Raw genomic sequence first — 72,089 nt, 5'->3', positions numbered from 1 at the left:
TCTCCCGAGCTCCCTTCCTTAGTCTTGCATACACTTTCAGATATGTATAAAAGCAATCAGCTTGAGCCATAGTGTGTGGACAGAGTTGCCACACATCAACATCTGGAGGATGACCTCTTTTCTCATAACTAATCTTCTTTGGTTCTAGAGGAAGGATTTCATCTAAATCTGAAAAAGATAAAATAAGTCAAGTATTAATTAAATTAATTGTGTAATGGGATAAAGATATAATATGTTGAGATTTTATTTCGATTATGTCTTGACTATAGTAGATAAATGAAAAAAAACAGGAACCTGCTCAGACAATCAGCGATATCAAGAGGATGAATGAGTCAACGACTGTTTTCTGAAGACAAAATTCAAAAAAGCTTCTTAAAATATATTTGCTAGGTACAGAATTGTCAACATCGTTGTCAAAAAGAGGGGTTCAAAAGTAAAAACATCTTTTCGTTTGGAATTGACCTTGAACTTGCGGCTAAGATCCATCAATAGCAAGCGATGTCATTGTCCTTGCAAAATACACCCCTCCCCATCCCACACGCTCAAAGGGGTTGACCATTTCCGTTAATTCAATCAGAAGCAAACCAAATGATGATGAAAGGATTGGTTTGTGATAAATTCAATAGATGTAATGAGTATGGTTTAAGGGAATCAACATGATTCCGACCACATGAAAACAACACGCCTGAATGCATTTTTTATGACTAGACGAAGAGATAAGCTACATCAGATGACAGCTTTTCCTTCTGATATGGATGGGAAATGAACATGCTCTTGGCACAAGCAGTAACGAGTTGTAAAATATAAAAATTATCTCTGCAATCTATGAGGTCCATTAGTTTATGGAATATAATACCACTATTCAATATGGCTTTCGTAAAAGCTCATTGCAGAGAGCTAATGTAAAGACGAAATTTTCAAAAAGGCGATGCGAATAATTTTTTTTATCAAAGCTAGACCGACAAATTTGTTCCCACCTGTTCCTCAGACGTGATATACGGATGAGAATTTTCGCGGTTTGTGACATACGGCTGAGATGTCTTCACGGTTTGTGATATATGAGTGTATATAGTGCCCCGGTTCCTAACCTGGGATGTTTTCATCCCCTGGGGTGTGGGACTAGGGTGTCAGGGGTGCGGCCAACTGGTGTAAGAGAATTTATTTATTTTGAGTTGAGAGAGACCTCACATCATCACATGCTGGAAATGTGCATGAAACAAATCTTTGTGGTGTGCTAGATCCAGGTGATTGCTCCAGGGATGTGATAGCTGAAATAGGTTGAGAACCACTGGAACCACCTTAACGAAATCACATCTGTATATCACGTCTGAGGAACTTGTAGGGCCAGATTTGTTGGTCAAAGCAATAATATGCAATAACAATAACATGATACAAAAGGAATCTGTAAATTTACAATATATTTCAGTCTGTTCAGTCATATATTCTTATACCTTATAAGTTTTACAATAACATATCAAAAACATCCTAATCAAATACTATTAAATAAATTAAGAGTTGAAACATGACCGTAGGGCTTTTGTATTGATGATTAATTTGTATGAACTTGATGACAGGAAATGGCCATATAATTCTATCCATTTGTATGTTTCTTTGATTATATTTATAGATAGACCGAAACATCTGCCTCTATTCCCGATTCTGATAGCCATTTTAAAGCTGGTTGGTTGTTTTGTGGAGATTTGCTGCAGTTTCGAAGGTGCGAGCTTTTAAAACCTCTTTATTTACCAAACCCAGATATATTCGGAAAGATGGATACTTTTGTAGTTGAGTAATACAATCATCACCCCCCTACACCATTTATGTGACGTCTGCGGTTCCATTTTGTACACAAAACTGATCTCTCGTTTGTCATTCAAACTGTGTGCACAGCCAAAATGATCACAGAGTCACTTGGCATTAGCAAAACATAGTGATGCCCAACACTAATTTACAATCATCGTAAAGGTAAATTAACATTACGTTAGGAAAATCTCCTTAAAACAAGACCCGACTCTACTCTAGCCGATAACTGACAAGTATCTATATCAGAGGCCGGAACAGATGCAGATGTTTTGGATTAATTTATAGAGTGATTGTGTTTTTATTCGACTTTCTTATTTCCTTATTCGCATGGGAGAGAGAGCACTTTTTGTATCGAAAACAAATCAAGAAAATGAATCAGCTTTTAAGATACTTTTTTGTTCAAAATGTTAATCTAGCATGAGGATGTTATAATCAAATTTAAAATTAATATATTTTCCAATTGACCAAACCATCTAATTAAGTCCTGTTTGGTTGTCATTGGTAACATCACTACAGGATGACGACTGTATCGCTTGTCGTAGGCGTTGTTGGTGCCAGTTTCAAGGATGTAGACTTATTGACTATGGGAGATCATCTTTACATTGTAATATTTTTCAAAATGATAAAAGGTAAATCAATGGGTGGCATGCTGTAAAGTGTTTTAACTTCAAGAGACGATTAAAATATCTTCAAGTTTCGGAATAACGGAATAACCGGTCATTATCATTTTATCATCGGTCAGATAACATGGTTCTGTCTATATAAAAAACAAACACAAATTTCGTCAAAACTAAATGGGGACCAATATACGCGTGGCAGTTTATCACCAGGAAGAGGCGCCCGTAACAATATGGTATTGGTCAGGTTGTCAACAGGAAGGCCCACCTATCCCACCAACCCTATAAAATTACCAAGTCAGTTTATAATCACCCACTAGAACACTATAAAACCAGCGAGAATCACCCATTACAACATAATTTATTTCATTTCATAATCATCAAGCGTCAACAATTACAACACTATCAAATTTATAATCATTCAGAATGACCCATTACAGCAATGTCAAATCTATGATCAGCAAGAGTCACCCATTACAGCAATGTAAAATTTATGATCAGCAAGAATCATCCATTACAGCAATGTTAAATTTATGATCAGCAAGAGTCACCCATTACAGCAATGTTAAATTTATGATCAGCAAGAGTCACCCATTACAGCAATGTTAAATTTATGATCAGCAAGAATCACCCATTACCGCAATGTTAAATTTATGATCAGCAAGAATCACCCATTACAGCAATCTGAAATTTATGATCGGCAAGAGTCACCCATTACAGAATTATACTATTTTCATAATTAGCAAGGATCACCCCTTACAGCATTATATATTTATGATCAGCAAGAATTACTCATTACAACTCTCTTAAATACATAATCACCAAGAATCAACCCATTACAGCACTATCACATTTTTGATCTTCAAACAGCATACATTCCAGATGCCACTCACTTGTCATACAGACATGATGCAGATCTGTACAACCGGGCACGATCGCATTCATTATCGCACAATCTAAATTAATAAGACCACGTTCACCCTGAAGTCCGAGTGATATTTGTAAATTATAATGAATAATTGATAATATGGTAAATATTAATTATATATGTATTATTGTTTTCTATCATGTCCTTGTCGTGTAAACTTTACCTTAATTGGTAAATTTCGAAATAAATAGTTCGCGATATACAGGTCTCGCGATCGATTTCAGTCAAGATTTTTTAAAGGTTTTAAAAGGAAAACAAATACAATATTTAAAAGTGCCTTTGTTATGTTAATAACCGAGAGATAAATACCCAATTAATAATAGTAAACATTGATTTTTTTTATCACATTTATGATTTATTTAATCATTATTGCTTGATACCGTCCATTGTTTGACTCGGACAATTACTAGTTTCCAATACTTGCTAATAATATTCATGTCGAGTTTGGAACAATAAATATTTCAACAATATCATTATCGCCTACAATGATCGGAAGGAAGAATCCTAATTATTGGTTTATGAAAGCATTCAACACAAACTAATGAATAAGCATTATGAAATTGGTCAAGCATGAGATTTGATGAGTTAGTAATGTTCAATTCTTTACTTTTTTTCATCATAGCAGTTAAATGTTAAATCAGAGCGCTTATTTAGATGCTGAAAGTCAATTGCTTCGAAACAACTCAATTTCGTAGTTTTATTCACAGAACAATTCAGTATTGTGTGGGATCCAGAGTCCATATCGCTAGAATTGGATAAGGAAATTATCGATTTCGTCTTCAAGTATATCATCCTGTTTTAATGATGATGTTTTCCTCGTCTGAGGCTAAACTTAGAAACAGAATATAATCTATCCTAACTAAGAAATGTGATGCCACCATCAAAGCCGAATAGCAGGAATATACATTTACTGAAGTAGGTTGAAAAAAAGTTATTTTCTGCATGTTAGAATTTTTCCTTCGGCCATTTTCATGTAAAAAAAGAAGATATATATACTGCGAAGTTACATGTACAAATATATTACTAGAAAGAGAAAGCGGTAAGATATACATTTGATGGGCCCGTCACATACGAAAGACAGATGCGACGGAAGATGCCTTGGTGTCAGAGACTCTATCAAAAACAAGTCGTTCAACTTTCGGATACCCTAAATTTCAGAGGTCTATTTGAAAGAATTATGCGATTTTCGTACAGTTTTAGTAATTCTGAAGACTATTTACATATTCAAGGTCGAAATCAACTCCCGGAAATGTCGCATCTGTCCCCTTAAATAGTTGTTGCAATATCTACTTTCTCAGTCGAATTATTAGCTACAACTATTAGCCACAAATGGAATTGAGTTTTACTCAAATGAATAATAAGAATTAAATTTCCTTTGACAAAAACAACTGAATAAGAGAACAAGATAATATCTTTTTGCTTCGAGAGAAAACTGAATGTCTACCTCCAGGTATCCATTCTGGCATTTCATTAAATTACAAATGTATTTCAAAATATCGACAAATTGTAATCTACACTGCCTTTTAGCGATCTCAAAATATACCAGCTTTTATCTTTTAATTATATGTAAAGATGTAATACAACTGCCGACTTCGTGTTTAGTACATAATAATATCTTCAAGTAGAAATTATATCTAAAATTAATTCTCTCACCAATGCCATTTGTCATCGTTATTTTTTAGAACAACAAAATAACACATGTTAGTGCTCCATCATTGTAGTCTAATTGGAAGAAACTTTGACAAAAATGCGTGATTACTCTCGAGAACTATTATTTACCTTTTGAAAATTAACAGTGAAATGTTCAAAGGCACGCAAAAGAACTAATTTTTTTGTAAATTATATCTTAACATACTGATTAAAACCAAAATTCTCATCTTTTTCGATTTCATTTTTACAAAAAAAAATATTATTTACAACAATTGTCCTATTTTATAACTAGCAATTATTGTGATTTATTGCCTTTGAAACGAATTAGCATTTAAATCCCCGAAGAATATCTATTTTGTAATTCACTAAACATTTTATGTACTGCAATTCCAATTAATCTTTACTATTGTATAATTTATATGTCAATTCGTTAACAACTTTATGCCAAAACCCGCTTTTTTGGTCTAATGTAGATATTAATAAATGATAAAGACTCTGGAAACGATTTCGAAATAGTGTCAATTTCACAGTCGCTCAATCTAGTTAATGGACATTTGCATCATGTAAGTCAACGCAAAAACGTTAACCACCAAATGCAACCATTGGTGTAGATAAAGCACATTGTACAACTGAAATATCTTTCGTTCACTTACATTGATATTGCATTGTATATTTTTGATGCAACTTTTTCTGCACATAAAGGTAATTGGTAATACTGAATGTTCAATTATATATTGTTTTAAAAATCACTTTCAACTAACATTGAAGGGTAACATTGTTTGTAAGTCACAAGGCTTCAAAAACATAGCTCATGACATGTTTATAAAGGACTGTTGGACTGTTGGCTTTGAAATGAAATGAAATGAATTTTATGTCCTACTTTTCTGCATCATGTGAGCTATTGAAGACGGACAACGCCATGCAGAGTGCGATGGGGGAAATTTTTGCCAGTACAGCGGCATTAGTCTGTTCTTTTTCGGTTTCAACTGGCGAGGGATCTTTAACGTGCACAGTCTGTAGCACACGGGGGATATGTCATCAGTCTATCAGTTTCATGCACAACAGTTAAGATATCTACACGTCCACAAAAAAAACGGCACACTTTTCATTACCCTTCGGTCACAGTTGCAGACAGTGCAAAAATGAAAATGAAAAATGTTACCACCCCCAAAGGTGGTTTGTCCTAAGTGCAAAAATGTTGTAAATTCGGCTAGAGCATTTGAAAACTCATGTTTAAATTGGCACTTTCTTGTTACTAAACGTTATCAACACTGTCTACGAGAAGTGGCATTGGTTCATTAATTAAGTACCAATATAATTTTTCCGCCAACACGTACATTTTCTTAAAAGCTGCGTTCCTGGTATATTTTCACACAACGAGATGGAATTGTTAATATTCTGCAAGGAATAGCGATCAAATGTCACAATCTAGAAGAAAACGACGCGTAGACGTGTGTTACTTTGCATGGTCGAAAGGTAGCGCATTTTAGAGAGTGGCGTTTCTACGGTGGGGGTTGCTAGGGAAAGATGCTTGCCCGGCTTTGGCCTCAAATTTTTATCATTTTACAAAGGGAAAGAATAGCCTGTGCCCACCCCCAATTGAAAATTTTGTGGCCCCTGCTCGCCCCCCTCATCCGATGTTTCCTAGAAACGCCACTGATTTTAGATCCAATACTTTTAATGAGTATAATGATTAGAGTAATAATAGTAACCGTAAATACAAATAATAACACCAGAAGACCCCTCCGGTCTATAACAATACATTATTATTTCTTACTATCAGCTAATAATTCATTGACAGTTCAACAATGATCAATCGCTAAAAATAGAGAATGCTCTTTTCATTCGGTTTACCGAAATTAAAAACAGTTTCAAGTGATAAAATAGTGAGTAATATGAGATCCTTTTACATGTCTGCAATGTAAACGATATAATGTATTCAATGCCATTGGAATGATTTTACCTTATTGGCAAACGCAATTGAAGAAAACCATCGAGTGATTGGATATATTTATTATACCATTATTTATTACTTTATGCTTTGACAGTCTATTTATCGAAAGTAAAATGCATTCAGCTTTCGAGAATCAGCTCGTTTTCGGCGAGAAAGTTTTCGCAGAAATTATGTTTGGTTTTCAGTGATGTTAACGATGCTTTTAAAACAGGCAACAAGTTAATGGAGACTTATTAAGGACTTGTACACCTTGTTGCTTCAACTAGTTAACGTTAAAACCGGCACTTTTGTTATTATTGTTCTATAAAACTAATAATGAATTTAAGGTGCATTTAAAAGAAGTAAGTGTCCTGAAATGGACATGACACCACGAAAATAGATTCCATCGAACTTTGTCATTATTTGGCATTTGTTTCACGTAACATCTCAATGATTTAACATTTGATAGAAAAGGAAATTTCTTGTTGACATTCAAACTGAGCAATACAAACGTCATTAAAGACGTACAATATTTCAAGCAAAGTGGACGTAATTGGTTCCTCATTATGGCAATTATTCAGAAACGTCTAAGCTATTACAAAAATTTAGACAAAGTAGAAAGTGCTAAGAATTCCAAATGAAGAGGTCAGAGAATATATGAGAACGTACACTTTAGTTGTATCTGAGTAAATCTCATTTGACATATTCAGAGACACTTTAAAGAAAAAGACAATTTTGAACAGCATTCAAATCAAATTTTGGTGTGCAGTGAAATATAGGAGAAACATTCTAAACTTTATTTATGTGTATTGGAGACACTGATTCTATTTTTAGTCAGACGTCTGTGGTTCTTGCAAATTCACTATCACAAAAAATGCAAAAGATAAGAGCTTTACCGGTAGTGATGTCATAGTGCTCATCAATCCTAACACTGTCGCCGATCCCATCAAAGGGATTGTAAAGAGGTTTTCTAAAATGTTTATTTTATGTGTATCAGAAACACTGATAGCATCAATTTGCACCATTCCAATTTTCAATCAGACGCTGGTGGTTCCTGCAATTTCCGCCATCAAACACTCAGTTTTAGTGAAATTGCAGGAACAACAGACATCTGATTGAAAATTGTAATGATGCAATTGATTCTATCAGTGTCCTCGATACACACACAAAATTTAGAATTTTTTTATTATTATATTTTTCGAACTTTATAGTATATTTTAGGAGAATCATACCAAATGTCCACGAGAGTGTTTAAGAGATTCTGCGAATATATCGGTTAGATAATATAGCTAAAGTGTTATTTGGTCTGTATCAACAAGCTGTTTAGGTGAAAATGTCGTAATTGTTATTAGTGTGAATAATACCAACATAGTGTCCTTAGCGGCCGGTCATTACAAGCACCTATTGAGCGTGGTTATTGTATAATATAGTATATACATTACCGTAACTTGCTTTCTTTCTTTATAGTAATGACAGAAAAGGGGTTAGTTAAGCATCGACATGAACCAATTTCCGAGAGCACTGACCAATCCAACTCACGGCAGTCGATTGTACAAGTGTCGAGTCGGTGGGACGAGACAACGATCCAAAGATATGCAATATACTGATGGTTTTTCTGCAAGGGAGTTAGAAATCTTGGGAAATTTCTCACATTGTCATTTTTTGTTGTCACGTTTTGTAAAATACACTATTGTGGGCGTAATACTAAATTATGATCGTCATCTCATATCGGTCAGCGTATGAAAGTCTGGTGACCTTGAATGAGTCATTTCATTTTCAATACCAAGAGGTTTGGCAAAGGACTAGATGGTAGACACGGTCCTTGTGAACCCATCTTGTTATCCTTGTAAAAATGGTTGTTTCTTTTTCTTCTTTCAAAGCGTACAAATGTAAGATGATTATTAGCCCAGTTAAGAGTTACTATCTAATTATGTAGAATGTAGTGCCGTTTTCTTTTCCTTCATATTATTTCCTTCAAACATGGTTGTTAGTGCTCTTTGTTTCCTATCACACATGCGACCTTTATGGCATTGATCTTTCCATCTCGTGGGTGTTTCGTACACAAAATAATTCCAATTCTAGAATAAACGAGTGATTCAGATTCTTTGCCATCTGTGCCTTGGGAATCTAGGTTTTACAGCAATGCTAACAAAACACGACCATGGTCAAGATTTATATAGAAAATGTTGAATAGAGTTCTCTTTTTCCTTGGATGAAAAGCTCTTGGCAATGCATGAGGCAGTCAGAATGTTGTCTAATGGCAACTGCGATTTCTGCAAGATGGTAGTTGAGTATCTAATGGCAACTGCGATTTCTGCAAGATGGTAGTTGAGTATCTAATGGTAACTGTGATTTCTGCAAGATGGTATTGGAGTATCTAATGGCAACTGCGATTTTAGTCAGAAATTAAAACATGAGCGTCTTATAGCCACTGCGATTTTAGGCAGATAGTAGAGGATGAACATGAACGTCTAATGGCAACTGCGATTTTTTCCATATAGTAGAACATGAGTATCTAATGCCAACTGCGATTTTAGCCAGATAGCAGAACATGAGCGTCTCATAGCAACTGCGATTTTAGGCAGATAGTAGAACATGAACGTCTAATGCCAATTGCTATTTTTTCCATATAGTAGAACATGAGTATCTAATGGCAACTGCGATTTTAGCCAGAAATTAGAACATGAGCGTCTTATAGCCACTGCGATTTTAGGCAGATAGTAGAGCATGAACATGAACGTCTAATGGTAACTGCGATTTTTTCCATATAGTAGAACATGAGTATCTAATGCCAACTGCGATTTTAGCCAGATAGCAGAACATGAGCGTCTCATAGCAACTTTTAGACAGATAGTAGAACATGAACGTCTAATGCCAATTGCTATTTTTTCCATATAGTAGAACATGAGTATCTAATGGCAACTACGATTTTAGCCAGATATTAGAACATGAGCGTCTTATAGCAAATGCGATTTTAGGCAGATAGTAGAGCATGAACATGAACGTCTAATGGTAACTGCGATTTTTTCCATATAGTAGAACATGAGTATTTAATGGCAGCTGCAATGTTTGCCAGATGGTTGAACATGAGTATGGGCAGTTGAAAATCTATAGTTGCTTTTAGATTCTACTAATTATACACCAAGACAACCTATGCTGCCTTTAATTTCAATAATGTCTGTTCTTTCTGGGGACGGGTGAAAAAAAATTATATATCGAGTAATTCTTTTCTGAACCCTCCTTCTAATGAAAAATAAGATAGTAAAAAAAAGAGTTCTAGTCACAGAGAAAATAAGAAGTGTTCGACTCTTATAAACTATCAGATTAATTTCAAGCAACATAACATTCTGTTGATGGTTACTTTTTTTCACTTCCGACTTCATTTTATTTCTTCGTCCCGATCCAGCTTTCTAAGTCTCGTTTCGTAACATTTTATATATGAAATATCAACTGCGTAATCTTTCTATGATCTCAATAACCTCCGTACTAATAAAGGGAAACTTGCTGACACAAAAATAAGGGGACCAATATCAGCAATATCTTGATTGAAACATATGAACAACGCAAAAGAATTGCTGAAAAAAATCACACTAGAGAATCCAGAATTCCTGAACCACAAAGCTCCTGAAAATTAACAAAATAAATATACATACCGTAATTTTCAGGGAAATCCGCCGTGGCTATCAATGGGTAACTCTTGGTGGATTGAGTTAATATCACGAACATCGCTAAACTCCAAACTTTCATCATATTCTCTCACTTATAATATTTAATTAGACAATTCGCCTGCAGTCAGTTAATATACGCCAAGTATCGTATTTTCCACGTTTTGTATATCATAATGTAATGGGCAGTCTCCTACGGAATTTTCGAAAGTCATTAATTTTCCATTTTAAAACTCAATACTCATTAGATATAATTCATCCAGTTTGATTTCAAGTTATATAAGGTAACTAGTAAATATATATTAGAAATTCTTCATAAATATAGGCATATTGGTAGTAGTAATGACGTCATCAACATTTCAGAATTCCACCTCCTTAATTCAGATAGAGTCAACTTTCTAGCCAATCTCCTCTATCAACACCTTTTACTATCTAACAATTTTTTCATAGCGGATATAATCTACTTATGATTGACTTCTCACAATAACTTATTGATTGGCTCGATTAGAAATGGGGGTGGGCCTTACTTAATTTCATTTAGTGATATGAAAATGTCTATGAATACACGCTTAAATGGAAGTGTTCAATCTATGACCACCTGTCATTTTTAAGTTTATGTTTTGTTTTTTAGTACTTTTATTGTCGTTTTGTCATTTCCATCATTTCACAAAATGAATCAATTAATGAATCCGCGATTTTACTCTGAATTTCAAAGCTTTGGTAGATTTATGTTTGATGCCTTAAAGCTTAGAGGTTCAGTGTTGATATGACTTATAATACATTTCATAGAGATTGTAAAGAGGTTGAATACATTTTTTAAACGTATCGGGCACACTGATAGCACTAATTTGCACCATTCCAATTTAGAATCAGGCGTGTGTAGTTCCTGCACTTCCACTAAAACTATGTGGCATATGACGTCACTAATCGCTAAATATTATGCCCTTCGTGTTTACTGATCAAACACTTACATTTACCAAAAAGATATTTGTTCGTCTATCAGAGACTTAGTACATAATTTGTCTGTAGAAATTCACATTGATTTCGTCCAAGAGAAACACTCAAGATAAATGTCCTGTTAAGCTGCGTTTAGACTATCAAAAATTATCTGGGCCGAATCCGGTTTACTTCAAGTGGGCAATTTTTATTGCAGTGTAAACGCGGTGATACACGTCATAGAAATTCCTTTTAGCATTTATCTCGTCTTCAGTGTCAAGCTATTACGAATTTCGTCTTATTCCTAATTGGCTGCAATAGCCACCGTTCTATTCCGTGGCTATTGAAGTCACATTATTGTCGAATTTTATTAAATTCTTTACTGCGCCGTGAGGATATTTTGACTTATGAACTATTACAGTATCGCTTAAAAAGCAGCAACTTCTAGCTTTTGAAACCATACTTATCATCACAAACGGCCTACTTTGAAAGTAAAGCGAGCACTATGCAACAGATTCAGGTTTAAGGAAACTGTCGTATATTATCAATTGACCAATTACATCGCTTCAAATAGACCATACACCATTGCTCCTCTGGATACATCACTTGACCCTCCGAACAATCTAAAGTTAAAAGGTTGGATACGGTCGTCTCTGAAACGGACATCAGATCGTTCATTGATTTAATGACATACTTCATTCAAATCCCCTTTCGACCCATTTTCATTAACACAGTCGCAAATAAATTACCAATTTAAAACTGTATTTCCTTTTATTTTACTGTGAAATGGGTATGATATTAGTACCAATTGCAAATTGTCTTTAGTGCCAACCTCAACTACACGCAGCCACGGTTTATTGAATACGTAAATGTATTATCTCGAGGGGCAAATTCTGGGATCCGACCCTCGACCTTTTAGTTTTTTACAAGGCGTCTATCTCTAAGGGATATATCATGTACTGTTGTATTAGAATCCAACTTAACACAAAGTGATTTAATCATACAAAGAACCCATTTAATGACTAATTACTCTTCAGTTGAAATAATGCCAGGTATTGTACTATGTATAGAAATATGAATCAGTTGATTATGAAGCGAAATCTGGGTGGGTCTATTGTATAGAACTATCTGAGAATCTTGTGAATACTGAATGTAGATATTATTGACAGGTTCAGTGTACCTAGACAATACATACATCCCCTGAGAGCTCTCTCTCATCTGGGCTTGTCCAGATTTCAATGGTAGAAATTGATATATGAGTTTATATTTATAATGGGATGGACAGTATCTAGTTTATTACAGACGTGATTGCCCAATTAAAAACAAGGCGGCGTATTATAGGCACTATCTAATTAGCTCCTGATTTTATACGGGATCACACGATGTTAATTTCCCTCGAGTCTTTTCCGTCCACTGTGGATATTAAACTCCAATACAAAATTTAAAAAGAGACTATTTTATTACATATTTTTCAGAAAATTCGTTAATATTTGAATTTTTAATAAATTAAAAACATTCTAACTATATTATTGTCCTGTTATTTGACGTTTCGGCACAAAGACTTTCATTTTTGAATAACACCAATTCATTAATTTGATTTCATGTTTCATAATGAAAATAACAGGACAATAATATAGTTTTAATTGGTTTCCCCTTTTTGGGAATTAGTGATATAATTTAAAAACATTCTGACGTCGATGAAACAAACTGTTCAGATTCTTGCTAATTGAATGTCTCACGGTCAGTCGAGAGTTTGAATGTATCTTACTCAAAATACGACGTCTTTTAGCCACATTCGTGCAAAACTTCTAACACTATCGTGTGACTTCTGTAACCATCATGCTCACTTCGGCTGTTTGATTCGGTTCAGAGTCATATTAGAACTCGAAATTCCATATTCGTATGGTCATTTGGTGTCAATTTCCAGACATTATGAAGCCTACAATCAGAAAACAACTTCTGTTCTTGTTGACTTGGCTAAAGGTCCGTAGTCCGATACCAGCATACCAGTTAGCGATACAGGTCAGAAGGCTTATGGTTTATGCAACGGTGCTCGCAGAACTTCTTTAAAAATATTTCAAAGTCTATGTCCGATCATAAGTGAGACGTGAAATTCCCTTTCATTCCATTTACAGTTGGCCTATACATGAATATGCCTACTTTCAAAGGAACATGATGGAACTGACAAGGAAAAAGATTTTGAGTTCGAGTTTGGTATTTTTAATTGAAACTTTAAAATAAGTAGGAGACATATTTCTACTATTTGGCGTTGTTTTTATACCAAAATTATACCATTAATTTTACAACAACTAAAAAAAACACAGCGAGTTAATGTTCACGCAAATCTTTTAATTTGTCTCATTAAATTTGAAGCAGAAGAGCCATTTTGGCTCTGTATCTTTATCCAACTACTTTTAATGTTCTAAAATTAACGACAGAAGAGCCTACTTTAAGTTAAAACTTTTAAATACCTTAAGGGACACATTCCTCTAGATTTTGGTGTATAATTTTCTTAAATTTAAGTAAAAAGAATTGCCCAACTTAAATAAAAATCAGAATGCACGTTTCATACTAGTGTGTGGTCCAAAGTAATTTTTTTTTATGCATACATATTTGTTATTTCTCTGAATTTTATTTAATGATTGACCACATGCCAATGGCGAAGCATGCACTAATTTATGTTACGAATTAAGACCAGAATTTCATGACCATTATCACCCTTATGATCTACGTGCGAGAATAAACGATGCCCACATATTGACTTTTCATCATTAATACAATTAAACATTCTAGAATTAACACATTCTATGGTCTGCCCATTCTAAGTCATTGTTAACCTGACAAGTGTGAAGTATACTCTATACTTCATCTACAATACTTGACAGTACTTGGACACCTTTTAGCTCGAGACGTTTTTTGATTGAGTTAAGAATTAAAACAACTCAATTAATTTACTTAGATTAAAAGCTTTGAAATCTAAAACTTTTTCAGGAAATAAATTTAAGTAGCTGCAGGCTAAAATAATGTTTGCTCCGTTAAAAAAAATTGTTAATTGAAACGTGGCTGGTTATATTCAGATAGAGAAATGACGCATTTCAATTTTCATGGGCAAAATTATTCTTGACCACTCCCATACTCTTGTTTAAATCCGTAGCTACCCTGAAAAAATTATGACATCCAACAAATTCCATTACTAATTACCAGACACCATTGTCCATTCGGAGATATTACTAGGACCTCTGAACAATTAAGTCTTGCTACGGACTTACATGTATTGGATCTCGCATAATATACCTTACACAATTTCGTAATCACAAGCCTTCGCATATAAATTTATGTATAATTCATTTTCTATAAATAACATTAATTTGTTACTGGTTGTTTACAATTTGTTAAATAGATCACGCTTTGTTCACAACGTTTGTACGATTAGTTCATAATATGATACGGTTTGTTCACTTGGTACGATTAGTTCACGATCGGTTAAATCATCGTTTGTGTATAGGCATGGACTATCTTATTTGCTCGATTAAATGAAAAAAAAAAGGGTGATTTGCCTGCATTGTGATAAAATTCAGTCTATAGGGTCTTGCTGTATTTAGCATCTCAAGCTAGGCTTCCTTAGCTTGAATTTCGTAGGTTCATTTTCTGGCCGGTCAAATACTATGCGCTCAATGGGGTTTAGGATAAGATCGTATGAAGAATGGTCGCCTAAATTGAAATGATTTGTTCTCGATTTGTTACAGTTAGTTCTCGATTTGTTATGCCTAGTTTCTGATTAGGCAATCATTATCCTTGTCATCTTGGTATAAATTCTTCAATTAATAAACCAGACACATTTCTAAACTTCCAACATTTCTTTTGTATCCAACTCTTATGTGAGCTTCCCACGACCACAATAATTGGCTATTCGTAGCTGGTCGTGGAATATCTCTTAAATTCCAGGTTGCGATACGAGTCAATACGTTTGTTGTGCTCGTATGGGCTATGATCTGTTCACGAGTTTTCAATTCTCGGTGTTACGGTATGATCGTTGGTTTAGATGGATCTGAGACGATCATCGCAATCAGTTTCCTCGAATAGAGACGTTCCGATGCGTTCATCAATAACCGATAAATTCCATCACATAAAGATACGATTTTGTATGCGATGTCTTTTACGATCATGATCGAGATGCGATTTGAGCTACGACTGGACCCGATGGGTGTATACACAGAACAACTTATTACGGTGTTCATTTTTTCTTGAACTTTTATCCTATGTTCCACCTATCATGATTAACAGCACGATTGCCGTCCAGTCTTAATCGTGTAATAATCGTGATAATCCTTATCAGATCATGAAATCGGTCGAAGCAATATTGTTAATCGTGGAAATCAACAATTTTCTTCGATCAACACGATCATTATCAATTGGGATCATTGTATTAGATAGTATTTCATCGTAACAAATTGCGTATTGCATATAATGGATTTCCAACTCGTAGTTATCGGGGTCGATCTAAGACAATACTCGATGGGGGACCAATGCGAAACAGTCCTTTCGGATCATGATCGTTTTGCGTACTACTTTGCATCTGAATTGAAGATCAAAACATGACTGAAACAGTACGATCTGATACGTTAATCCCGATTTACACAGATCGTGTTCATTGTAGAATTTTATCACACAATTGCCACGCCGAACTCAAGATCTGACAAGTTAATCACGACAGTCTACGATTTAAACCGCAAAACAAATCGTGATAGTGGAAACCTAGCATTACCACAAAGATCTAAGTATCAAAAAATATCTTTTTATTCATTGTTTAGGGTTCGTTGCCAATTTTGTACGTAAGCTCTTCGATTGCGGAAAGCTAGGTCGATATTTACTCCAAATTTGAATCACCACTGTTCAAGGGACAGATGCTATTTTTGACCAATCATACTTTAGTCTCAGAAACGGGATTTTTGTGCTAAGCCAAACAGTAATAGGAAACCTCTTTTTAATAACACTTTAAATCGTTTTCGGTTTTGGCTGAAGTACATATTGGGCATCTTAAACCGCGTCCTTTAATATCGATCGATATTATATATATTTCATCTTTTCTGTGCCCCTTGCCGCCATTTGCACTTGTTTGCGCTTTTTAGTTGGATCAAAATTTGAACCGTCAAATCCATGCGTGTCCAGAAATATTCATGTGTGAAAGTTAAAAGACGAGTCGTCTTTTTTGAGACACTGCCATAAAAGACATCTATAAAAATAGGTAAAGAAATTCCTAGTTTGAGACTATTTTCAAAAATTGAAGACTCAAATCAACCTCCAGTGTGGCAGCTGTCCCTTTAAGGTCTACTTAATTTGAAAACACAAATCAAATCATTAATGTAGTAACTTGAACACATTAAGTCAATGTTCTATATAGTGTACATAATATGTTCAGATACAACATGAAAATGTAAAATAACATAATATTTTGTGTTCTTATATTAACAGTGGGAAGAGTGGTTTATTTAATGAAGTCAAGTTACCTTTTATCTTTATCAAATTGATTATCCCACATATATTTCTATAAATAGAAAAAGCACTTTATACCTAACGGATCTCAAGGTGCTTCAAATTTCTTTACAATAGTATTTTGACTTCGGACACTTTCTCGTGCATGTGTGGTGGGTGGGATAATTTAGCAAAGCAGTAAACCAGCGTATATATATATATATATATATTAAAAAGATAGATTTGCGAAGCAAGTTGACATACGCCCACCATCAGCATTGATTGCATGTACAAATCATTGTTTTCCATTCACATTTGGTTCATGTTTAGTCTATAGAGAATTTTAAGCAAACTTTATTGTATCGCATCATGACTAGTTTTTAACGCATGTCTTGATTCTTGCAAATAAACAGTAGATTGTGGTTAAAAATATATGTATCTGAAAGATAAAGAATTGTGAATATTGAACACACTGCAAACAATAAAATCAATTCTTTACCCAAATATATGACTAAATTCGATATGTTTACAAACAAACAAAATCCAACAGAATACATCAAGAAATGTAGTCTGTAGTGTTCTCAGCCCAAATGTGAATGGACAGACTGAAGACAATATTAGTCCATACTACATGTGGGCATATAAAAATCAAAACAATCCATGAAGAATTATTGCCTGTAGAGTGAGCACTTGTTGGACAATATAACTAATAGAGTGAAACGTCAAGTCAGACACGATATTTCAGGGAAAAATTATCAGATCATCACGAAAATCAAAAGGGATCATCTTCATAATGACATTGACCCACAATATAAAAATCAAAAGGATCCATAACGAATTGTTGCCTGTAGCTCACTGTACAATATAGCTAATATAGTGAAACGTCAAGTCAGACACGATATTTCAGGGAAAAATTATCAGATCATCACGAAAATCAAAAGGGATCATCTTCATAATGACATTGACCCACAATATAAAAATCAAAAGGATCCATAAAGAATTGTTGCCTGTAGAGTGAGCACGAGTTGCAAAATACAGTTGATATAGTGAAAACGTTAAGGCGGACACGATATTTCGGTGAAAAATGATCAGATCAACACGAAAATCAATAGTGATCATCTTCATAATGACATTGACTTAAAAAATCAAAATAAAAGAATCTGTTAAGAATGGTAGCCCGCAGAGTGAGAACGAGCCAAATGTGAACGGACTGCCAGGATGGTTACAATATATGCCCAAAATATATATCTAAAAAGGTAATTTCGAATATGAAAGTTGATTGAAAACAAAAGTAGCTGAAGACATTAGCGATACCGCTGTATCTAGTTGTCGTAAATCACACATTCATAAAATTTCCCAATTGGCGTTAACAAAAAAGGCCCGAATTCCATCTGGGTCTGCAATTTTAGATTTTATAGCATTGATTTCAAGAAATCGGTTGAAAAATAACAGCTGTAACCGTTTCAATATTTGGTGGCAGGTGCAATAACAGCTTTTCTTTTCTTCAGAAAGCACTAAAAATCTAACTTAATCTTCAGTTTTCTGTAAATTCTTAAACATATGGTTCATGTGAACAAATATAAACATTGTCAGACGAAGACTTGGACAAGTCCACACAGAGAGATGTAATCATACAAAAATATCGTGTAATCATCAAAATTTAATGAATGAATATTTTACAAATGAATTACATTATTATATACATATTTAAGAATGATATAGCCGATTGACTTCAAACCTTGCTGTCTTGTTACATTACAGGCATAAACAACTTCAATCATGACAGCTAAGAGCACATCCCATCTTATGAAAAAGACAGCTATTCAAAGGACATCTTTTTTCAAAGAGGATTTTCTGCTTAAAACTGTATCAAGACTAAAATCTCCAATCAATTTGCTGACAAAAATCGAAATCAGTTCAGCCAAGGGAAGTTACTCTGGAATAGTTAGTTAAAACTGCCTAAAATAGAACTCATCTGGCATCAGTTTGTCTCTTTTCCTGTAATATTAACTGCCAGTGTTTTATTTTTTGTAATGGAGAAGTAACTTTAAAATAATATGAGCTCTTTCTCACATTGAACACGGTCTATAAGATTTTGTTTCTACTGTATAGTTATATTTGGTTTTTCCAAATACTGCAAATACAGAAGTTCATGGAACTCCCACCCATAGGCTGAGGTGATATTGAACTCTTCTTTCAAACTATACCATAAATATTTCCAAATACAGCCTGTAAATTGTCCACACAGTCACTTTAACAGATACACTTAACCTCAAAGGTCAACCCCTAACCTCTAAGATCATTATTTTTTCCTATTTGATGGTCTATCAAAATTTTGTTTCATACCACCCCCTTTACTGGAATGAAATTTCATATTTTGTACCGTATCAGCCATCCATGGTGAGTCAAATTGAGAAGTATCTTGATCTAGTAAATGGGTATATTTTGTTCTTCCTGAACGACCAAAGTTCTTGACCTGAAATGAATAAATATAAAACACATTTTATCAATTGAAAAGGAATCTCAAGAATTCTGTTGTATAGTTATTACACCTGTGTATCTACAACGATCAAACCAAAAACCAAGCAATTGCAAAAAAAGGGTTTCTGGATAGACCAATTACAAACAGTTGTACCTAATGGCCTAAATATACAGCATGACAATCAAATTATACCTTTTGTTGCCACCTACAATTCTACAGCTATAAATGCCTCTGTGATTGTCAAACGCTTGTATAAAAACTTCAGGGCGAATTCTCAAACATCTGTACTAAACGTTTGGTGACTGCTTACAAAAGGAATAAAAATCTGAGTAATGTTCTTGTCCATGATAGATTAGATCTCCTTTCAATAACTCCCTGTAACAATCGCTTTGCATTTCTGAATAATTTGTTTATCTTGTAAATCTCTCCAGAAGTCAGTAATTTCCTGTCAAATTGATGTATTCGAATGCTGAAATCCACATTCCCTACATGTGAACAAGACCAGTTCTTCTATAAGAGATTATCTCTTACAAAACCAGGTAAGTCCACTGATGAATATATATTCTTATTGGCCAAGTTTTGAGAATTGAAATTTCATGTTCAATACAAGAACGTAATTTGCGGCTGGAATTAATGAATTAGGACCCAGTTAGACGAGAAGTCCCTGTTTGCCGGATATCTACAGATTTACTGAAAAATATGTACTGAAGCACGCCAGCCCAAGAAGCTGTTGGCCAGGAAGCCAACATGACAGACCAACAAAAACCTCTTAAAACTGAGGTCAAAGTCCATGTTCAAAAGGGCAAATATTTCAACTTGGGTAAACAAGCCAGCTTAGCTTACATATAACCAGGATTTACAATGATAACAGGGGTGATTTTTGTTATTTTTTCTTTAATGAATAAAATTTTTATTTCTGTCCTAAACTTAATTAGAAACACCTGCTCTGAGAAAACTGTAAAGAGTAAAACTGTAAAGTGTAAAACTGTAAAGTGTAAAACTGTAAAGTGTAAAACTGTAAAGTGTAGACATATGTTAAATGTATCTAATTTCAAAGTGCTTGTAATAAGGTTTTCTAAAATGTTCCTGTATATCTAAGACACTGATACCATCAATTTACACCATTCAAATTAAAAATCAGGCAACTGTGGTTGTAAAATTCCACTAAAACTAAGTATTAAATGACGTCACTCTCACAAAAGCATCTAATACTATATTAGACCCTTTGCGATGCTGAAACAATTAGGTTTCATGGAATTACAAGAACCACATATGTTTAAAGAAAATTGGAATGATGCAAATCAAATCATTTTCAAATCAATACTATCAGTGCACTGGATACACAAAAAATTTAGAAAACCTTTTTACAATCCCTTTAAATCCATCTGTATTCTATTCCTAAAAAAAACAATTTCATGTTATAATAAAAAGATACATTATCAAGGCTGAAGGGTAATATATTGTGTTAAGGTAATAGATACAAATACACAAACCTGCATGACTTTTGGAAGGATTGTTTTATCAAAATGATCTTCTAATGTTGGTGCTGAATAATCTCTTTTTAAGACATCCTTGTCCTCATCCTAAAAAGAAATAGTATCAACATCAAATTATACTCCATACATACAACGCAAACACAAACTTCAACCCATCATTATCAGATTTAAAGGATTGACTAAACCATTTACAAAGTGGCATTAGGTGTTCAAATAAACATTCTAGTGCAGAAAAGTAGGACGTAAAACTCCATTCATTTCATTTCAAATAAACATTCCACCAACAAATATATGTAGCTACCATAAGGTTAAAAAATCCATCAAATATTGAGACGATAACTAATATTGGCACGATATAACACTGAATATGGCATGAGATGATACATGTATCCTAACGCAAGGTTGTGTATCGAAACTTAACAATACCTCTCAGTCTATAAAAGGGAAATTTTTATAAGTCTGCGAATCAATGTATCATGATACGACAAGCCACAATACATGTATAGCGATGTTGTGTATTGAGACTCAACAATACCTCTCATTCCATAAAATGGGGGATTTTTTTTTAAGTCAATGAATGGAATCACAACTTGTTCTCACTGACATATATGATAACTATTCATAAACAGTGGACATTAACAATTCATGACAACTACATTATCAAATATCACAGTTATTATTAAGTTAAATATTCAAATAAATATTACCATTTTGAGATAAAGTGTTAATTTTTACCCCATATCACAATATATATGGTATCTTGATAAGGGTTTAATTTAGATTCACAAATTTATCACACAGAATTTCACTGTTGGCTAATCAATTTATTAAATATTTTTGTAGCAATTTTAAATTTTCCAGTTGTAGACTTAAGATTGATCTTATCAATGACGTTGAAGGTTATAGTGATTACTGAAAGCTATCAGATATTTCGAAATTTGTCAGGGTATATTTATGGAAAATATACAATTTGATTTAAATCGCATATAATCTTCAATTTTGGCTGATCAAAACAAAAAACCATGCTTACCATATAGAAAGCACCTCTGTGATAATATTTCTGTAAAAACTTGTATTTGCCTTTTGCGCCCTTATTAACTACCATCTTGGGATTAGCTCTTCTTTCTGCTAACCTTTCTTCTTCAGTCATATTTCTTATTCTTTCTACTTCCAGTTTCTCTTTCTCATACCTAAAATATACATTAAACTTTACAGAATACTCTTTAAAGAACACATAACAATTTACAGAATACAGAACACTTTACAGAACACATAACAATTCACAGAACACATAACACTTTACATCATACATGTACATGAAATTTATAGAATACATGACAATTTACAGAATACATGACGCTTTACAACATACATAACACTTTACAGAATTCATAACACTTTACAACATTCATGTACATGACACTTTACAGAATACATGACACTTTACAACATACATGAATTTTACAGAATACATGAAACAATGCAGAATACACATATAGAAGACCTATACAGAATACATAAAATTTCAAAGAGAAATACAAAATACATAACTTTCACAGGATACAAATACAGAATACATAAATACATTTATAGTTGGTAAATCATACAAGGATTAGATAATCTATATGAGTTCAATATTTCATGTCAGATCATGAATGATAAGTTGAGTCCAACAAAAAAAAAAAAAAAACTTAAACTGCCATTTTGAAAATACTGCAGTAAAAGACACTCCCATTGTAATAAGGGTGGATGGAAATATAGCTCAGTCCAAAAAAACAAGAATTTTTTTTATGACACTTACGCTTCTCTTTCGTCACGGTTACGCTTTAATCTTTTAAATTCTCGTACTTTCCAGGCTTCATATTCTTCTTCATCATTTTCACCCTCTGAATTCATGGCATCGCAGGCATCTTGTGTAGCTTTGAGTGCTTCAAATTCTTTCTTAGCCTCATTTTCTACCATCTTCAAAAAATAAGTAGATTTGGAAACATTTAGAAAATTCTAGATACTAGCAAGATACGTCCATTTCCTGATGAACTTTCAGTATATCAAGGACAGCGCCAATCTGTGTCAAACCTACCAAAAATCTAACTTGTTGATTTCGACCAACAAACAAAATTTCATAAAATTCCAACATAAACTTTCAACTCACAAGCCACATTTAACATAATTTCACTTTTGAAATTTGTTGTATCAAGTACTAACTTGTCCAAGATCTTGTTAAATAAACCTACATAGCAAATATGATAAAAATTGTGGCCATTATGGCATTTATAAGTGACATTTAACATATTTCAGTTTATCAAGAGTTGAAACTATGTTATCATGTGTATAATCGTAGCCGATGTTTATAGTTAACTTAATATTACCTTTAATGTCTGTCTGCGTCTGTCTTCTGCTAATTTCTTATTTTCAACTTCTAATTCTCGTTGTTTTATTTCTTCCCTTTCTTTTTCTTGAATTGTGATTCTGTCACGCCTGTAGGAATAAAATTCATTTTAAAGTCACTGAGCTCCAGTCATCTTTTTGACACCTCTCAACCTTTTCAATAGAAAAGACATGTAATAGATAGTGAAATATCTAGTTTAAGATATTTTTTGAAGGAATTATGTGATTTTGGTACATTGATATTACTGCTGAAAACTATTTACATATATTCAAGAACCAAATCAACCCCCCAAAATGGTGCATCTGTCCCTTTTATACAAGAAAGTGAAAAAATATGATTAGACTTACTTTCTGACAAACACTGGTTTGAGTCTTGGTCCAACCTCCTCTTCTGAATCTGTGTATTCTTCATATTCAGATGATTCTTCTTCACTTTCCCCATCTGATTTCTCTTCTTCTACATCCATTACTTCCTGTATAATAAATAGGAGAGATTGACAGTGAATTCATTTATATTACCCAATGTATGCAAAAACTCATACTATTAGTCATTTCACAGAGGAGCTGCAGTGGCTCAGTGAGTTATTTAATGTACCTCATCTTCACGTTTCTGTTTAGCTCTTTGTCTCAATAAATTTCTTCTTCTTTCAAATTCTTCATCATCAATTTCTTCTTCTTCTTCACTAGACTCTTCCTCATCTTTACGATATCTTCTCTCTCGTTCATCTTCTGACATCTGATCAACAACTTCAGGTTCAACCACTTCACGTCGATGACGTGCAACTCTAAATAACAGAACCGGTTAAATAGCAATTAGGGGGTGAAAGATGACACAGGGTAGACTCTTGGAAGTACTCTCAGCGACACGAGAATTTTTCTTCACCTTATCGCCTAGCAGACGACAATCCAACTCGTTACAGAGCTATTCAACTGCCACTTGATTTGCTAGATAAACTAGGATCCAAAGTTTCCATTGATTGTCATGGAGGAATGTGTAGAATGCAAACCCTGTGTTTTTCAGATTGTAGAGCAGCTATCCTGGCAAAACTGAGTGACACAATAACCATTCATAAGAAAAGTTGTAATAAAACTGTAACTATACCTGTCATCATCATCACTTTCATATTGTTCTCTCTCTTGTAATCTCCGTAATCTTCTATCAGATATATCACCTTCAGTAGTCTCGATTTCTTTACTGGGTGCTGTGGTACGTTCAAATGCAAACTGTTCTTCTTCTTCTTCACTGCTACTATCTGGAGCATATTCTGGTCTTTTTCCAGTAACATATCGATTGACTTTCACTTTTTCTGTTGTTAACTCTCCTGTAATATGAACAACAGGAATGAAATGGACTACAAGTAATTAAAACTAAAATATTGAATCAAATTCTATTTAATCAAATGCTTGCTTAATAATTTCAACATTTACATTGAGCTCAGAATTGAATTTTATCTCACATTTCACAAATTTCCAAAATATGATTTTCAATTGTATGCTAGGTTTATTACATGAACACATCGATCACCCTCCCAATTTCCTGTGAAATTATCCCACATTTTGGACTTAAAAATCAGATTTTCAAATAATATGTTCAATGGTTGTAATTTTCATCAACCCATAAACAATCTCTCAGTAGCCTACTATTTTGAAGTTGATACAGTCAAGTAACCTAATTTCATGGAAGCCTATTTTTTGTGGATTTCCGGAAATGATTAATTATTTACATGTGCGACCTCGCGTGACCTCTGCATTTGCTTGTTTTGATAATGAATTCAGTAGTTTCAAGCATGGTAAAATTATTAATGTATACTTTGACAAATACAAAATGGCAGATTTCAGTTATTACCAAACATCACCATTTTTTATCGGCAGAATTTCCTTATAATCCCAAGCAGTAATCGGAATTCCAAGTGTCGTCTGCTAGAATGTAGTCCAACGAATGAAGTCACGTGATCAACTAGCAGATTCCGTGTCAGCAGGAAATTTCCATGGAACACAAAGTGGACCATATTCTTATGTTGTTTCAATGACCTTTATCAATAAATCACGCTATGTATCTTATTTTGTCAGTAACTATTTTTTTTTTTAAATCGTGGTTCTTTGAAGGAATTGTCACTAGTTATAATGAATTGATATTAAAGATAAAATACTAAGAGAAATTAATTATACCACCCGGTATTTATACAACGTGTTTTTCTAGACTTATTTATAAATCAAACATTATACACGAAAATAGGTGACACATTCTGCCGCCAATGGTTGCTCATGAAATATGGGTCAAAGTGAAGGATTCATAAAGAAAAGCGAAATAAACCAATTTTAATTATTTTGTAGAATATCTGAGGAAATATCTAAGACATAAAAAAAAAATTTGTTCTTTTAAATTTGACGAAATTCGGTGTTGAATCCTTATATCCACGAAAATAGGTTACACCACTGTATATTTTAAATTCACACATACCGGTATTAATAATTGGCAAAAGTCAATTCTTTAGACATTGTACACATTGTAGGTATCAAATGCTGCAATTAAGTTTTTTCTGTAGGTGATTTATGTCATAAATGTGAACAGTTACCTTTTTTATTTTTAAGAGTAATAGCACCAGCAGTTGACTGAATTGGTATCTTGGTGGTTGCCATGTTGACTGATGTATGGTCTTGTGATTCACTAAATTAATATCTGAAAATGGTTGAAAGAAAACACAATATTTAATGTTGAAAAATATAGAAATTTACACTAGATATATCAATTAAATCAAGTAGGAACCTAACACATCATGTGGTTGACGCTGTAGTGTTTGGTTCGCATTTCACACACACCAAAAAATTGTTGTAAGGTTTTATATTTACTAATACTATCTTCTAATTTGCAACAGATCGTCAGCTTGTTGATTAATTTCTAAAACTATATGTATTTATTATAGAAACTTTGCATATAAACCTAAGTTTTACCTCTAATATTACAAGAAATTTCTATTTTTACATTGTTTGAAAATTTTCCAAGATGTTGGATTGAGTTATCTGCACTTGGTTCCGAACATAATAGGTTGAGCGTGAAAAGAAACGAAATATTTCTTGTTATTACTTAATATAATTCATTACTGTTCAATTTCAATAGGGATATTCTTTGAATTTGACATATTTAGATAACCTGTCTATGTAGATGTACGAATAGCTGAAAACCTTAGATTGTCGATCAAAGATTATTATAGTAGGCCTATAGATCATATAAACTATTTTATTTATAATTCTTAGTCGCTTTTTTAATAGGCAATTTATATAGGTAAGCTTGGGCTATATGATATTTTTATCGATGCATTGGGTAGGCCTAATTACGGAAACTTTACCGTTTTTCTTGTTTTCGAAATAATGAGAAACATGTATGTATTCGAAGCTACGACAAATGGAACCTCCACATATTAGGCCTACAGAACCGAAACCGTTGGGTGATAGAGGGGGATATTTTTCTTTTCAATGATCGGCAAATTTTTTTTTGAATAACCCCGTTCCCTAAATTATAAAAATAAGTTCACCAAATACAAGTTCGCAAGCCAATTCAAAATCTTTCTTGCGATTTAATTACTTTAGAAAAGGTGTACTTAGGATAAAACAAAGTTTTGAATAAAAGTTGATATAATATGTCACTTGTCAGCTTCATTGAAATATACCTTTAATATCGACATTTCTTTTAGTTTGAGTGAACCTTGGCCCTGGCCACTGAAGCAATGACGAAGAGTCAATTGAGAAATTTATGCTATTTTCGGAGATATTTTAGTTTAATAAAAGGATAGTGATTATTTAAAATTTCAAAATACTTTCCAAAATTTACCAATGATTCTGTCTATATAATATAAAATAACGTCTAAAAAACCTTCTGCAGAAGAATGGTTTAAAAGGGGAAATTAGATTGAGATTTCTCGTTCCCATTCCGCCATAAATATGTTCGCATAACTTCGCGTGAAACGATTGCAGTACCAGAAGTTTAATGGTACACTTTTCCATCTGTCAAAGTCTGGCATGGTTCAACAAGTTCAAAATCACCGATAAGCGCTAAATATATTTTTAAAACCCGACAAGACCCGGCACGTTTCTACATCAGCCAACATAAATCCAAAAAAATCAAAAAAAAAAAAAAAAACCCCGAAAAATAAAAAAAACAAAACAAAAATAAAACAAACTTGTTTGACAATGAAATCCTGTCGGCATCACGATAATCTTGTCGTGGAAGCGTGCAAGATTTAATCAAGATTCGAATCGAAAACAAAAATCGGCTACCAAGACTAATTCGTGTGCACTTTTTTCGCATTATTTTTGCGTCATTTCTCACAAATTAAAAGTTTGTTATCTCTGATATATACAACGTAAACACTTTTTACCCAAGTATAATGCACAAATTTTGATCCAGAAAGCATATTGTTTTACCGTCTGAGTGGAGATATTCTGAAATCGGTTTAGATGTTTATTGATCAGATACCATAGGACAGACATTGCCTGAGCCAATATGCAGGGATCTGACAGTTGGTGGTCATTTTTGATACCAGCACAGACATTGTATAAGCCGATATGCCGAGATCTGACAGATGATGGTCATTTTTTATACTAAGGCAGACACTGTCTGAGCCGATATGCCGAGATCCGGCAACTGATGGCCCGATTGGGTGATAATAAACAGTTTCACCAAGTTTCGTCAAAATCTGTCAAGGATTGGACCTTCTAGAATGTTTACGAGCTAAAAATTGAATACGTTCTCAAGCACAGGGGCAGTAACTCCTACTAGATATTTTTTTTGATTCTTCCGACTTTTGACAGGGTTCATACTTGGGTGATTACGAACACTCACACCAAGTTTTTTCAAGAATTGTGTCTTACGAGTAATTGTTGACGGACGGACGGACAGACATGGGTGACGGCAATATACACCTCCCCCCCCCCCCCCCCATTTCATGTGGGTGTATAAAATATAGAGTTTCCACATCAGCTGATAACTGTCAAAATATCTATTAGAGGATTGGATGTTAAGTATAAGTGGGTTTCTACATCAGTTGTCAAAATATCTATCATAGGCTGGTAGGTATCAGAGACTTTCTACACCAGCTGATAACTGTCAATATATCTATCCGAGACTGGTAAAATGCAACAATTTTCTACATCAGCCGATAACTGTCAAAATATCTATCATAGGCTGGTAAGTATCAGAGAGTTTCTACATCCATCTATAACTTTCAAAATATCCATTAGAGGCTGGTAAGTATCAGAGAGTTTCTACACCAGCTGATAACTGTCAAAATGTCTATTAGAGGCTGGGTTGTTAAGTATCAGCAGGTTTCTACTGTCAAAATATCTGTCAAAGACTGGTAACCTTCAAATTATTTATAAGAGGCTGACAAGGCTAACCAAATTCGAGTTACCCATCCTATTGATTCTGTAACATCGTTTTTATCAATTGTGTAATTTGGGAAGGGTTGGTATTGTTCCCAAATTTTCTGTCGTCTGTACACCCACCTAAGGTCAATGTTCTCATGTTCATTTTTGGGGATTACTTCTGACTAATTTGCAGTGAAGTCCATCCTACGGCTCCATAAATAGATGTAATGCAAACGTATAGTATCTCTACTTGTTTTGGGATAGTTGGTTATTGTATTTACTTTGTTTGTTTGTAAGTGCATTAAGGAATTTTGAGAACTTGCCAGAATACACCAAAAGAGCGACAAATTAGCCGAGAACAACCCAGTCCATGGCAAACAAAGACGTTGTTACATTAAAGGCTATGCAGTAAGTGAATCATAAAGAAAATTGTTTGGTTTGGCCTATCGATCGAGACTATTCCATTTTATATTTGATTGGAGTCCTCTGTCTTGGATTATTTAACTACCCCAAATTCAAGCGTATGTTTGTTCATTTTGAAACAAAAGTTTCAAGGAGTACATATAACCACTATAAGTTAATGTTAAATTTATTCAACGTGCAGTACATTTTAATTTAAGTGATACCCTTATTCCAGCGATTAAGAAGATACTTATTGGAAATATGGAGAGATCTTTGGTACCAAGATTAGATGATGATCATTTCTTTGATGATTTCTTTAAAGAAATGAACCGATCAGCAATGAGACAGCATCACGACTTGAGAAACGCCATGATTCGTTTATCACCAAGAGATCCTATTGGCGATATAGATAGAGAAATAGACGAACATATTAGACAACTAAGACACCCACTTGTCACCCGACCTGATGGTACCGAAGCTTTGGATTTAAAGATTGATCTTAGCCACTACAAACCAGAGGAGATCCATATCAGAACTGTCGGTCACGAACTCAGTGTTCATGCCAAGCACGAAGACAAAACCGACCATTCATCTGTGTATCAAGAATATTCCCGCAAATTTTCACTTCCAGCTCACGTGGATCCAGAGCACGTGCAGTCCAGCCTGTCAAGAGATGGAATATTGAGGATTACGGGAGCAGTTGATAAGTCTTTAGAACCACCATCAAAAAAGGTTGCCATAGAACACAAGAAGAAGTAAAGGACGCAGTAAATAAAGATGTAAATGGAATTGTTGTTTTCTTAATAAATAGGAACTATCTTGATTTATTGATAATCTGTAGAGGATAAAACTATTCACAGAGTGACTTGGGTGTCAGCTACGTGTCACGTAATGCGTAATCGATACTTGGATCAACTGTTCTAACATAAAATAATTAAAGAATATTATCTTGAAATTAATTATACCAGACGTAAAGAGGTAAATTGGTTTTTTTTTAGCCTATTCCAATTTCAGCAAAATGTAACAAATTGTAAACTTCAAATATTTAAAATGAATGCATTTTTTAATCTTCAAAGATAAAAATTTATGAAAATTTAACCGATTTAGTAAACCGTTTCATTATTTAACTGTTAAGACTGAAAATTCGACATAGCATTTGCCTACAATTAATAAAAATGAATTGATGATAACGGAGGTTAGATTTCATCCCAATTTTTCAAACCTATATTAAAGCGTCATTAATTGTAGGCGAACACAACGTCAAATTTTCAGTCCGTAGTTAGGCCTACAAGGATCAAATTTATTCATACCAAACAGTTCCCATATCGAGGATATTTTTTTTTGTATCGGTCTGTCGTATCAGAGGTATGATATCGCTTGTTTATGTACTCTTAGTGTTTTAAGATAGGCAGCAATTAGATGATATACGTTACTTGTATAGCATTCCTATTCAATAAATGATTTTGATGTATTCACTGTAATAACAACGCCTATTTACCCACTGCCTTATTTAGATTATGTAGTTTGTTTACTTTTATTAGTCATATAAGAATAAAGGTGTGACATTATATAGTTATTTCTGTCTCATCCGTAGGCCTTCTTGTAATTTTCAATGCACATCGTGAGCACGTTAAATAAAGATTATATCAAATTGGTAAACTCAGTTCCAGTGTGGTATCATGAGCAGCCCCTGCCTCGTTACCGAGTGGGGAAAGAGGAAAAAAAATAACTGAAATGGATTTTTACGCCTCACTTTTCTGTATCTGTTTGGGTTACTGAGGACGGACAACGCCATGCAGTGTGCTAAGGGAGAGATTTTGCCAGGACTGTGGAATCAGCCATTTTTTCGATCTTAAACGTGCACGCCAGTAGCACACGGGGCCTCGGCTTTTGGAAAGAAAAAAATATAAACACCATCTTAGGTTCACGAGGAGCCCATACCATTATCTAAGTCAGATTTCTAGGCATTGACCATTCAGAGATTATCTCCACCCAATTTAGCCAATTGAAATTGCATGAGTGACGAGAAAATTTAAGGTAGGAACGACAATTATTAGCTTTCAACGTTTGAGGATGTCGATGATCGATCTGTATTTTTAACTGTGTGTTAGTCCTAAACATCTGTGAACGTTGTCTGCTGGAGTAGGGTCGTAATCTGTGAGTTCTCTTAAACATATTTATTTACTTCGAATTCACCAAAACCTGACGCTAGGGCATCATCTTTACCTTTATTTTACCTTTACCGTTGATGCGTACGTAGTATTTGGTGTCCGATGAAAGATTAGTTTCGTTACAAATAAACTTTGATCGAACCACAGTCGTGACATAAATGGTGTACGGTGTAAGTATATAAATGAATATGTCTTAAACACGTTAAGAGAGTTGGAAAAAAGATGTTTTGGGGTCCTTCTCCATCCGAACACTGTCAAAGTAGCTATAGAGGCAGGTGTTTCGGACTCACTGTAGCACACTTCCAATTCCGTGTGACTCTTAAAAGGCGACACCTCCACGTGTAATAATATACCGTACCCTTCTACAACACCTAGTATGATATCTATTTGCACCAATCCTTGCTTTCAAGCTTTCAAAGATAAAAACATGGATGAGAGTTGTTTCCCTTTAAACTTAAAATTGTCACGGAAATTTATTTTACAATCATGTTCGTTTGTTTCCAACCTCAAATCATCAAATGACATTTATTCTTCAAACATATGGCGGTCTGTCCCTTTAAAAAAAAATCAAATCGAATCGTGAGAAGAAACAATGAATCCATAGGGGAAGGGTCGAGTTAGTAGCGGCTCTGTTTTCACAGAGATCAACCGTCGAGGTTGAGATTCAACATGTAGCAGCATGGAGCGCGGAAGAGCAAGCCTCCATGTCTGTGAGATTACCCCAAGAAATTGTTTGAATTCTTACATAATATTTTAAAGCAAAAGCGAACAAAAATCCCATTTATCTAGGGCTTCAATTGCCCCCGCCCTCCGATCTGTAACCCCACTGGCGCCGTTACTGTTTCGAGTAGAGGCCATAACAGTGTCAGACTGTCAGCACCATATATTTATTAAAGGACTTAATGATAAGAAATTTACATTTCGTGAGATGCAAAGGTTTGTAAATTGAACACAATTTGTCGCAGTGATCTAATCAACGTTAAAAAAATTGCTAAGCTTGTCGTAGATGCCGATAGCGTGTTTTGTAGGGTAACAGATTTAAAATAGATAACAATTATAATAATAAAATTATTTAATTTTCAATATAATATAATCAATATAATTCAACAAATGTTCATCTAAAAAGTAATAAAAAATAACAATTTTAAGAATTACAAAATATATACAATAGTTGGAGTATATGTAGAATAGCAAAACATATCAATAAAAATCCCCTTTTCAAGAGTGATGAAAAATAACCATTGATCATAATGATAAATCATTAACGAAACTATACGTACGGTCCTTACAAAAAAATAACATACACGAACGTAGTTTACAACCATTTTGAATCTCTTACTCGACTAAATAAGTCGAATTTTAAAAGTTTAAAGCTATGATATTTCAACTAAGCCTGTAAATGACATTTTAAGGGTTAGTACTGGTTTAAAGTGTGATTTAAAGGCTTTGTTGAAACATTGTAGCATTTAAAAAAAATATTAAGTCGAAGAAGTGATTCAAAGTGGTCGTGAACTACGTTCGTGTGTGTTTGTTCAGTGTAAGAACCATCCATAATTTCGTATAAATGAAAACATGTGGTAAAAAGGTCACTGTCTATACGCACAATTCAAGTAGAGCAGATTATTAAAGGAATACTAGACATTTACTTCAAATTCTCAAACTGGACCAGTAAGAGTATATATTTTCATCAGTGGATTTACATGGTTTCATAAAATTAAAGGGATACTACGTCTTAAAATGAACATAAAATTTTTAAATTTTAAACTTGACCAATTAGAGCATATATTCATCAGTAGAAATAACATAACATTACCTTTATTTAATCTAATAAATCCAAAAATTTAATAATTACCCATAAAAATGCAATTAACTATTGAAAAACGCTTAATATTAAGATTAATTTTCCAATTTTCCAGATTTTACAGAGATTCTGTTGTAACTTGTTGACACCAGGTAAGTTCACTGATGAATATATACTCATATTGACCATTCTTGAGAACTTAAATTTTATGTTCATTCTAAGACGTTGTATCACAACAGAATATCTGCATAATATGATGGATCCATAAAACTAAAAAAATAATTAATAAAGCTTAGTTTGAGAATTAAAAGGTAGGCCTAATGGTCATTCTAAGTAGAATAAATAATTAATGAAACACTTGATATTAACTACTTTAGCTATCTAAACTAAAATAGCTATCTACATGTACATAATATTCTGTTCTCCCTTTCAGACAGTTACGCTCTACCAGGTACGATCCTAAACAAAATAAGAACAGTCTACTTAATTTTGAGGTAGCTTAGGCATTAAACAAAAACGGTGTACCTTTAATGATTGCAACATTTCCGTAATAGACTGCTCTATTATATGGGAAGAGGTGTGATCCGATTTTGAAATCATTTGGAATAAGAAAATGCTCGTATTATCTTCTGAAATTTAACAAGCTTAATTAACAAGGAAAACAAATCATCAGGATTATCATTGAATGTAATGACTTAATTAAAATAGTCGTGACTCAATTTATACTGTGAAATTCAAATGAGATTGTGCTTTAATGAAGATTTAATCCTACTCAATATAGCAATCTTATATTATGAATAAAAAATTTGATGAGCAAAAATTTAGTATAATACTATAAAATATACACTTTTAAAGCATATAGAAATTGCTGCCCTGAATCGAACGACATTATCTCATATTCAAATGAACTTGACTCATATCATATACATGTATATGTGATAATCAACCTTCAGGCATCTCCGATCCTCTCAGAGTATTGTCAAGATTCATGGAATGAACACGAACTTCAGTCTTATTCAAAGAACATCGCACATCAGTGTGATCTTCAAAGAGATAATATCGTTAATAAAATGATATGGTTTGATGCCTTTAGAACATTGACCATTTAGTATCTTCTATAACGGATTGGTACACTTTTCCAGTTAAATTTGTACACCAGCCTTTCTGTTGATATCCTCGACATCAACCCATTTTTGTAATAATGCCTGAAATATAAAAGGTATGGTGTAACAGATGACGCAGATGAGGTCGCGACGAAGCCATAGGACTGTCACAATCAGATCAATGCTTTCAATGATCGGTGTATGAGGATTTTAAGACCATTTCACAATATTATGAGCATGCGTTGTGGATCAGGTAGGGAACTTGTGGTTTTAAAACAAACTTGCGCATATTGCGCTTCTACAGAGCTGTCACATTTCAAATTCAACCTCGAAAGTTGTTCCTAATTGAGTCTGTCTGCCCTCTATTTGTACGCCCAGTTTCGACAAGCTGACGTTGCTATTGTATTGCTTGCAATATATATTTTATACATATTATTATATTGCTACAAAATATAATTGCAATCACATTAACCTACCTTATTGCTCTGCTTAATTTCTCAAAGTTCATGTCATTCTTTCCCTTTTTGGCTCCCCACCTCCTACTGAATGCAACAGTATCATCGAATTTAAATGTTCCCTCCCTTTCATCTTGCCACGAGATCAGTTTTTGGTTTTTATCTTTCAATGTTTCAAGAATAAATTTCCATAGTAAGTTCTTTTTAGCACCTAAATAAAGATAATTCCAAACACATTATAAAATAGTCTTGTCTACAAAAGCATAAACAATTTAGAGCTTTACAGATATTCTTAATTCTTCTGTGCGATTCACAGAAGTCTGGTTTTGTCACACAAATGGAATCCATCTGATTATAATGCAAATATTGATGTTTCGTGAGAGTTTCTCAAATCATAGATGGCTTTAATTGTATCTCAAATTCTCACATGTAAATGCTTAAGCTGTAGAAGAATCGTTTTTTCATTTATTGCTTTCTGTAAAATTAAAATAATTTTTGCATACCTCTGTTAGATTTACAGTAAGGCTTGGAATCAATATCATCATCTTCGTAAAATACTTCGTTAGAAATGCATAATTTACTTTCATAGATGCAGTCAAATCTTGGAATATTACTTTCATCATTATAGCCGGAGTCAGCTGAAGATTATATTTAGAATAATATTAAAAAAAGCCAATCTTAGATGTCTTCTATATCCTATGCGTTAAAGGGATTGTAAAGAGGTTACCTAAAAAAATGTACGTTAATCGGGGACACTGAAAGGACCAATTTGCACCATTCAAGTGTTCAACCTGTATGAAAAAAGCGCAAAGCTGAACCCGAGATATGTCTTTTAATTTCTTAGTGTATTCGTTCTGGGTAGGGATGACGGACAGCATATGGCAAAATATGAAAATAATATGTGTAAACATTACTTACTAGAGGATCTAGGACTGTTGCCATAACAATTAGAATCTTCACTATCTACAGAACGGTCGCGATCAAGGAAATCGAGATCTTCATGTTGTAACATCACTGCAATAGATATATACAAAGTATATAAGTTGATTGATTGTGATGAAACGGAAATATAGATAGGACATTATACAGTATATATCTTTTTTTTATCTCTTTCTTATCCTTTTTTATGTATCCATGGTGATGATATCCGAAAATTAAGAATATATTTAAGTGATAATGATAAAGGAACAAATAGCAATGGTGGGGTTCATATACTAAGAAAAATCAGTTACAGTCCATCCTCAATTAGAAGCTGTGAATTGTTTCGGATGATGATGAATGACGATGATGATTATGATGATGATGATGATGATGATGGTAGAGGTGAATGCATTTCAAATTGCTATTATAAATTGTTGACAAAAATTCTGTTGAATTGAAAAACTTGTTTAAATGTTTATTATGTTCGCACACGTATGTATGTATTTTATAGCATTGTCTCAAAGAAATTAAGAATGAATAGATAGCGCTAATCATGATATAGCTAATCATGACAGTGCTAATCTTGATATAGCTGATAAATTTGATAGCCAGTAATCATGATATCTAATCTTGATAATGCTATTTATGAATCAGATAATCTTGGCAATGCTAATCTACATTTTGCAAATACTTTAGATCCCAATATGTACTAACCACTTTCGTTGTCAGAATCAACTTCCTCTTGTTTTATCATAAAAGCTTCCGGGTTCTCAAAATTCAGCATGCTGCTAACAGGTGATTCACTTTGAAGTATCAATTCTTGTATAGCCGGATCCAGCACAGTATCAGTTGGTTCTAAAAATAACACGTTTTATTAAGATTTTCAGGATGTTCGAATCTGACAAAAGATTTTCATGGTTTATCTTGGGCAGTTCTAGTCGTTTTACAGACCAAATCAATTAAAATTCATTTAATTACTTTTCTTTTATGTTTTGAAACATGAAAATATGAATCCCTAGCCACTAAAGAATCAAATAAAAAAATAATAAAACCGGAAACGAAGCAAAAAAATCATATACAAACAAACAACCAAAAACGAAACGAAAATATTTTTATTTGATGAAATAATAATGAGTTATCCCTTACCAAAGTCATAACAACTACCATCCAAAAGAGAAGGATCAACCGCGTCTGAAAATATGCACAGAAAACTTTTATTTGGGAATTCCGTGATGAAGCAGTGATAGCGAAGGCCTTAATTTCAACCAATCGCAAATAGCTTTCACGCCAATATAAATTATAGCCTATCCATGAGTCAGTATCCTTTTATCAACATGGAAATTCCCATTTGCTAATTGCCAGTATCTCAACTATCATAAGGATTGGTTGAACCAAGTCCACGGACCCCCATCCCTAAGGGGCATCAGCCCAAGGACATTATTATGTCCGTATTGAAAAGAAAATGATGACTTCAGAATGCAGGAGAGCATAATATGTGAAAACCAACTTAAGTCTAAGGGTTCAAGTCATCAAGATGAGCCACTGCAAATTCCTTCAGCACTGTATATTAATCTTTGCTAATTTCCCATGGTAACTAGAACCAGGACAACCCTTGTCATTTCTCTGTTTTTACAGAGACACATAATTACTTGATAATGTCTTTCAACATCCTTTCGGTTTGCTCTTAGGAAGTAAAGTTCAATCTGCAGAACGGTGATAGTGAAAGTGGAAGTAGGAAATTAACCCCTCAGTTTTGTTCAGGGAGAATTATTAATTTACCTCTCAATAGACTTGAAAAATTGTCATCTTGTGGAATATTCGGGGTATAGTTCCCGCCATCAAAATATTGCCAATTATATGACGTAATGTGGCCCTGAAAAATGGCAGAATTATATATAGTAGCTTTCTGTTTTGCGTGACGCGGTTAAAATGGAATATTCATGCACATAAACAACAAGGAAGATTGATAAGAAAATAGGGTTTAGTTTCATTTTCATAGCTAAACATCACGCTGGTACACCCACAATATTTTCGATACCACGATATCAAAAGGAAATGTGATATTGACTCCCAACCCCCCACTTTCAATTTTTTTTAACATATTACATAGTAAAGGAATAGCCTATGGCCCCCTAAAAAATTGTGTCCCCTACTCACCCCTCACGTAAATTTCCAAGAGACGCCACTGAGTGGACGCAATTTTGAAACCTGCCCTGCATTTAGTTCTGTCAAGTCGAGAGTCTCCAAGATGAAAAACGTTAAAGCCAACAATCGGCTTGTTCTGTACAAAAAAAAAACATATGCTGCTCCGTAGTGTTTTGCCAACAGGGCGCAGGGCTGGTTGGACTATATGATGAACGATAAGACGTCGTTTCGGCACAAATATTTTAAGCATAAGACAGTTTGACACGGCATTCTAGGCACACTTCTTACAGGCACATGTTGTACACAACTCAGTGATGGCTACACACTATTAGGCACACCGATATTCGGCATTTCGTCATTTAGGTATCGAGTCTTACTTGTGCTTAAAGTATTCGTGTCTATATGACAGTGACCCGTTGTGGAAGGTGAACAGGCCCTGCCCCGCGTGTGACACCACTGTTATAATGTTATTGCACTTCCACAACACCCGATGTAACTCAGACTGAGAAAGTCCCCACGAAACAACATCTTTATAATATGTAATATAAATACTTACATAGTGATAATTCTGGTTTAAAGTAGCTACCGCCATTGTTTGTTGTTCCTGAAATATTTCAAATAAATTTTGATTTGGAAACGTTTAAAATATAGCGCGTTACATAGGGTAAAGTAATAACAATGCAGGCCAGTTCAGTACGTAAAATCCAGGATATTTATAATGCTAGTTTCATTTTACAATTTATTGTTTACTGTTATTAGAGCTAGTAGGCCCACATGATATTGATATTTTAAGGTTACACTGCTGGGCTGTATGTAATTAATATAGTATAAATTTTACATAACGAAATATGTCGTTCGTGTAAGGAGTTGAAAGCTGGCGTATGGCCCAACCTCGAAAGCACTGGTCGTGGCATCCTGGCCTAGCCAGGTTTACGTCCAAAGGGGGCAAAATATCTGAGATTGCCCGAATTTCGAATCTATTAATGACATTTTTGCCCGAAAAACTTGTTTTAGGGACTGTGTGGGGGGGGGGGGATGTCGGCTGCCCCCTGTGCTCCGTTTGCCTCCGCCTCTGATCCGAATCTGTAGTCCAGGCATCCGAATCTTTCTTCTCATGAGTAGGATTTGAGCCCATGGGACTCAATAGTGTTTGAGTCAGATAATCAAAACACATGCTTACAACACTTGTTTTACACCCCAATGAGGGAGTGATCCTTTTTTATGAACTTCATTTGGTTATAACTTGCATCGGATTTAAAAACAACTTTCACTTTTAATTTCAGTTTGATAATGCCTTAATTCTATGTAAAGAGTTAAATATGCCAAGTAAATCAAAGCCTACCCCTACTTTAAAATAATATGTTTCCTTCCATGCAATGAGTCTAATTGAATTTGTAAATATGTATGTATGATTGAACGTGATGGGAAAAATATGGGTTTCCCCGTTATACTCATTTCCATCTGATATTTATGTGAAGTTTTATAATAATAATTTCTTTATTGGGCAAACAAGTTGAACTATTTATATAGTATATTATGATGTTTGGTTCCCCTGCACTGGCTTGTATTGAGATTCTAAATTATAAAACCTTACGGACAATCATTGAAGTAGGCCTGCTATATTATCAAACCCGAACGATATAATATTTAGAAATAGCTTTCATTATTAGGTTTTTTTATTCATAATAAAAATACTATGGTTAATCTTGACAAAAGGCGCGATCTTTTATATATAATCTATGGGATTTTCCCATATAAAACTATTCAATTTCTTGGAAAAGATCGACTTTAAGAATAAGCGGTCGTCTTCAAGGTCATTCATTTTGTAGATTTTTTTTGTGTTCTATGGCATGTCGACCTGCACTGTGGGCTACAGTCATGCTACATAACACGAGTTAAACGCATACATAATATTAATTCGGCTGTTTTATAAACTGACGAGACAGACAAGGCCAGAGGTGTAGAGAGAATTTCATTGACGTGAGGGCCATCCAAGCATCTACTTGTGGATTTTAAAGGGCGCAAGTCATGGTGGGGTGTTTTCTAATGTGGAATTCCGGAGAATGTATCTAACGCGATTTTGGAAATGAATGTAGGATAGTAGAATAACTACTTTCATTTTTTTGTGAGGGAGGGGGAGGGGGGGGGGGACGACGGCCCAAAAATCATCGCCTTTATACGCCACTGGACAAGACACCCTTCGCTATGCCTATACAATAATATTGTTAGCGGGTCAGCGTTCTAAAAGATGAGGTACTGCACCTAGTGTGTACGGTGTACCTTCTTCTATGCTCTTCTATAATCGAGTATCCCACATTGTACACCGCGTCGTATTCAGTATCTATGTCCTTTTCATAATAATAAACATCTTAATAATTCCTCTACGCGCTCTACCAGCTGTTTAAGAGAGTTAAAAACTATCTTTCTTACTTTAAAGGATATATTCTGATGAGACAGACTAAATTCTAACCGAAATCGGTGAAATCAATATTCAGATGTCATATTCTTTATTATTTTAGTCCTTCAACGCTATACACCTGCCTCTACCATAAACAGGGTGTTAAATAACGGACAGAATTTTATGGTATACTACTCCTTAGTTTTATTACACACACCTTTCAACAATCTACATTGTCATCTTCAGTGTGATCTCTACCCCTAAATGTCTCTAAAGGATTATAAACATGATGATGCAAGACTTTATAGTAAGTTATTAGAATGTTCCTTCTTGATAAAAAGATGGTTAAAGTTATGAATATTTTACTATCTAATGTTTACTAATAAAGTATTCTTTATATGTATAAAATAAATCCTCAAACGCCGTAGTCCACAGCGGAACTGCCGCATTGGTACGCCTTCATTGCGGAAACTTAATGTCGTGCGTGGAATTATCTGATGTTTCACATTATAGGGGTTACAATTGATAATTATATGCTAAGACTTGTTTACAAATACGCCAAATCTGAGCAAACTTAGGTGATATATTTAACACAATATAGGGTTGTTAAAACAATAAGTGGTATACATATTATGTAAATTCAGTTGCACACAATAGGTTCGAAATACGATGCGAACGTAGTTTTTATGGCCCAAAACATATCGAATTCTCTTAATATAACAGCACATGATAGCACGTGCCAAGCAGAAAATAGGTTCTAAGAGAAATATGATTTCAGGGATTGTTATCATTATAGCTGTGCAGTCATGATTAGGTTTACCACAATTGTCAAATTCTATCAGATAACAGTAAGTTGTGGTATTTACCACAATAATGTATAAAAATAGCAACAAATGAATTAAGCATATAAATACATTCAATTTCAAGGATTCACCGACCGCAATAAACGGAAATTTGCCTTGAACTTATCGCGCTTCCCAGGGAAATGATCAATAAGCACAATTGTGATATGTGCCACTCCTCGACTTCAATAGAGCAATAAACCAAAAATAAGTTTTATTAAACGCTGCATTGACTGTATTCAATAAGTGTTCACGGACAAAACGTATCAAGACATCAATGTATTAAAAACTTTCAAAATACATGTACTTTGAATTACCAGCAAAAACGCAACTTGAAACAATAATCAATAAAATTATGAAGAAAAATTTATATTTCAAATAATTTCTACATGTGGTATACATGTGTAATTATACATATAATTGAGTCATTTTAAGTACTCAAATAGGAGAGGTGATTCTACGAAATCGAGAACTAGAAAAAGTACCCTGACCTTTCGCATGCCTGAGAGGGTATGGGGGCATGGCCAAATGGCAGACTCTCTAAATAGGCTACACCAATACCATTGATACATTCTCCCATACATCGTGAAGGTAACCTTGTGGCTTTTGGAATCTGAGTAACGGCCAAGGCTCTCTCTACATGCGAACAGACGAGATGTGGGGTCCGGTGATGTATTCGGTGCAGTATTTCACTTTAACAATTGTGTTTGGCTAAGCTAAAAAAAAATTGGTCAAACGGATGGCGAATCTGTCCCTTTAAGTTACATCTTCATTATTAGCAATTAAACGGACTGTTTATTTCCTGAAGTTCAAATTGTGATTTCATTTCCCCTCTCTTATCTAAAACCGACATTCGTTTAAGTGTTGACATAGTGTTTTTTTGTTGTTTACGTAAAGATATGTAACGTATTATCATACAATGTATAATGTACATCATAGGGTATAACAGATTTGTTTGTTTACACTGAAGTGTAATAAAAAAAAATATATTATATAACAGGATAAACCTATGCCGTTCTATCTAACCCGATGTCATCTTCGAAATACGATGCGAACGTAGTTTTTATAGCCCAAAACATATCGAATTCTCTTAATATAACAGCACATGATAGCACGTGCCAAGCAGAAAATAGGTTCTAAGAGAAATATGATTTCAGGGATTGTTATCATTATAGCTGTGCAGTCATAATTAGGTTTACCACAATTGTCAAATTCTATCAGATAGCACGTGCCAAGCGAAAAATATATCAATATTAACTTACGTGTTATAATACAGTACGCAAAAGGTATACCAAAACGCTCCGTGCTATGCAGTAAAACTATAAGTCAAATTTTGAAGTGTCTTCAATAAAATTTCTTGGCAAAGTGAGATCTTCAAATTTAGAATCTGATTTTAAATGTGTGGGACTATTTATATGATTTCCCACTAATAGTTCACCAAGGTCATTGAAAATTCTCCGAGAATAGACGGATATGGGTCAAATTATGTCATTACTTGAATAGTGTAATATATATAGTTAGTGTAATGCAGCGTGTCACACACGTATTCACCCAGGTAGCCGCTCATAGTAAACACAGCTGATATTACGTTAAAGGTATAGGCCTACTACCTCTTAAGATGATCAAAAAATCAAATTTTTAACACTTGGCCAAAATGCGTCTTGTTGATCAGTGGACTTACCTGGTACTATACAACAGAATCTGTCTATAATCCAATAATTAACATTAAGTAATAATTCGTTAAACTAAACAATTTGGATACATACGTAGGACTATTAGAAGCGTGTTTCAATAATTATTTAGTTAAACTGATATATTGTCTTACAAAGAGATTCTAATATTTAGTCATGGTTCCTTGTAAATCTAACTGATGAATATACATTTGTGTTGACCAAGTTGGAGACTTCAAATTTTACGTCCATTCTAAGAGTTAGTATTCCATTAAAAGTCTCTGCCACCTTAAGCTACATAAACAAACATATTCTTTAAATTGATTTGTCTAAAGAAGGAGGGTAACGCCATGCATTCCGCAATGAGAGAAATTTCACAACGCTATCGACCCATTATATCTATTGCGTATTCCACATGATGACTACCTCGATTGGAGAACCATCAATAACTCATTAAATATTTTAGATTTGTTTTGATTTTCGAAAGGTTTCATTCTTGGGTGACAATAAACCATTTTACGTTTTGTCAAAATCCATCAATAAATGTGCCCTCCAGAGTGTTCATGAACAAGGGCAATAATTCATATTAAACATATTTCGATTTTTAAGATTTTGAATAGGGTTAATGGTTACACTAGATTTCGTCAAAATCTGTCAAGAATTGAGCCCTCTAGAGTGTTTTCGAGCAATTGTGGACATAGGCGTTCGTATAAAAAAGGAGGATCTACAAAATATAACATGAAGATGAAAAAAATCAGAATTGCGGAAAAGGAGCGCCTCTTATGGTTATAGGAACAAATTCCATAAATCATAGCGACCATAAAGGTTATCATAGCAAAATTTCACGAATTTTGAGGTTATAATGTCTATTCAATAATTTATAACGACCCTCGAGGTCATAAATGCAGATTAAACAAATCGTAAAAACACTACAGGTAACAAAAAACAGACTCATTAAATCGTAGAACAATTCTTTTGGTCTCAAAAAGGTCTAAAGTTCAAGTTCTACTAATATTCCGGTCACATATTCCCCGCATTCCATCGAGGGTACTGGTCAAGAGTGTAAATTTCATACTTCATATACTATACTTCTAGGTTTATTACATAATACATTTTGAAACACATAAAGGTAACTAAATAAAGTTCATGAAAGGAGATCCCTCATATCACAATCAATAGCGCTATTGGTCATAATATATGTAGAAATTAGAATCGCAAACTGAAGAGAAAGCGACTATGTGGCTCATAAATCATAACGACTCTATAGATCATAAATGTATATTCCACAAAGCCTAACGACTCTATAGGTGATACATGTAGATTCCACTAACCATAACGACTGTAGGTCATATGTAGATTGTACAAAGCATAACGGCTCTGTAGGGCATAAAAATGTCGATTCAACAAATTATATCAATTCTGTAGGTCATAAATGTAGATTCTACAAATCATAACGATTTTGTAGGTCATAGATGTTGATTCTACAAATCATAACGACCTTGTACAGCAAAATTCAGATTCCACAAAGCAAAACGATTCTGTAAATTTATTTAGATTCAACAAATAATAACAATTCTGCATAAATGTAGATTCGACAAATCATAACGACTCCTTGCGGCATAAATGTAGATTCAACAAATCTCTACGACTCTATAGGTCATAAATGTAGAGTCAACTAATCATAGCGATTCTGTAGGTCATAAATGTTGATTCTACAAATCATAACGACCTTGTACACCATAAATACAGATTTTACAAAGCAAAACGATTCTGTAAGTCATAAATTTAGATTCAACAAATAATAACAATTCTGTACGGCTTAAATGTAGATTCAACAAATCATAAAGACTCTGTTTTTGTTTTATGATGTTTATATCTGTAACAATATAACTGATTAGCTGAGCTTAAAAAAAAATTCCCGTTTCTGAGACGATTAGTCAAAGGGGTGACGAACGTGTCTTTAAACACTGGCAATCTTCGATCTTTCTATTTAAAGATGGGTTCCCTTATTTTCATTTGGGAAAATGAAAATGCTAATACTTATGTAAATGGAAAGGAGAGGTGTTCTAATGACTTGGAAAATTACCAATTTGTCTCACATGTCCATAAAACCGAGGCCTCGTGTGCTACAGGCTGTGCACGTTAAAGGTCCGTCGACAGTTGGAAATCGAAAAAGAGCAGGCTAATGCCGCTGTCCTGGCAAAATTTCCCTCATGGCACCCTGCATGGCGTTGCCCGTCTTCATTAGCCGACAAGGTGCAGAAGAGTAGGACGTAAAACTCCATTCATTTCATTTCATTTCTCACATGTCCATAATTAATTCATAATTAGCTAAATTAGGAGAGAATTACCAGCAAAATTCCAATGAGTAATCGATCAAGAAAGGTCAAAAAGTTTTTTTTTGTTTATCCAGACTGTACTTACATGGACATTTATGATTGGTTAAAACTCTTAATTATATGCAATAAGAACATTATGACATGTTTAAGAATTTTAAGAATACATGATAATTCAGTAGAAAAAACAATTAATCAAATAGTTTGCTTAATTTCACACTAAAGAAAATAAGGAAACCCATCTTTAACAAATTATAGTTGTTAACACGTGAATACAAACTCCAGAATCCTTGAGTACTAAAATAGATACAAATATTGTCATTGATACTTAATACCGGACACACTATCTCGTGCATCGGATATTAGTCTGTTCGATGAAAGAGATAAAACAATTGGGAAAACCACCATACAAGGAGTAAACCATGTGAATTCAATTTTAATTTGTATATATAAATTGTATATCTCGAAAGTGTCATGTAGGCCAGTTTTGGCTGGAAACAAATATGTATATATCTATCTGTATGTTATTCTCGTTGTTTGTGACACTTATTTTAATAAACTAATTATTATTATTATTATTATTATTATTATTATTATTCAATCGATTTTAATGCACGATTTTCATTATCAAAAAAGTGTGAAATTATACATGAAAATATTTCTAAGTTTTTCATTTGGAGGGCACATTTCTACGGAAGAATATTAGGGCCATTCATTTTTTTTTTGAATTTTCAAGTTAGTATGTTGAATTTTCAAGTTAATATATTTCAAGTTGAAAATTCAAGATACTAACACATACTAACTTGAAAATTCAACATACCAACTTGAAAATTCAACATACTAACTTGAAATTCAACATACTAACTTGAAAATTCAAGTTACCAACTTGAAAATCAATTTGTCCCATTCCATTTTCCAATCAGTCGTCTGTGGTCCGTACAATTCTGTAAACACATACCCTTCGCGATTTGTGAAACAGTTAGTTTAAGTATAATTGCAGAAACAGCGTTACACATACAATTCCCTATAAAGATCCTTTGAGATAGTAGACTAGTGTTCACTGTCTTTGCGTCTTCGCTGCTCTGTCTGCATCTTTCTGTGTAGGACTGAGCAAAAAAGGCGACTCAAAAATTAAAAAATCAATTTAATGGCCAGCTGCAGCAATATAAGGCAACATTTCTAGGATATATGTCCGAGGCAGTTGTTATTTTTTTCTTTTGTCTCTACAAGCGTACTGCTTGGTTTAACAGCTGCAGGAGCTGGATATATTTTTTTCGCTGGCGTTTTTTTTTATTTTATTGCATGGAATATTAATATTATATATTCTCCTTAATATATTTCTCATATTTTAAAATGAAATTATGCACGTCTCTTTGAAATCATTTTCAAATCAATGACACCAAATAAACAAAGAAATAAATCAATTCAGTAATTTTTTTCTATTTTAAAGTAAAATTGTTTTGGATTTTTAATAGTCAAAAGAGGAAACATTTAAATAAAGGGGAACACTGCACAATTTATTGTATTCAACAAAAACACTTGTGCGCCCTAATATGCATCTCAGAAAAAGGCACCACTTAAAAGAACATCGCTTCATTGTTACAAGCATTCACATACAGAAATATTCATTCTTAACCCCGTCAGACCTTAGTCATGTTTGCAATAGAACGCATATCCTGAGGCAGTGCTTTGAGAATGGAGGTGACACAGCAAACCCTGTAAGATAACAAACAGTTGCTAAAACATTGATGAAGCAGGGTAACGTCATTGATTACGGCCAAATCATTCCTGACTGCATCAAGAGTTACAAAGGCAAAACCTATCCATCAGCTTCATAGATATATATCAGTTAAAGCAGGTAATGGACATGATCAAAGTCCTCCCGAAGTACCTCTCTGGTCTGTGAACTTCTCTTAGTACCCGAAAGCGCCAGATACTATGCTTTTTGGCAGCAATTTTGATAAAAAAAAAAACAAAAAAACAAAAACGAAAATTCAATTTACCCGAAATAAAACATAACTTCATGAAAACAACCTTAATTCAACACTTTTTGAATATCTTTGTAGAGTAAATTAGTTTGCTTCTAATACTTAAATTATCTTATGACGAGGTCCCGAGTCCTCAAAATATTTTCCGAATTGCCAGAGCCGTAACTTCATCAAGGCAAACGAGGCAAATGGCTCATGATGAATTTGACCAAAAAATGTTTTCTTAAATTTAATGTTTATTTGTTGCCTTCAGTAAAGATGGTTGGTTAGCGTTTGAAGTTTGACTGAAATGTTGCAATTAAACATCTAATTGACTTCAAAGACAGCAGGATTCTTGCCTCACAATAAAAAGTCCCTATACCATGATACCCAGGCGTTTTAGTCGAGTAAATTTATCTGTTCTAAAGTTGTGCAGTGGTACGAATAGATACAAATTGTTTTACGTGGGATTGTTTCTTATCCATGATACGAAAATTTATCACCACTGCCAGCTAAGGTACTTAGGATCACGACTATAAATATTTTTTGCCAACCTCAGCCTTATCTTTACTGGCCTATTGCCCAATCTGGGGTCGGGAAAAACACGTAAACCAAAATTTCATTTTGATATCCTGTACCGATAAGAGGATGATTAAGACATCTTCGAGTACGTCAAAAGGTTGAGAATGACTCATCCAAAAACAAATTATCATTACATCATGACCCAATCTAATTGTTTTCTATTTAAAAGGGTATCATATTCAATGTGTCAGTAGGTTTCTAGATCATATACATTTTTGTTCATATTGTATGAAAGTTGTTTTTTTTGCTATGCTAATGCCCTCTTTGTATATCAATGGATGAATCATAGACAATGTTTTGTCGTTTCGAAATGAATCAGTTGTCCCCGAAAACTACCGAGATTACTACTTTTAACTATATAACAATGTAGAGTTGTATTACAATATCCACAGCTACACCTTTCCTCTATGACTAGTGTCAGTTTCGTTTCAAAGTTTCGACACAAGTTTTCTTATTTCCTCAATCAACATCATCGTTTACATATCTGATTAGCAAAATAAAGTGGGATTCGCGTAAGTCCGATCATAAACATTAGACGCAAATGCCAATTTCATCAATTATGGTGTTTATTTTTTCGAATATATAACAATTATTAAATTCATTCAAATTCATTCAAATTTATTCAAATTTATTAAAATTCATTCAGCAATTTAAAGTTTTGTAAAAATGAAGTACATGTATGTTGCTAAGGGTGTGTCCACAGCTGGGCTCTTAAACGTTGAAAAAATGCTTTTGGATCAGTAGACTGTCCAGGACAGTACACTGCAAAGAGCAAAGGCACGGACATTTACTGCTTATAGAGAGTACACGCTTAATTTGAAATATCATTGGTGAGTCCACTGTCTTCGCTGCTCTATCATAAAGTCTGCATGTTTCTGTGTAGGACTGAACAAAAAAGGCGACTCAAAAATTAAAAAAACAATTTAATGGCTAGCTGCAGCAAAATAAGGCAACATTTCTAGGATATATGTCCGAGAATGTAGGTAATTAGGTCACAGGTAAATCGGTCACCGGAAATTTGGTCACAGTAAAAAGGTCACACGGTAATTTGGTCACAGTAAAAAGGTCACACGGTAATTTGGTCACAGTGAAAAAGTCACACGGTAATTTGGTCACAGTAATACGGTCACATGGTAATTTGGTTACAGTAATAAGGTCACACGGTAATTCGGTCACAGTAAAAGGGTCACACGGTAATTTGGTCACAGTAAAAAGGTCACATGGTATTTAGGTCACAGTAAAAAGGTCACATGGTAATTTGGTCACAGTAATAAGGTCACACGGTAATTTGGTCACAGTAAAAGGGTCACATGGTAATTTGGTCACAGTAATACGGTCACACGGTAATTTGGTCACAGCAGTAAGGTGTTTTTTTTTTATTTTATTGCATGAAATATTAATATTATATATTCTCCTTAATATATTTCTTTGAAATGTTTGTGGAAACGATTTTTTCTTAAATATGAGTAATTTGCCTACTATGATTAATTTTGTTATTGATACACTATCGGACAATATAATGCTTTTGGAGCAATGCACTGTCCAGGACAGTACACTGTAAAGGGCAAGCGGCCAAAAACATTGGCTTATTGAAAGTATATTTAGATGTTAAAATACCGGACAATATAGTTGTTATTGATCGGTGCACTGTGCAGGACACTGTAAAAGGCAAATGCAAGATAGTGTAATGATTATGGAAAGTACAGGATGGGCTATTAAATGACAAAATACAGTTGCCGGACAATACAATGATTTTGAAGCAGTAGGCTACTGAGTACACTGTCCAGGACACTGCATAGGACAAGCCAATGCCTAAGGACAGTACACTGCATAGGGCAATCGCACGGCTAAGAAGTGTGATCTGCCTACGGATACAAAGATGCAATTGGACAATACGCTTTCAAAGGAAATAATTAAAAATGAGATTATCTTCAGTTTTTCATTAGCTTTTTAGATCATAATATATTTTTCATTTTGTATTCACGTATCATTTTATGCAAATGCCCATTTTAGAATGAGTCATCGACGATTTTTGTCGTTTCAAAATGAATCAGTCGTCCCAGAAAAACGATCATCGCTACAACAGTTTGTCGAGCTGTAAATCAATATGCAGTTACAACTTTACCCCAGAGCCCCGGTTCCAAACCTGGGGTGTTTTCATGTGTGGCCAACTGGTGTATGAGAAGAATTTATTTTGAGTTGAGAGAGCACTTCACATCATCACATGCTGCAAATGTGGATGAAACAAACTTTGGGGTGTGAAGGGTCCACGTGATTGCTCTAGGGGTGTGAAGGCTGAAATAGGTTGGGAACCACTGCTCCAGATTGTAATTGTGCTGTTTATGGAACATGCACTTATGCTGCAAATGAATAGTGCACAGCTAATAGAACTGTTGAGCAGTACACAACTACGGAAATAGCACATGGATATGACCATTGGTAACGGACATCGCACAGCAAATGGACAGATCATTGATAAGGAACAATACAGAGCTAATGGACAGGTCATTGCTAATGTACACAACTACGGACATCGCACAGCTAATTGATAGACCATTGATAATGGACAATACACAGCTAATGAACAATACATTGCTAAAAGGACAGTAAAGAGCTAATGGACAAGATATTGCTAAGGAACAATACAGAGCTAATGGACAGGTCATTGCTTATGGACAGTATACAGCTAATGGACAACCACACTGCTGTTGGGCAGTACACAACTAAGGACATCGCACAGGTAATGGATAGACCATTGGTAACGGACATCGCACAGCTAATGGACAGACCATTGATAATGGACAATTAAGAGCTAATGGACAAGGTATTGCTAAGGGACAATACAGAACTAATGAACAGGAGGCCAATGCTAATGGACAGTATACAGCTAATGGACAACCATACAGGAGTTGGACAGTACAGCTAATGAATAGTACACAGCACACTAGAAAGCAGTTTTTTATTCCTAAAAGATGTTCTTTCGATCGAAACGCCCAATCATATTATAATTATCCTTTGAAATACTTGAATACATTTTATCACAATAAATCAATAGAAAAAAGGGATTTCCTGTTTTGAAATGATCAAAATTGGTATTCATGACAAATTTTGCATTTTAAATATTATTTAAATTACTTATATGTATAGCTGACAATGTTAGTTTGAAGGGCCAAGATTTCTCTTTATTCGGAATGATCAATTTGTACTAAGGTGCACTAATCACCTGTTATTTGGCAACTCGGAAGTAAATAAAGCACTTAAAAAGATTAAATACCCGAATGAAATTATTGTTTGATTTGTTTTCTCAAATAATCTGTCAAATTTGTTTGTTTGATATTACTTTATCAAGGCTATCTTTATTAGTTACTCTCTTAGTGTCAAAGGCTATTCATATCATGAATGCCACATTTCACATATTTCCGTCAATTTTGGCTTTGAGGACCAACATATGAATTATTAAGCCTTTCAATTTGGTGGCGTTGCATTGACTTGGATATCGGATAATAACCCGTACACACCAAATAAAATTAAGCTAATTAAATTCTATTCTGATCATATATATTAATTGTTAGTCTAATTTTAATATTTTGCAAGCACCACAAAGAGTAACCTTAAATTCATCCACCAAAACTTAGGCAATTTTATGCTAATTGTTTTCTTTTTCTATTTGTAAATCATAATTCCCTTTTGCTCTTAAGTTCTTAAAATGGCTGATTATTGAGACGATTTAGATGATTTATTTTGCCAATGTACTGTTAGTGATTTCACGTCCATTCCTTGTCTGCTGTGGCACTGTTTAATGAGAAGTTTCCATTCAACACGATGGATTAATTTTTTTCACATTGTGTTCAATAGTTCTTATGGAATTTCAAAAAGTATCTCAATAGTTGTAAGGATATGATAATAAGATTAGAAATTTAGAAACTGAAACGATGATAGAGAGAGTGACAGCGGTCCCTGACAATTGGGTACTAGACACACAATCACTTGCGAAATAGGATTATATATACTGGAGCTTCAGATCGAGATGCATAAATAAATTGTCAGACTTGATTGATTGTATTCAATTGGATGGACACAAAATAGACAAATTTAAATTTACTAGAAAACGGAACACGTGACACGTGGCAACTGGTGATAACTGCGATTGTTTGAGGCCAAGGGCGATCAATTCTAGTGATTGACCAAATTCTCCAAGAATCGTAGTCGTAGGGCGACCTGACCTTCCTTTATACAGTCTCTTAGATTAATAAAACAACACTATCGTAATATACATAATGATAAAAGATTAATGAATCAAGAGTTAAAAAGCATTTTTCTTTCTTTCACGGTCAGTTTGCAAAATAATTTTTGATAATGATACTTCTGAAATATGCTATTTACATGAACTAAACCAGTTTTGGTGCCGGGTATTAGAAAGGCTCCATAAATGTAGTTGAAATCTATATGATAAATAGAACACATATTTTGCTACAATTTGGCGTTCATTTTTCATGAATCTGTATTAGTTTTCCAACACCAACCTAGAAACATAGCGACTGTAAAAGGTCTACGTAAACCTTTTAGTGTTCGCATTCTTAACATTAACGTTGGGATTTTCTTCGTTAAAACTTTCAGATATATCCCTAGAGCACCTAAATCTTCCGACCCGCCTAAAATTGCCCTTAAAATGAACTGAATATTATTTCAATTTTAACTGGTGTTGATGCTGTTATTACTAATATAGTTGTAGTAGTTGTACAGTTTTTTACTATAACCAAATATAATCTGGAAATCATGAACATGTCTTAAACAACCCACCGTAAATCAGAGGAAGGAGCAGATTTTTCTACTGTTCTTTAAGTCAAACATATACCAATATTACGACGTTACAATTTATGACCCTATTGATGGTTTAACTCTTTGAATATTAATTATTTATAGGCTACAACTGCTTACTTTTTTAAAGCATAAGATATGGCAATTTTTATGTACATCTTTGGTCTTGACTTTTTTTGCCCTAAAAGGTCTAACTGATAACAACATATTTGACAAGCGTATATAGTCAGTATAATATACTCATTTTACATGTACATGTATACTGAATGTTGACACATCATACATTTGTTCAAACCATCGTCATTCAAATGTTTGTGACTGTGTTTGATATGTAGTCCACCCCACAACAGGCTTGACCATAGTCATGCAAATGTATGATGTGTTGAACGAAATGTATGATCTTATATAAAGAGTTTTAGAAACATCACTACTTAAAACATATTAAGTTAATTATCGAGTGGTCAATAATCCCATTTAAAATTATTCTGCTTCTTTTTGTTGTCCCCATGTCCATTTAACACTGACTTTAACCGATGCCTTTAAGTAATAAATAATTATTTGAAAATTATGTTATATATATGAGCCATTCGGATTTCCTTATTTTAATATCTTTTTAATGTTATATCCAAATTAACAGTCCTAAAAGAGTTGTTTCCCTGTAAACACGTATTGCGCAAAGATCATTCAACAGACGTTCCCCAAAAACGAAATGTTCAAAGGAAACCGACCATTAACGGAGAAGATAGTATTATGAAGACGTTAGTGATGTATTGTTTATTTTTGACAGGTAACTCTTGCGTAGATAGCAGGCTCACGAAAGGAGCAATACACGACAATTTCGTTAGACGTTATTCAGTATATTCTATCAGATATAGCAATAGCGTTAAAGTGATATTGGAAATTCCGGACAAGAATTGGCTCTGAGAGTCAGGCAATCAGTTGCTAGCTTCGGAAGAGGAAATCATAGATCGTAGACATATGAAAGACACGTAACAGGATCGTTGTCTTGAAAAAAGACACTTATATGCCTACCTCATCATTTCGTAATGCCTTTTAAAAACTTATTTATGATTGATTTGTCGCTGAAAGAATCGCCGCAATTTAATCCAACGAATTTACTTCCCGACTACCTAACGTCGCTTTTAATGTCGCGGCAAAATGTGGCAGGAACGGAAGGCGGGTCGTAAAAATTTAAAATTGATTTCAAGGGATAACAACTTTTTTTTTACGAAAATTATGTACATTACCACTAAACACTAAGTTTTCAAAAAATCGGAAGCACTACACTAGCACAAAATTCCAAAACTAAATAACATCGCTGTACATGAATTTAAAGTTAAATTAAATTTATATATATTTATAAATGGAACCTAATTAAATTTTGCTTGTTATAAGTGAGATAAATTTTGAGCATGTCCCCTGTAACGGTTCCATCATTATATTTTGGCATTTAGTAGCCTGACATATCTGTCTCTACCCAGTTGCAAAGTGCGGGATATACAGATTTCATGATATCGCCGCTGCCAATTTTAATGTCTATTTTCATGGGTGTAAGTTTGGATCGCTAGTTGTAAAAGAATTTCACCTTGGCATAAGCCAAATTTGTCATAACACTTAGTATGGATGCAAAGCGAAGACATTTCTGAGCACATAAAGGCATTACCAGATACCGTTATGTGATAGGGTTTATTTTTCTTAATTGTTTTTTATTGGAAATTTTAATGAATATATATATATTTGTGTACCTATAACATGGGTTCTAACGGTTTCGCTAATAATGCTGTTGATCAAAACAGGATAAATATTTGTTATTAATTTTTGTAATTAGTTTTTCGCATATAAATAGCATGTAAAAAGATTAGAAAAACTAAAATCACATACTATTTCACAGCATCTAAACAGGATTACATGTTGAACAGTATGAATTAATATGCGCTGATCAACTTAAGAAAGTTTAAATTCAAAGATTATACATGTATTAACATTATAATCTCAATTGATTATATCAATCAAAACATGGCTTGTTACATATATATTCTAAATGACCTTCATTAACGATATTGAAAATATTATATTTATGGGGTCTTTATTGTTATCAAAAGTCTTACATTTTCCTTTGTAGTAGTTTTATTTCAATGGAGCAGTATGCCAAATTTTTATTATCAAAACATTGTAAGTAAACATGAAAATATTTTTAAAAATTGTTATACGTGTAAAGTAAGAGATTAAAAACGGAGAATGCTTAATGCATTTTTTTTATCTTGTTAATATTAATTCAGCATAAATACCATACAATACAATAATATCTAATGCTTTTACATTTCACAGTTGTTTATGAATAAAATCGTTAGACCCTAACCGAGGTGGCTATATTTAGAATTAAAGCTAATAAAAAACGGAATAAAAGTTTGGTCTAACTTTAATTAGACTGGATAAAAACAACTTTTAATTAGAGTAAAAACTGTTAATGTTACTATAGGACTTCAGATGGTGAACACAAGATATGACATTATCCACCTAAAGAAATAAAAATTTTGAATTTTGATTAAATTAACAAAAGGGGTTAAAATTCGTAGATATATAATATGCGCTCTCAACTGCTAAATGTCGTTCAAATCTTATAAATAATACGCATACTAAAAAGCATTCTGATCAAGTTTAAACCCTCAAAATAAGTAGGAACTATTTTTTTCGTAAATTATATTTCCATCAACAACAACCGCCCATCCCCCGGCCCCCATCCCTCCCCAAAACCAGAACAAAAAAAAAAAAGAAGAAAATAACGTAACGACTTAAAAATGTTCACATAAACTTTAAGCGTTCTAAAATTAACAGTTCAAGCTTTCATACAAGTTCTCTTTATTTTTGTGTATAGTTTTCATGAATTTGAGCAAAAATGATATAAAATAAGGAATTGTAGAAAAGCGAAAGCCAAAGTAGAGCAATACAGCAGCCTCTTTTGGTTTTGCTTTCCCACTATTATTTTTATATTATTTTAACAAAAAACCGGTTATAGATGACATGCATTGATTGATCAAAAATTCTATCTTTTAGAGATTAGGGTGATTGAAAAGTAACAAGTTACTATTCAATACAAGGCACTGGCCTTTACAATAATATAAACACAACTTTTAGACCTGGCACTGGCTAGATTAGAGATTAGGGTGATTGAAAAGTAACAAGTTACTATTCAATATAAGGCACTGGCACATGGTTAAGGTTATGTTTACAATAATATAAACACAACTTTTAGACCTGGCACTGGCTAGATTAGAGATTAGGGTAATTGAAAAGTAACAAGTTACTATTCAATATAAGGCACTGGCACAGGGTTAAGGTTATGTTTACAATAATATAAACACAACTTTTAGACCTGACACTGAAGAAAACTTCTCAAATGACAATGCAGACTAAAAACAATTCTAAGTTTGGTTAACATGCTGAGATTTTTCTTGAGAATGGAAATCTATGTTCATTCAGATCTCGGTTGCATGTAAGTTGAATTGTATCCTTTCTGTTTTGGCACCCAGCGGTTGAAATTTTAAAAACGTTTCTGAATATATTGAGCCATAAAACCAAATTTCTGGAAGATATCTGGAACGGATGTTGCCAATGGCAGAAAAAAATAATAATTGCAAACAAATGTCACATAAAGACATAAAGATATTTTCTAAAGCTAAAAACGTTTATAACAGACATAAATCAAACGGTAACAAACAAATATATTTATTAGCAAGAAATAAATATAACAAAGTAAAAAAACGGTCAAAATATGAATTTGCTAAAGACTTTGGTAGTACACTGAATAAATTGTCAAAAAATAACCCTAAAAAATTTTGGTCCACACTAAAAAGCAAAAAGAATACCAGAATAAAATCAACACTTACGGCCAAAGACTTATACGAACACTTTCAAAAAATCTTAGGTAACAAACCAACAGAATTTGGTCAAAATGAACAATATATCAGTCAATATATTAATCAATACGAGAATGATAATAATAATACTAATAGCCTCAATACGCGTATAACCGAAGAGGAGGTTACAAAATCAATCAAAAAGTTGAAACGAGGTAAAAGTTGTGGTGCTGATGGTATTCCACCAGAATTCTTCTTAGATAGTGGTGCCATTTTGACCCCTATTCTAACTAAACTCTTTAATTACATATTTGATACAAGTGCCAATTCCAAAGAGTGGGGATCTCAATAATTCTGATTATTTTCAGGCATTAATCTGAGCTCAGTCTTCGCGAAATTATTTTCGAACATCATTAATTCTAGACTATATACCTGGGTCGAGGAAAATAACAAAATCCCAAGATTTCAGTTTGGCTTCCAAAAAGAAAAAAAAGTACGATAGACGCGGCTTTTATTCTGCATGGTGTTATACATTCTACTTTAAATCGAAATGAAAAGTTGTTTTGTGCTTTTATCGATTTGAAGAAATGTTTTGATAATATAGATAGACGTCTATTACTCTATAAATTATGCAAATTTGGAACTGACACAAAAATTGTTTGTCTCATAAAATCGATATATTCAAATATAAAAATTTATAATGGTGAAATTTCGGACTATTTCGATAGCTTTTTAGGCGTGAAACAAGGGGAACCTTTATCCCCACTCATGTTTCTTGTATTTATGTATGATATTGAAGAATTTTTACATGTTGGTTATTCGACAGAATTATTCAAACTAAATACTTATTTATTATAAATAATTTTATTCGCTGACGACACGGTGATATTTGCTAAATCTGAATCTATATTACAGAAACTCGTGAATAAATTTCAAATGGCGACTCGAGATCAATTCTGACAAAACTAAAATAGTTTTTTTCAAAAAAGGTACTAAATATCCAAATTATACTTGGAAATTGAATAATGTACAACTTGAAGTAGTGAACGAGTATGTTTATTTAGGAGTTTTATTAGAAAGAAACGGTAAATCCAAGAATGCTCAAAGAATGTCCGAAAAGGGTCTAAAGGCTTTAAACTGTTTGTTTGTTCAAACCAGTAACTGTTATCTTGCAATTGATGTTATGTGTCATTTATTTGACTCTCTTGTAGCACCGATATTAAACTATGGGTGTGAAATATGGGGGTTCTGCGATACATCAATCATTGAAAACGTGCATAAAAAATTTATTAGAAAAATCCTAAATCTCTCAAACTCGGACGATTCCCATTATGGGTTATTCAAACCCAAAGCATATTGAAATTTTGGATAAAAATAGTTTCAAAGAAAAAAGGTATTTTATATGGTTTATACCAACATCTGAAACATGATTCTGATAGAGGTTTTAAAAACTGGGTTTCTAACGTTCGAAGTTGTTTACAAAACTTAGGTCTATCTTATATATGGGAAAGCCAATATAATCTAGAATCATTTAACTTCAGAACAATACAGAAAAGAATACGTGATCAATATATTCAAAACTGGTATTCAAAAATTAGTCTCTCAACAAAACTGAAATCATACATTTCCTATTACGAAGGTTATGAACGTGCTGCATATTTAAATGTTATTACAAATAGGAAATTTAGAAATATGTGTAAATTTAGATCGGGAACCATGAAACTAAAAATTGAAGTTGGTCGATTTTTAAAAATCAAAAGAGATGATAGAATCTGCGACTGTTGGAACACCAATATGGTAGAAAATGAATTTCATTTTTTACTATGCTGTCCAGCTTATAGAGTTATAAGAATAAAGTACCTCCTAAGATATTGTTGGAGTTGGCCTTCAATTTATAAATTTGAAAGTATTATGAAAATCAAATCTGAAACTATTATTATAAATCTGTCAAGATATATTTACTATTCATGGCAAAAACGAAAACAATATCTTGAGAAGTTATAGTCATCTATCAACTGTTCTTGTATATAATTTGTATATAATATGTATCAATATAATTTGGTATTCGTTGAATCTGTTCTCCATGATAAGCTAATACACATTCTACACATTCTACAAATTTGTTTGTTAATTAATTGTTATAAAACTTATGCTATAGCAATATGTATTGTGTTGTACATGTAAATGCTGATTGTAATAAATCAAAATCAATCAAATCAAAGACCAAATTTGAAAACTTTATGAAGAAAAACTAATTTGGTTAAACAATAGCATTCATTCTCCTCAAGGTTCAAAGCATTATTGCATTGTATGGCCATATATACTCGTCGAGAAGTCGCGAGTGGACAAAACGAGGAAAAGTCGAGAAAGCGAGAGTAAGAAAAGCGAGGAAAAGGTCGAGAATGAGGGAAAAGGACAAGGGAAAAGGCGAGAAAGCGAGGAAAAAGCGATAAAAAGGCGACTCGCTCTATCGTAATGACGGCTTTTTCCTCGAAATTTTTACCCGCGACTACTCGCCTTTTCCTTTTTCCTCTCCTTTTTTTCCATTTTCTTGCCCTTTTTCTCGCTTTCTCGGCCTTTTCTTGCTCTCGCTTTCTCGACATATTCCTTGCATTTTTTTCGACTACTACTTCCTGTATCTTTTTAAATTGCTCATTTTTATACGCCCACACGTAAGATGGGCGTATATTGTAATCACCCCGTCGGTCCGTCGGTCAAATTCTTTTGATTTTTATTTTGTGTGTCAATGTCATTATGAAGATGATCCCTATTGATTTTCGTGATGATCGGATAATTTTTCACCGAAATATCGTGTCTGACTTGACGTTTTTCTCTATTTGCTATATTGTGCAACTCGTGCTCACTCTACAGGCTACAATTTTTTACAGATTCTTTTGATTTTTATTTTGTGTGCCAATGTCATTATGAAGATGATCCCTATTGATTTTCGTGATGATCGGATAATTTTTCACCGAAATATCGTGTCTGACTTGACGTTTTACTCTATTATCTATATTGTGCAACTCGTACTCACTCTACAGGCTACAATTCTTTACAGATTCTTTTGATTTTTATTTTGTATGTCTATGTCGTTATGAGGATGATCCCTATTGATTTTCATGATGATCTATCGATTTTCATGATGATCGGATAATTTTTCACCGAAATATCGTGTCTGACCTGACGTTTTACTCTATTAGCTATATTGTGCAACTCGTGCTCACTCTACAGGCTACAATTGTTTACAGATTCTTTTGATTTTTATTTTGTATGTCAATGTCATTATGAAGATGATCCCTATCGATTTTCGCGAAGATCGGATAATATTTCACCGAAATATCGTGTCTGACTTGACGTTTCACTCTATTAGCTATATTGTGCAACCCTGTAGTCACTAAAGACTGTTTAATCATTTCTAACAGCTGCCCGTGGGCGTATGTTACCTTGCCTGGCAAGCTATCTTAATATCATTATTTAAAAAAAACAAAAAACATGAAGTAAAAAAATTAATTGTAAGATGTTATTTGCATGCGATATTTTGTTCATCATGTATTTTAATCAGAATTTTCTTGGAAATATCCTCTCAGAAGCTCGACGAGAGACCTGCGACTATGCCATATTTTCAATTCATCCTCAACAGGTATCTCCCCTTGAGTCGGTCTGCCCCCTATTTGTACCCCCAGTCTCTGGATGCCGGGGCCACCGTTGGTTTATATCACGAGTAAATAAAATGAACAGATTGACTGATATGGGTGCCGACAATTATCTGGCGTTTACGACCAGAACATTTGAAATTGCTACCGAATTATATTATGATTTTAATTTTAACCAAACCGAAATTTGTGGTGACTAATTGATAATCAAATTTTACAATCTAAATTTAACACTGGTGCTTTTTTACAGGGCTTGTTATTTGGAAACACAGCTTATCTTTCAGTGGGTTTTTCAACCTCACCAAATTACAGGAAAATCAATTCTCCAATAGTATTGTAGATAATTTAACAGAATATTAAAGTTTTACAGAAAACACATTCTCCAATAATACTGTAAAAACTTAATATAACAGAATATAGGATTGCTATATTACACGTGCAAACTATTGCTTAATATTTTACTTATTTAATCTTTTTTAAAGATTTTAGATTTCTATAACTTACAGTTAGATGTAAAAGCCAACTAATAGAGCTAATTTTTTATTTTAAAAAAAAAAGAAGTCTTTTAGAGAAAACCGACATATGCTATTCCAAACTGCTATTTTTATAAGATATAATCAGTTAACCAAATATGAAATGAACCCAATAGTCATTCTGGATCATTCAATATGCAAAGTAATGATAAATTGACGGAAAAAGTTGGCGACCTTCGTGCAGAGGACTGTATCCGCTAAGATAGTATCTTTGAATTCTAAAGTGAGGCTCGATCAAGCACGAGAAAACTAGGTTCAAAATAAAAGTTTCTAAAAGGGCAACAACAGTTTTGGGACATTTATCACGACAGATTTCACAAAAATCCTTCATTATTTGAGTAAGTGAGGTAATATGCCAGACCTATTCAATTGGGGTGAGTCATTATATTGATAACTACTTTGCATATTTCCAGTAACAATACGGTAGGGTAATGATAGTTCGTTAATGCCTTTTGAAAAAGTCGGTCCACAAATGACATGATTCTACTTTTGCTTAGTCGATCGTTGTTTAAAGTATATCTTTTGATTATTAAACTAAATCTGAAACTGCTAAAAAAATATTGAAAAAATACATTTGGACGATAATGTAATTCGGTAAACAATTCTGGCCTACCTCATGTTGTTGATAGCTATGCGCCGCCATCTTTACTGTCAAAAGTAAATATATAAATACATGAACATCTAGTCTTTATTTAGAGATATAAGTTATCTATCCAAACACCCTCATATGACGTGATAATCGAATCTACCTACCATTCATATTGCAAAGTTCAAATTATATCAAATGGTATTCTATGTATATGCATATTCATATTACAAAAACACATATCACGGGGAATTCAAAAGTCATATGTAGTAATATAACACCTTGAGTATATCAAATACTATCAATATCTGTTTAAGTTTCTTCAAATTCTTTTGAGTAGTCTTGAGTAATCTTCGGCCGATTTCAGGATATCTGTTTTATTTAGAAATATTTTTTCGGGAAATGAGGAAATATGTTTTTATTTTATCAATTTGCTGTTTCAGTTAAATAAAGTATTTGCACGTAACTTTGCAAAACAGCTAACATTTGTACCTTTTCCTTTCAACTAAATATTGATCCCAAATGTTTTTTGTAAGTCATTCTTCATTTAGCTTAGTTTTAGGTTCATTAGCAATAAATTTTGTAGATCTGATTTATTTTATATATTAATAAATATTCAAACTTTGAATTTCTTTCGTATTAAAAATAACAAGAAATTATTTGGTACTAAGCAAAATATAAGTACGTGATATATGTTGAAAATCAGTACATTTATTAGATTATTTTATTGCTTTTTAGTCCCAAAGTATATTTATAGATTTAGAAAAAGTTAAATTACATAGTATTCTGTTAAAAAAAAGACTTTGAACATCAGACCAGTTGATAAATATTATCATGACAAAAGAGCTACACAAAGCAGTAGTCAATTAAAACATAATCGATAAATATTAAAGATGGGTTCCCTTATTTTGATTTATGAAAATGAAAGTGCTAATACTTAAACTTATATGAACAGAAAGTAGAGGTGTTCTTATGATTTGGAAAAATACCATTTTGTGTCACATTTCCATAATTAATTCATAATTAGCTAAATTAGAAGAGAAGTACCTGCAGAATTCCGATGAGTGACCGATCAAGAAATGTCAAAAAGTCTTTATTGGAAACAAAAATTAACCAAATCGTTTGCTTAATTTGACACTAAAAGTAAGGAAACACATCTTTAAAGAGAATGCAAATTTTGGTTAGCACTTGCATTCTTTTTTTATCAAGAATAATTTGTAATCCAACTGGAATTGATACAATTGATGCATTAGTCAACGCTTGGAACTCAAAATTGACCACAAAAACAGATGCTATCTGGTGCTAAGTTATGACCAAGTTTGAAATCTTTGAAAATAGAAAGATTTGACAAATTATGATGTTTTTGGATTTGAGATTTTTTTTTCACTACGAGCTTACATGTCTGGGTCAAAATTAAGCAATGTCAATGCTGTAAGCTACAGATGAAGACAAAAAGGTCAATTGCTGCAAACTAAAGCGTTTGCTTACTCCTCTAGAGACCTAATGGCACTTTATCATGAAAATAAAAATGTATCATTTAAGAAAAGTTCCTTTGCTGTTAGCAATATTCTGCCAAACTTCTATTTAGGGTGTATGTACTTGTTTTTTTTTTAACTCTATTTTATCTACACCGTTACCAAATTGAGAAAGTCATAAGGATAGATTAAAACCACTCTGTCTGTTTATTTTAAAGATGGTGCCAGCAAGGCAAATTTTTCAGGCTAGAACTCTTGAGGCCAAGAAACCATCGGAGGTTTGATCCCACATAGGAAGTATTTTAACACATTTTTCAAATTACAACGGTCACTTTTTTAGTTGACGTATAGTACAAAAATCTTAATTTGATTATATAATATTAAATATTACTTAAATATAACACCCACAAATTGTTGATTCATATTCTGATAGGAAAATTATAATATAAGAGAAAGTAAAAGTAAAATTACCTTGCATGCTTATCCATGAGGTATATTTTTATCTTTGAATAACATCAACATGCCCATGCGTAATATTTGATAAACGGTGATATTTACGGGGAATCGACAATACAAAAATCTCTTCATCATTTTATTTCTGGAGAATCTTTTATATTTTTCAATGTATTGATCGACATGAAAGATAAATTTATAAACTTAAAATAACTGCGTGAATATAACACAATAACAATTTTTGGAAAATATCTTTTTTGTATGATTTTTCGGATTATCAAAATAATGCTGTAGTATAACAGGTTATCAAAATATACAAATTCATACTCAATATTATATACATTTTTATCTAGTGTTTCTTATATTAAGTATATCAAAATCTATCTGTTGTATATCATATTCAGTATATCAAAATTTATCTGCTGTATATCAAAATGTATCTGGTGTCTGTTATATATTATCATCAAATTATTATGTCTGTCGTACACCATACTCGGACTATGCAAACTAATAAAAATGTATAAGGTGTATTGGTAACTTATTATATCAAAATATTTCTTATGTGTATCAAATTCAGTATATCAAAATGTGTATGTCATCAAAATTAAAATATATGTGATTTTATATCAAATTAAATCAGGTGCATATCATATTGTCATCAAAATTTGTCTGTTGTACGTCATATTTTGATGACAATATGTCTATATAAAATGTAACAAAACATATGAGCTCTATGACTTATTCAATATACACTAAAAACTGTATTAAGAGACCACGCAGAGGAAAATTCAAAAACGGTCTATTACTGGAGGTGGTCTCTTATGAGATTTGATTTAAACAATATTTATTTCAATAATAATTCGGTACAATAAATTTACATAATATACAAATAACGGGATATGAAAACAAGCCGAAGCTTATATTAATCCGTCTCCGTTTAACTTCAAATGTATGTACTGTATTTAATATGAAGAACATATTTACAAAAAGATAGTTTTTAAAAACTTGACAGTGGAACATACACACATATATATATATATAAACATACATAGACAGGTAAAGCCATTCTATAACAGAAATGTTCAATATTCTAACGAGTTTTAAAAAACAATGTCCTCGTTATCAAAGCGTTTTGATAGCCGAATAAAATCATGGACCTTTTCAACGATGGAGATGTTTTCGGCGGGGCTTAGGTCGGCATTTCCCTCGAGTAGGCAGTTTATGTTCTTGTGATGGGCAGGAAGTAGATTAATTGTTAGGTCTCGTTGTAAAGAAAAGTTAGTGCAATATAGGAGTTAATGCTCGCAATTTTCAATGGTTCGGACACAAGTATAGGTAGGATCGAATGAATCCAGTAGTTTCAAGAAAGGTGAAATGTATTAATATATACTTTGACAAATACAAAATGGCGGATTTCAGTTATTACCAAACGTCACCATTTTTTATCGGCCGTATTTCCTTATAATCCCAAGCGGTAATCGGAATTCCAGTGTCGTCTGCTATAATGTAGTCCAACGAATGAAGTTACGTGATCAACTAGCGGATTCCGTATCAGCAGAAAATTTCTATGGAACACAAAGTGGACCATATTCTTATGTTGTTTCAGTGACTTTTAGCAATAAATCACGCTACATATCTTATTTTGTCAGTCACTATTTTTTTTTAAATCGTGGTTCTTTGAAAGAATTGTCACTAGTTATAATGAATTGATATTAAAGATAAATACTAAGAGAAGTTAATTATACCACCCGGTATCCATACAACGTGTTTTTCTCGACTTATTATAGATCAAAGTTTGTTTTACATTGTACACGAAAATAGGTGACGCATTCTGAGTTGGTTGCTTATGAAATATGGGTAAAAGTGAGGGATTCATAAAGAAAATCGAAACCAACAAATTTAAATTATTTTGTAGAATATCTGAGGAAACATCTATTTATAGATCAAACATTGTACACGAAAATAGGTGACGCATTCTGTAGCCGTTGCCGAGTTGGTTGCTCATGAAATATGGGTCAAACTGAAGGATTCATAAAGAAAATCGAAATAAACCAATTTTAATTATTTTGTAGAATATCTGAGGAAACATGTAAGACGTAACATTTTTTTTCGTTTTTTTAACTTTGACGAAATTCGGTGTTGAATCCTCATATATACGAAAATACGTTACACCACTGTATATACAGTATATCAAAATATTTATGTTGTATTATATACAGTATATCAATATATCTCTGTTGTATTATATACAGTATATCAATATATCTATGTTGTATTATATACAGTATATCAAAATATTTATGTTGTATTATATACAGTATATCAAAATACAGTATATCAAAATATTTATGTTGTATTATATACAGTATATCAAAATATTTATGTTGTATTATATACAGTATATCAAAATACAGTATATCAAAATATTTATGTTGTATTATATACAGTATATCAAAATATTTCTGTTGTATTATATACAGTATATCAAAATACTTATGTTGTATTATATACAGTATATCATAATATTTCTGTTGTATTATATACAGTATATCAAAATATTTATGTTGTATTATATACAGTATATTATAATATTTATGTTGTATTATATACAGTATATCAATATATCTATGTTGTATTATATACAGTATATCAAAATATTTATGTTGTATTATATACAGTATATCAATATATCTCTGTTGTATTATATACAGTATATCAATATATCTATGTTGTATTATATACAGTATATCAAAATATTTATGTTGTATTATATACAGTATATCAAAATACAGTATATCAAAATATTTATGTTGTATTATATACAGTATATCAAAATATTTATGTTGTATTATATACAGTATATCAAAATATTTATGTTGTATTATATACAGTATATTATAATATTTATGTTGTATTATATACAGTATATCAATATATCTATGTTGTATTATATACAGTATATCAATATATCTATGTTGTATTATATACAGTATATCAATATATCTATGTTGTATTATATGCAGTATATAAAAATATTTATGTTGTATTATATACAGTATATCAAAATATTTCTCTTGTATTATATACAGTATATCATAATATTTATGTTGTATTATATACAGTATATCAAAACATTTCTGTTGTACAACTTAATTTGGAGAAATAGAAATACTAATTATGTTAAAATATATGAGTTGTGTATAATATTTAAGGGACATTCCGCTTTCTTGTAGGCCGAAAAATTTTTTAGCCCAAATTTGTGAAAACTATAAACCAAAATCTATAGAGATGTATCCAATAACGTATCTGAAAGTTTTAACTAAAAGAGTCCAGCCGTTAAATTTTTAACGTCAAAACTTCACGTAAAAGGTTACATAACCTTATTTAGTGCGTTTGCAAGCTGTTAGAAGACTACTTTTGAGTAAAATAAACGCCTAATAAGAGAAATATGTCTCCCAGGTTTTCTAAAGATTTCGACTAAATATAACGAGCCATTATAAAGCTAATCACCGTAAAACAAGTCAAAGTGGTTTATTAACAATTAGTACTCTCGGTTTTTAATTAACCCTCTTAAAACAAAGTCAGTTTGATCAAGTAGATATAGTATACATAGATATAGATAGCATACTGAAATATTTATAGGTATGAATACGACGTTTTTGATAATGAAAATATTTTACAGAAAAAGCGGAATGCCCCTTTAAGTATATTTTGTTAAAAAAAAGCATGTGATCTATGATCCCCCCCCCCCTTTCCTTATTACATACACAGCCTACTGAGAGTAAATATTTTAGTTACATTTGTACAAGTAGAATATTAACGGAATGCTTCCTTTTAATATAGTCCAATTGTCAATAATTGAATTGATGAATAATGAAATGATGGTTGACATGGAAAAAACGTCTAGTTGTTCGGATGGGACAATAAACCGAGACCCCGTGTGCACGTTAAAAGGATCCCTCGACAGTAAGATCAGGCTAATGCCCCGCTAATTGCACCGCGTAAAACTTCATTCATTTCATTCCATTTCCGTGTAGTTAGTGTATCATATAAACCTAGATTACAATTAGGTGGTAATTTACCATGATGTCTTTCTTTACGATTCGATTGATAGAGGTTAGGTTGAACCGGAAGTAATACTTTTAGTCGTTTGAAGTTAGTAAATTTAGTAAACGTGTTACTATACTCAGCACTTGATGTCGATGCCTTTGTCAGTCTTGATACACCAGTTGCTGAGTTGGATGGTATATTTTTTGGTTATGGCATATCTGGTAAAATACTGTTATTTATTCGATGTCTAAGATTTTGTTTTGATGCTGTTGATGCTAATGTTCTTGATTTTATTTTTAATGGAGAACGATTCCTTTTTGTCTTTTCTGTTTAAACTGGATTTCATATTTGACATACTATTAATTTGCTAAAATGTTGGCAATGCTGAATTTTGATGGTAAGATTTCCTGGAGTTTCCAGTATGCATTTGTGGTAAAACATCTTGCATATCCGTTTGTCTCTTTTTGGATACATTTCCACTCCCATCAGAGAAGTTGTATCATGTGTAATGGAGATTTAATTGCTGAAATAGTGGTTAAAATTGCAGGTAGAGATATTCTATTCGTCTTCGCAAAATTAAAGGGGATGTCGTACTCTTTCGCTTTGAACCTGTATCTTTCGGGTCAGTTCTGTGGATGGTATTTCTATAGAAGAGGTGGGAATTCGTCCAGATTTTTTATTAGCCACCAGTTTAGTTTCTCTTCTAATTTCGATGTTGATTGAAGAGTTTCCATATTGAAGTAAGTAATCTTTCCAAGTATTGGGCATGCGGCATGCGTTTAAGTTGACGTCATTTCTATACCAACATCTTTTTCGAGTTTTTCAGGGGCAGTGGCCGTGGGAGTTGAAGACAATCCAAAATTAACCCTTTTTCAATAGATTCTGATTACCCTCAGCAAAACCACACGAGCGATTTAGGAACTCCAACAAAATACACATGGTTATGGATAAGATGGACAGGAACACAGTTGGAATTTGGTACAGGAAATCTCCTGGTGTAGATTTGGTATACTCTACACCCTTCTCTTATGATGTCAAGTAAATTGGCTTTGCAAAGTTTGACAGACACAACGAATCTCATTGGATAGTTGGTCAGACCAATGAACATATGAAATGTATGTCATGATCATGATTTTTGACATCTTAAACGAATCATGAGTAGGGATTACGAAATAAATGGCTGTCTTAATATATTATTACACTCTGTGTTTTTTCTTCTGTTTCTATTAAATTTTCCAATGTTTCAATATCTGTATCGATACTCTGTCTGGTTTTATTATAATAATACTTACTGATAAAGATATTCGGGTTCTTGTTATAACCTGTCTGGTTCTACGATTCTATTTATAATAAAGTGGTGGTTCTCGCGATGTAGCTGTCTGTTGTGTGATAAAATCTATAACGATATTGGTTCTTGTGAAAATCTGTCTGTCCTGTTTTATATTGAGATATTGATGTTTTTGTGACAATCTGTCTGTCCTGTTTTATATTGAGATATTAATGTTCTTGTGATAATCTGTCTGTCCTGTTTTATATTGAGATATTAATGTTCTTGTGATAATCTGTCTGGCTGGCACCATTGTGATATATTTTTGTGTGTGATAAAATGTCGATTTCAATCCATGCTATTGAAATGGTATGATCCTAAATAATATTTGGGTTCTTGTGATAACCTGTTTGTCTAGTACTACTATTTAAAATGATATCTTAATTCTTGTGAACCGGGTCTATGATATTAGCTATAATGATATTAGGGTTTTTATGATAGACTGTTTGTCTGGTTTTATGGTGATATCTAAGATGATAGTTCGGATCTTGTGATAATCTGCCTGTCTAGGTCTAAGATAAGATTTATAATATCTGGTTTCTTGATTTGTCTATCTTTGGTCGACATATAATTATAACTTCTTATATATTACAGAATCTGAATTTAAGAAAACAGAAGGTAGACGATTTAGAGATACATCAAACGCATACCAAGTAAGCAGTTCTATACAATGCGCTGAATTCTGTTTGATTCTTAATGAATGTTATGGTTCATCCTGTCATTAAAAGGTGTGTACTCATTTAATAGGCGATAGTCTAGAAATTTTAAGTTAGAAAATATATTGTATTCTATGTAAACACAACATGTAACAATATTCAATGAAAATAATTCCGAACCAGCCTCTAAGTGTATAATTTATTAAATAGTAACTATTGTGATTTTATGATTGGACTGAAGGAATGGTCTCAGTTATGTATTCAAAACTTGAATTCTATGATGTAAAATTATGGGCCCATGAAAAATATCGTGATGACTACAGACCACAAAACATTGATATTATCTCCCTTTGACAATATGCACATCCAGTCCGTACATTTTAAGTAATATAAATTTTGCTTGCGTTAATTTTATGTCGAAATTTCTTGTGTAGAAATTCAGTCAACTATATTATAATGACTACAGACCACATACAATTTAAACTGTCCCCCTTTGACCACATACACTTTGCGTTGATCCACTGTATTCACACTGTACAAATGTTGTGTGCCATGCGAATTTCATGTCAGAAAAGGGTGATTTTTATTGAAAAAAGAATTATATTAATAACAAGTTAAAAAGACATACTTGTTAAAATCATTTGGTCTACTATATAAAGACCAATACTCTACTGTGGTACTGACTATGGACCACAACCAATTGAAATTGTCTACCTTTGTCCACATGTAAACTCCGCTCATCCAATTTTAATTCCAATATTACTGGCCATGTGCAAAAAGAAGTAACTTGTATTGAAATGAGTTTTAACAATGGTAAGACAATTGATATTATATACCTAAATATCAGGGCTGCATAACATACAATGTATCTAGATTTACAATATTTATTTATAAATAGTCTGTTTGATTTCGATGCAAGAAATGTTTATAAATTGTGTGTATGAATTGTTAAGTGTTGTTGTTGGGCCTTATAAGGATTTACTTTCTGGCCACATTCAGTTCTCTCATGTCACAAATATTCAAAATATGATTTCCAAGTGCATACCAATTGTCTTAGAATGCCTTTGGGTTCATGAATATATTGAAAAAAGTTTTGAAAATTTTGCACTTGAAATGAACACACTTCTCTCCAAGAAATTTCATGTGAAAATGACACACATTTTGAACTGAAAATCTCCCTCTGTAAATTCACAGTTTCAAATAATTTCGTTTTCAATGTTTGGCATTTTCATCAACCCAAAGACAATCTAAGACTCTCAGCAATATTTGGAGATTTCACCAAAATGTAATTTAGAAATTGACCCCTACCCCTGAACTAAAATGGCCATAACTTCGTAAATTTTGACCCGAGAGGTATAATCTTTGTTGCAATTGAAAGTTTATCACGTCTCCTATCCATTTCAGTCAAAATCAGAAATTCGGAATTTTAACAATCTTTCGAGAAAATTGACTTAGAAGTTGCACCCGAATTTTCAAGAGGAAACTCGTATATTTTATGCTTTTCTGAAACTAAAAGTGATGTAACAGGCAGACTTTTGAAGGTGAGAACTATGCAACACAACAACTTCCAATGGATGTGTACCTTCAGTGCAAATTTCAGCTTTCTAGCGCTGATAGTCTCCGAACGGCAGCCTGTCAAAGTTTTGGTCTAAACCCCGAGCAGTGCAACTAGACTCTATAGGCGGACTGCCGACCCCCACTAAAACTAAACCCCTGAACTAAAATGGCCATAACTCAGCCAATTTTGACCCGAGAGGTATAATTTTTGTTGCAATTGAAAGTTTAACATGTCCATTATCCATGTCAGTCAAAATCAGAAATTCGGATTTTTTTCAATCTTTCGAGGAAGTCGACTTTGAAGTTGCACCCGAATTTTCAAGAGGAAACTCGCATATTTTTTGCTTTGGTGAACAAGTCTGAAACTAAAAGTGCTGTAACAGGCAGAGTTTTGGAGGTGAGAACTTGAAATTTGCAACACAGCAACTTCCGATGGATGTGTACCTCCAGTGCATTTCAGCTTTCCAGCTCTGATAGTCTTCGAACGGCAGTCTGTTAAAGTTTTGGTCTTAACCCCGAGCAGTGCAACTAGACTCTATAGGCTGACTGCCGACCCCCACACCTGAACCAAAATGGCCATAACTTCGCCAATTTTGACCCCAGAGGTATAATTTTTGTTTTTAACGATAGCTGATAGAATATCGCATACGGTTCTTAAGCTACATGTAAGCGTGGTAAGTAGTCATAAGTGCCGTTACAGCCATATACCACGGCGTGGTAACTTGTTAAATTAGGCCAATGTCACCATGTTAGTCTATGGAGACAAATCGTGATAACCAAATTTTACCACGTTTTTTTTTTATTTGTTGGATTTCAGAAAGTCACTTTCAAAAATATAAATATTGCTCACATTTTACATAGCACACAAAAATAAGCATTTTAATATCTCTAACGAAGGTAAATATCCGTGACTATAACAAAACAACAAAGCCTTCCTCCTGAGAACTTGAGCTTATTAAATTTGATTGGTATATAATCATATGAGTGATTTGTAGCTTGTAAATACTCGAGAAGGCACCATTCTTAACGATTTGGACGAAACTTTGTGAAATTGTTTCTTATTACCCTATCACGAGCCCTATGAAAATAAAACAAAATCTAAGAAATATTTGATATGAGTTATTGCCCTTGTTCTTGGAAACGCGTTTAATTTTTGGCTTGTAAACAGTGTAGAATGCACAATTCTTAACGGATTTGGACGAAACTTGGTGAAATTGTATATTATCAACAAACGATGAACCCTATCACAATATAACTTGTTCTTTAGCCAGTAAACAGTGTAGAATTATTGATATTGATGAATTTATATAAAGTTGGATAAAACTTCATAATAATCAACCTCGTTAAAAGTGTTGAAAAATATTAATTAGTTGTTGCGTGGCAAATTAGATTTGACACGCATTGTTTTCGTTATGTTAATTTATTTTTTTTTATTTTTTTTTTTGGGAACGTCCCTAGACAAAATCGAAAATGGTATAGCATAATTGTCTTCATCAAACAGTTTTAAATGTCTGGAATCAAAAATGAATATCTGAAACTCAATTTTTGCTAAACCGGAAGTGTGCCTTTGTATAATGTGCAAATATTACTCAGCCGC

General features: G+C 33.1%; 4 protein-coding genes across 4 annotated transcripts in view; 1 reads left to right on the top strand and 3 right to left on the bottom strand.

Moving 5' to 3' along the window:
• LOTGIDRAFT_172068 (hypothetical protein) overlaps positions 1 to 4,814 on the bottom strand; it is a gene marked incomplete at both ends in the record, with an annotated part of 5,089 nt that extends 275 nt beyond the window's left edge. Inside the window, 2 exons of the mRNA XM_009048650.1 lie at positions 1 to 168; positions 4,793 to 4,814. The exon at positions 1 to 168 is cut by the window's left edge and continues 275 nt beyond it. Coding sequence (XP_009046898.1) covers positions 1 to 168; positions 4,793 to 4,814 — 190 coding nt within the window. The remainder of the gene's footprint in view (positions 169 to 4,792) is intronic.
• A 14,492-nt stretch (positions 4,815 to 19,306) lies between these two features.
• On the bottom strand, positions 19,307 to 26,022 carry LOTGIDRAFT_138500 (hypothetical protein; the record flags this gene model as incomplete). The annotated part of the gene is made up of 9 exons (XM_009048649.1): positions 19,307 to 19,480; positions 20,980 to 21,069; positions 22,013 to 22,172; positions 22,784 to 22,944; positions 23,352 to 23,460; positions 23,719 to 23,843; positions 23,966 to 24,155; positions 24,473 to 24,692; positions 25,947 to 26,022. Coding segments are annotated over 9 exons (1,305 nt in total), but the record flags the coding sequence as incomplete, so codon positions are not given.
• Positions 26,023 to 29,556: 3,534 nt separating this feature from the next.
• Positions 29,557 to 29,826, top strand: LOTGIDRAFT_69877 (hypothetical protein; the record flags this gene model as incomplete). Its single annotated transcript, XM_009048648.1, has 1 exon — positions 29,557 to 29,826. A coding segment is annotated over one exon (270 nt), but the record flags the coding sequence as incomplete, so codon positions are not given.
• A 4,387-nt stretch (positions 29,827 to 34,213) lies between these two features.
• Positions 34,214 to 38,324, bottom strand: LOTGIDRAFT_172065 (hypothetical protein; the record flags this gene model as incomplete). The annotated part of the gene is made up of 8 exons (XM_009048647.1): positions 34,214 to 34,313; positions 34,688 to 34,877; positions 35,170 to 35,304; positions 35,585 to 35,680; positions 36,302 to 36,442; positions 36,734 to 36,778; positions 37,367 to 37,460; positions 38,289 to 38,324. 8 exons carry the CDS (start codon positions 38,322 to 38,324, stop codon positions 34,214 to 34,216), a joined length of 837 nt encoding a protein of 278 aa, XP_009046895.1.
• Between the last annotated feature and the right edge of the window lie 33,765 nt (positions 38,325 to 72,089).

This window comes from Lottia gigantea (assembly GCF_000327385.1).
Source record: "Lottia gigantea unplaced genomic scaffold LOTGIsca_126, whole genome shotgun sequence".
Taxonomy (NCBI): Eukaryota; Metazoa; Mollusca; class Gastropoda; family Lottiidae; genus Lottia; species Lottia gigantea.
Note: the sequence above shows the minus strand (reverse complement) of the source record. Positions and strands in the feature narration are given on the sequence as shown.